Below are 72,089 nucleotides of genomic sequence, written 5' to 3' on the forward strand. Positions count from 1 at the left end.
AGACTATAGACTAGACTATAGACTAGACTATAGACTAGACTATAGACTAGACTATAGACTAGACTATAGACTAGACTATAGACTAGACTATAGACTAGACTATAGACTAGACTATAGACTAGACTATAGACTAGACTATAGACTAGACTATAGACTAGACTATAGACTAGACTATAGACTAGACTATAGACTAGACTATAGACTAGACTATAGACTAGACTATAGACTAGACTATAGACTAGACTATAGACTAGACTATAGACTAGACTATAGACTAGACTATAGACTAGACTACTAGACTAGACTATAGACTAGACTATAGACTAGACTATAGACTAGACTATAGGACTAGACTATAGACCAGACTATAGACTAGACTATAGACCAGACTATAGACTAGATTATAGACCAAACTATAGATGAGAGTTTATATTTGTGGCTATACTATAGATTAAAATTCATTTGAATTCATCATAAGCTAAAGTCCGGCTAACGGTGGTTTACGCCGGAATATTACTGTTTATTTGTTTTCAGAACAAATTACCAAAGTAATTAAATAAAAATTTTTTCCTGTTATAAAATATTCCACTAATATCGCCTAAAGACTATTATCCATTGTATATAATTTCAGATCTTTTTTTTTTTTTTGTGTGGAAAAATTATTATTGAAAAGTTATGATTGTGCAAGGTAAAACAGCGAACTAAAATCTATAATCGTGATTATCGAGAAAAACATTAACAATTATGAACTAAAAGATTATGAATAGAAAATGGTATAAAATGGTTTAATAATATAAAAAGTTTATGAAATAATAAATAATATAACTTTTCATTATTTAAGGATACTGCAATAGGGCACTGCTAATGCAACTATAATTTATTATTCCTTTCAATTACTTAATTAAAAACATAATATATTTAAATACATATCTGTATATGTATGTATATGCAACTTAATTTTTAAGTGGCAGTACTGCATCTAAATACCTTAACAGTTATTTATCTAGTTTTACAATAAATTTTTCTTACTTCTTTTTTTATTAGCTTAATAACTAAAACCAGTTAACTACTAAAGTTCAAGCACACAAAAACTGTATAAAATGTTCACTGGTCTTCTTTCAAAGTATCAGTTTATCTAACTCCCTTTGAAGTAAAACATTAAAGTAACTTTAACAAAAATGTTCAAATTTGTAAGTTATATCAGACATAAAAAATGGGTTTAGTATTTTTTAATTTTTCCTTAAACATTTTCACAGATTGCTGTCTTTGCTTTGGCTGCTGTTGCCTCTGCTGCTCCTGGTTTTGTATCTGAAAACCATCACACCTTTGTACAACCTGCTGTTTTAACTAAAACTGCTGTTGTTGATACCAGTGCTTCCTCAGCCATTACCCATCAAAGTTTTACCAATTTGGAGAAAAAAGTCCCAGTTGTCCATAGCTATGCTGCTGCTCCTGTTGTAAAAACTGTTTCTTACGAAACTATTCCCGTAGCCAAATCAGTTTCTTACTCTGCTCCTATAGTAAAAACTGTTGCTCCCGTTGTTCACACTTATGAGTCGGCTCCTATAGTAAAATCAGTTTCTTACTCCGCTCCCGTAGTAAAAACTGTTGCTCCAGTTGTTCACACTTATGAGTCGGCTCCTGTAGTTAAATCAGTTTCATACAGTGCTCCTGTTGTTAAGACTGTTGCTGCCGCTCCTGTAGTTCATACTTATGAATCTGCTCCTGTAGTAAAATCAGTTTCTTATGCTGCTGCTCCTGTATTCAAAACCGTTGCTGTCCACTCTGCTCCTTTAGTAAAGACAGTAGTTTCTGCTCCAGCAGCCTACTCTAGCTACCATCATTAAATTGGTTATTTTATAGGTTTTTAATAAAATGTGATATTGAAAATAAAAAAAAAAATTATATGTATTTAAAAGAAAAGATTGGAATAGGTTATTTTAGTTTAATTTTGATTATAAATTTCAAAACCGACATCCCTTCTGATTACTGAATAACAGCCCTGGAACAAGTTATGTTGCCATTGCTGCTATAACTCGTTCTCGGCATGTATGATTGTATATCAACTTTAAAAGCATTCCATTGGTATAACTACCAAACTGTAACAAGTTTAGGCTGGATATACGTACATATATGAATGTGTTTTGGAACTAATTGTGGTACTTATATCATTTATCAATTGTTTCCACATAGTTATTTATGAACATACATATTATGTATATTTATTAAAATTATCTTGAAACATATTTTTTACACATAGAAAAGCGATATGCATGTAAAACTAGAGTACATTTGTAACAGTCCTGCATAATCCGTTTTTTGCAATCAGCTGTTAGGTCCTTCAAAAAGGATTTACAAATTCAAACGAATATTTTAAATTCTTATTTATATGTATTGTATGATGCTTATATTGGTATGAAATAAAAGGTGGGAATCTGTGCTATCTATGTATATATATTATTTATTTGGCTCTTTAATTAAAAAAAAAAATTCATTTACCAAATAAAAATATTGTTTAACTACTTTTTTGATACAAATTTTCATTAAGCTTCTAGATCTTATGATATTATTAATATTATTAAATAATAATAGTTAAATAGTTAGTTAGATAGGTAATTAGTTAGTTAGGTAGTTAGTTAGTTAGTTAGTTAGTTAGTTAGTTAGTTAGTTAGTTAGTTAGTTAGTTAGTTAGTTAGTTAGTTAGTTAGTTAGTTAGTTAGTTAGTTAGTTAGTTAGTTAGTTAGTTAGTTAGTTAGTTAGTTAGTTAGTTAGTTAGTTAGTTAGTAGTTAGTTAGTTAGTTAGTTAGTTAGTTAGTTAGTTAGTTAGTTAGTTAGTAGTTAGTTAGTTAGTTAGTTAGTTAGTTAGTTAGTTAGTTAGTTAGTTAGTTAGTTAGTTAGTAGTTAGTTAGTTAGTTAGTAGTTAGTAGTAGTTAGTTAGTTAGTTAGTTAGTTAGTTAGTTAGTAGTTAGTTAGTAGTTAGTTAGTTAGTTAGTTAGTTAGTTAGGTAGTTAGTTAGTTAGTTAGTATTAGTTAGTTAGTTAGTTAGTTAGTTAGTTAGTTAGTTAGTTAGGTAGTTAGTTAGTTAGTTAGTTAGTTAGTTAGTTAGTTAGTTAGTTAGTTAGTTAGTTAGTTAGTTAGTTAGTTAGTTAGTTAGTTAGTTAGTTAGTTAGTTAGTTAGTTAGTTAGTTAGTAGTTAGTAGTTAGTTAGTTAGTAGTTAGTTAGTTAGTTAGTTAGTTAGTTAGTTAGTTAGTTAGTTAGTTAGTTAGTTAGTTAGTTAGTTAGTTAGTTAGTTAGTTAGTTAGTTAGTTAGTTAGTTAGTTAGTTAGTTAGTTAGTTAGTTAGTTAGTTAGTTAGTTAGTTAGTTAGTTAGTTAGTAGTTAGTTAGTTAGTTAGTAGTTAGTTAGTAGTTAGTTAGTTAGTTAGTTAGTTAGTTAGTTAGTTAGTTAGTTAGTTAGTTAGTTAGTTAGTTAGTTAGTAGTTAGTAGTTAGTTAGTTAGTTAGTTAGTTAGTTAGTTAGTTAGTTAGTTAGTTAGTTAGTAGTTAGTTAGTTAGTAGTTAGTTAGTTAGTTAGTTAGTTAGTTAGTTAGTTAGTTAGTTAGTTAGTTAGTTAGTTAGTTAGTTAGTTAGTTAGTTAGTTAGTAGTTAGTTAGTTAGTTAGTTAGTTAGTTAGTAGTTAGTTAGTTAGTTAGTTAGTTAGTTAGTTAGTTAGTTAGTTAGTTAGTTAGTTAGTAGTTAGTTAGTTAGTTAGTTAGTTAGTTAGTTAGTTAGTTAGTTAGTTAGTTAGTAGTTAGTTAGTTAGTTAGTTAGTTAGTTAGTTAGTTAGTTAGTTAGTTAGTTAGTAGTTAGTTAGTTAGTTAGTTAGTTAGTTAGTTAGTTAGTTAGTTAGTTAGTTAGTTAGTTAGTTAGTAGTTAGTTAGTTAGTAGTTAGTTAGTTAGTTAGTTAGTTAGTTAGTTAGTTAGTTAGTTAGTTAGTTAGTTAATTAGTTAGAATATAGACTAGACTATAGACAATATAGGCTAGACTATAGCCTATACTGTAGACTAGACTTTAGACTACACTATATAATAGACTATAGGCTAGACTTTGGACTAGACTATAGACTAGACCTTAGACTAGACTACAGACTAGACTACAGACTAGACTATAGACTAGTCTACAGACTAGACTATAGACTAGACTACATACTTTACTATAAACTAGACTATAAACTAGAGTATAAACTCGACTAGTCACCCGACTTGGGACTCGATTATATACTAAATACTAGACTACATACAAGGCTATACACTAAGCTATAGACTAAAGAGTATCGACTGTAGACTAGTCTATGGATAGTTAGTTAGTTAATTAATGAATTATTAATTAAACTATGTTCTTAAATATTACTTCTACTAAGATAAGTACTTCTGACTATGGACTAGACTATAGTTTGCACTTAAACTGGACTTAAACTATTGTTTGGATTACAATCCACCTTATAGATTTGTTTATAAAAACCTATAGTCATGACTACAATTAACTAACTAGATAAACAAATGAGACTATAGTCTGTACTTCAAACTAGACTATAGGCTAAACTAATTCCTTATTCTGTGCAGTATAGATTACAAACTATATACGATAGTCAGGACTATACCATTTTGCTATACGTATTTTAAATTTTTTAAGTAAAACTGTGAAAAAAAAAATTCATCAATAAAATTCCCAAAATATATTTCGAAAAATTGTATTGACAAAAACAATTGTGCAAGTTTTGGAAAGCATTAGGCGTTTGTTTATATCGCCTAAATAATAAAGTTAAATAAAATTCATAATATATATTTATTATTAGCAAAAACATTATCAATTATAAACCAAAAGATTATGAAATGAGAATGCTATCAAATGACAAAAACTTATAGTGAAAATTTTATGATATAGTTAGTAATATAATATGTAATGGTTAAAGGACATTGCTTTAAGCTATTGTTACTTTAATATATATTTCAATTAAATTAAAATATTTTAATAAAATTTGATAACATTAAGTAGCAGTAAACTGCTTTTAAAAGTCTTAATAAGTAATTGTTTGCATTACAATTGCTATTATTGCTTACTTCTGCTATAACTAAAACCAGTTAACTGCTGAAGTTTGAGCAAATAAAAAAGTATAAAATATTCGCTTGTCTTCTGTAAATTTATCAGTTTTTCTAACTCCCTTTAAAGTAAAACAACCAATTTAACTTTAACAAAAATGTTCAAATTTGTAAGTTAAATTTAACCTACAAATATTTTTAGTTTTTTTTTTAATTTTGTTCCTGTAACCATTTTCACAGATCGCTGTCTTTGCTTTGGCTGCTGTTGCCTCCGCTGCTCCTGGTTTTGTATCAGAAAGCCATCACTCCTTTGTACAACCTGCTATTTTAACTAAAACTGCTGTTGTTGATACCAGTGCTTCCTCAGCCATTACCCATCAAAGTTTCACCAATTTGGAGAAAAAAGTACCAGTTGTCCATAGCTATGCGGCTGCTCCTGTTGTAAAAACTGTTTCTTACGAAACTGCTCCCGCAGTAAAATCGGTTTCTTACTCTGCTCCCGTAGTTAAAACCGTTGCTCCCGTTGTTCACACTTATGAATCGGCTCCTGTAGTAAAATCAGTTTCTTACTCTGCTCCTGTAGTTAAAACTGTTGCTCCAGTTGTTCACACTTATGAGTCGGCTCCTGTAGTTAAATCTGTTTCATACAGTGCTCCTGTTGTTAAGACTGTTGCTGCCGCTCCTGTAGTACACTCCTATGAATCTGCTCCCATATTAAAATCAGTTTCCTATGCTGCTGCTCCTGTAGTTAAAACCGTTGCTGTTCACTCTGCTCCCTTAGTTAAGACTGTTGTTTCCGCTCCTGTTGCCTACTCTAGCTTCCATCATTAAATTTGTTATTTTTATATTGTTTTTAAATAAAATGTGTTATTGAATATAAAAAAAAAAAAACTAATTTGAATTTTATTTTAGTTTTAAAGGCATTTTTAATTTTTTCTAAGTAAGAAGTTGTAGAATTAATTTAGGTTGCGATTACTCCTAGAAGTTATTCTCCTTGTTCCCAAATTCCAAAGTATTTCTAAAGGGTTTCCAAAACCCTGTTAACACATACGTTTCACTCTAAGTAGTTCGATAGAAGTTCGGATAAATACCTTGAAACTGTTTTAAAAATGAAAAATTCTTGAACAATTTCCCAAAATTAGTTTTTAAGCTCTTTTTGGGATTAATTCAATCTTTTACTATCTTAAATCAATCTTATATTTATCTCAAATCAAGTAAGCATTTTACGTTAAGCCAAACCGAAAATTCTTAAAATAAACCAATTGTAAGATCACTTTGATACAAAAAGGGCTTAAATTAACGGATCCGTACTTGATTTAAGTAAAGCCGTACTCACTATAGTTCAGAAACCGCTCAGCATTGATTAGAGTGCAGATTACTAAATTTTTGTCCGGTCAGACTGTCTGTCTGTCGGTCTGTCTGCCTGCCTCTCTCTGTCTGTCTTTGTATATGTCTGTCTATCTGTCTGTCTTTCATTCTGTCTCTCTGTCTGTCTGTAAATCTGTTTCTCTGTCTGTATCTCTGTCTGTCTCTGTCTCTCTCTCTCTCTCTCTCTCTCTCTATCTGTCTGTCTGCCTGCCTGTCTGTCTGTCTGTCTGTCTGTCTGTCTGTCTGTCTGTCTGTCTGTCTGTCTATCTGTCTATCTGTCTGTCTGTCTGTATGTCTGTCTGTCTGTCTGTCTGTCTGTCTGTCTGTCTGTCTGTCTGTCTGTCTGTCTGTCTGTCCCTCTGCCTGTCTGTGTATATGTCTGTCTGTGTATATGTCTGTCTGTGTATATGTCTGTCTATCTGTCTGTCTGTATATATGTCTGTCTGTCTGTATCTCTGTCTGTCTCTCTCTCTATCTGTCTGTCTACATATCGGTCTGTCTGTCGTAAAAAATTAAGAGAAATTCAATAAAATATATTTCTTGTCAAAACACGTAAAAGAGGTTTTACAAATTATTGAAATAAATCAATTTATTACAATTTAAAGATTTCATAGGATTAAATACTTTGATAAACATATTCTAGGAAATGTGAAAAATTCTTTTTTTTTATCATATTAATCCCCTTAGAATCCGCAATTGAAAAAACCTCTTTCCAAATTTAATACCTCGTAAGACAACAAAATCCCCAGCAGCAGTAGCAACATCAATTCAATAAATTTTTTCTAAAAATAGATGCATGTCAGTAAACGCAAATCATGTACATATAACAATGTTTACTTTTTTAAAACCTCAAAAGACTCAATCAAAATAATGACAAAGCCATAATGAACGTTATAAACCACCAAAGAAATTACAAACCACACATAAAGAACCGGTTAAAGGTTTAAAATTATAGGTAAAATTGAAACACTATTTACAAAATCAATCGAGGAGTAATAACAAAATAATAGCAAATAAATAAGTACATATTATGTTTTATGAAAGAATTTATGTTTGCATATGTACATGTAGTTCTTTTCCAACATTTTGAGTATAAATTAACTTTGATTTTATGTTATTGGCATCAGTTCATTTTCATTCTTTTGAAATTCAACATCCTTTTAAAACCACAAAAAAACATCAACATGTTCAAGTTCATTACTGTTTTCGCTTTAGTAGCTGCCGTTTCTGCTGCTCCTGGCTTTTTGACTGAAACTCATCATACCCTTGTACAACCTGCTGTTGTAACTAAAACTGCTGTCATCGATAACAGTGCTTCATCAGCTATTACTCATCAAAGTTTCACCAATTTGGAAAAGAAAGTACCAGTTGTCCACACCTATGCTGCCCCAGTTGTTAAGACTGTAGCTGCTGCTCCCGTAGTCCATACCTATGAAACTGCTCCTGTTGTCAAGACTGTAGCTGCTGCACCTGTTGTACACACCTATGCCGCTGCTCCTGTTGTCAAGACTGTCCACACCTATGCCGCTGCTCCTGTTGTTAAGACCGTAGCTGCCGCCCCTGTAGTCCATACTTATGCTGCTGCTCCTGTAGTTCACTCTGTACCCTTGGTACATTCTGCCCCAGTTGCTTATCATTCTTATCATTAAATTTTTAACACATCCATAATCCATGTCAATTACGTTTAAATTAAATAAAATTTGTTTAAAAATTATTTAAAATTTAACAGAAGTTATTTTATAAATTGGATAAATTTTAGGAAACCAAAGGTTTGTAGAACAAATTTTGTATGAAAAATTGTCTTAAACCCTTTGATATATTTGTATGAATAAGGCCCCTAAACTATAGACTAGAACTATAGATCAGAATATAGACTAAACAATATACAACACTATAGATAACATTGTAGACTAAACTATAGACAAAAGACTAATTATAGAAAAGACTATATGATAGATTATGTGCTATATAGACTAGGACTATAGACTAGACTATAGACAAGACTATAGACTAGACTAAAGACTAGACTATAGACTAGACTATAGACTAGACTATAGACTAGACTATAGACTAGAGCTATAGACTAGACAATAGACTAGACTATAGACCAGACTATAGACTAGACTATAGATAGACTATAGACTAGATATAGACTAGACTATAGACTAGACATAGACTAGACTATAGACTAGACTATAGACTAGACTATAGACTAGACTATAGACTAGACTATAGACTAGACTATAGACTAGACTATAGACTAGACTATAGACTAGACTATAGACTAGACTATAGACTAGACTATAGACTAGACTATAGACTAGACTATAGACTAGACTATAGACTAGACTATAGACTAGACTATAGACTAGACTATAGACTAGACTATAGACTAGACTATAGACTAGACTATAGACTAGACTATAGACTAGACTATAGACTAGACTATAGACTAGACTATAGACTAGACTATAGACTAGACTATAGACTAGACTAGACTAGACTATAGACTAGACTATAGACTAGACTATAGACTAGACTATAGACTAGACTATAGACTAGACTATAGACTAGACTATAGACTAGACTATAGACTAGACTATAGACTAGACTATAGACTAGACTATAGACTAGACTATAGACTAGACTATAGACTAGACTATAGACTAGACTATAGACTAGACTATAGACTAGACTATAGACTAGACTATAGACTAGACTATAGACTAGACTATAGACTAGACTATAGATAGACTATAGACTAGACTATAGACTAGACTATAGACTAGACTATAGACTAGACTATAGACTAGACTATAGACTAGACTATAGACTAGACTATAGACTAGACTATAGACTAGACTATAGACTAGACTATAGACTAGACTATAGACTAGACTATAGACTAGACTATAGACTAGACTATAGACTAGACTATAGACTAGACTATAGACTAGACTATAGACTAGACTATAGACTAGACTATAGACTAGACTATAGACTAGACTATAGACTAGACTATAGACTAGACTATAGACTAGACTATAGACTAGACTATAGACTAGACTATAGACTAGACTATAGACTAGACTATAGACTAGACTATAGACTAGACTATAGACTAGACTAAGACTAGACTATAGACTAGACTATAGACTAGACTATAGACTAGACTATAGACTAGACTATAGACTAGACTATAGACTAGACTATAGACTAGGACTATAGACTAGACTATAGACTAGACTATAGACTAGACTATAGACTAGACTATAGACTAGACTATAGACTAGACTATAGACTAGACTATAGACTAGACTATAGACTAGACTATAGACCTAGACTATAGACTAGAACTATAGACTAGACTATAGACTAGACTATGGACTAGACTATAGACTAGACTATAGACTAGACTATAGACTAGACTATAGACTAGACTATAGACTAGACTATAGACTAGACTATAGACTAGACTATAAAATTTTTACGATGGAATCAAAGTAATTCGATGGAATACGAAAATCTTTTGAACTTGTAGTTTTGAGTGATTTTTGTCAGGTTCTTTGTCTACTTAATTGGTTAACGTTTTTCATTGATTTAAATTTTTAGAAATATTTATCTTTTCCCAAATGTTTTTTAGAAATATGTTAGTAGTACACATTGATCTAGTGTAAGAGAAATGTTGAAGTACTAGTTCTTAGAAGAACTTGCAAATCACAATCCTATTCCAAAGAATGAGATATTTGACTAGTTCTAAGATCACAATTAAAAAATCTTAAGTGGTGCAATTTGCATTCATTCTGGAGCTATTAATTTTATATTAATTAATAAATTTAAAAAAAAAAAATTTTTGATATATAAAAATTAAGAAAACTTTTTCTTTAGAAACTTTTTTTTATTAAAACATAAAATTCAATTGCTAAACACTTTAAACATTCAATTAATGATGGTAAACATGAGCAACGGGTGCGGCATGAACAACGGGGGTAACGAGAGCAGCATTGGAGTGAATTTGAACATGAGATTGATGGGCTACAGCATGACTGACAACAGGAGTGTGAACAGTCTTTACAACTGGAACAACGGGAGCAGCATGAACGGTGTGAACAACAGGAGTTTCAACAGTCTTGACAACTGGAGCAGCATGTACGGTATGAACGACAGGAGTTTCAACAGTCTTGACAACTGGCACAACTGGTTCTACAGCATGAACGGTGGTCTTGACAACGGGAGCAACAACGGGAGAAACAACAGCTTTGTTGTGGACGCGAGTGAAACTTTGATGGGACACAGCCGAGGGAGCAGAATGAACAACAGAGCCTACCTTAGCCAACACGGGTTCTTGAACAATAGTGTGATGTTCGGCCAATAAACCGGGAGCAGCCAAAGCAACAGAGATGCAGGCAAAGAAGGCAATCTATAGAATTTAGAAATTGTTTGATTTAAAATATTTTACAAAATTTAATTAACAAGTAAAACTTACAAATTTGAACATTTTGCAAAGGTATTAAATGAAATGTTTATTTCGAAAACTCAAAAGAAACTGATAATTTAAACAAATCTTGACAAACAATTTATAGTCCCAATAAATTATAAGGAAAGTAACAACAAACACCTACACTAAACTTGAACTTTATTAAGACAACAACATAACAGATTTCTGTCAAGTTTTTTTTTTTTCAACGTAATCCTATTAACTGTGATACACCCAGAATTTAAAACCAGAATATACAGATCAAATGTTTTGAGTAGTTTTCAATTTTTCATTCTTGTTTAAGCATAACAACTCAGCACAATTGATTATAGACAATTGACGTAGTTTGTATAGAAAAGCAAAAATTAGTAATGAAAAAAGAACAACACTTCAAAAATCTGTGTACAACCTTCGTCTGCTATAACATTTAACAATTTAGGTTTATGGCCAAAACAAATAATTTTGTTGTTTTTTTTATTCCCGTCATTAATATTTTACTACGAAAGTGAGTACGAGCGATCAGCAGTGAATTGTCTACAAGATTAATGCTCACGCTCATACATACGTAATGAAGGCCAAACAAACCGGCCAAAACACTTAAGCAGAGTGTTTTTTAAAATTTTAAGGGATTTGTTAAAAAATGCCACAATTCCAGCTGATTTAGGGTTTTATTTTCAGATTAACTATATAAACTAAGGAGCATTTTGAAAACAACATTAGTTTCTTGCAAACGTTTAAACACAAAACTCAACTCAAATCCTTAAACATGTACAAATCTGTAAGTGTTTTTATTTCACAGGAAATTTTCTAAAGCATACATTTTAAATATTATTTCTTTTCCTTTTCAGATTGCTTGCATTGCTCTCTTCTACTTGGCTACCGTCAGCGCTGGTATTCTTGAAACCCATCATGTTGTCCAGGAACCTGTCCTAGCCAAAGTGGGATCTGTAGTCCACTCAGCTCCCTCTGCTGTGTCTCATCAAAGTTTTACTCGTTACCACAACAAAGCTGTTGTTACTCCTGTTGTCTCACCCGTAGTCAAGACCACTGTTCATTCTGCTCCTGTTGTATCTGTAGTCAAATCTGCTCCCGTTGTCCACACTTATGAGGCTGCTCCTGTTGTTCACTCTGTTCCTGTAGTACACTCTGCTCCAGTTGTTCATGCTGCTCCCGTAGTTCATGCTGTTCACTCTTATCATCATTAGGAGTAACATGCTAAAGACAAGAATTGGTTGTGATATGATTTGTTCATTGTTAGTTAATCTTATGCAATAAACGAAATAATTAAAAAATTAATAAACAATTTGAATTATTTTAAAAAATTCGACAGGGTTGGATCAGATATAACTCTAAACACTTGAGTCAATGTGAACACCGAGATTTAAGGAAAAGCATACCGGCTCATAATTTTCAAAATGAAGAACTTTACCACATAATTTCTTTCTATTTTGTTAAAATGAACTCAATGATGTAGAAATTATAAGGTCAGATACGGATTCAGCGCAGCTCAAGCATTTCGAAAAGTATCCTTTGGTCTCTTGGTTAAAAATTTATTGACCTGTGTAAGGTCCCCTTTAGAAAAGCGCAGCGAAATCTTTTCGAAAAGTATACTTTGGTCCCGGGGCTAAAAACTTATTGACCGACGTTATTAATCCTTGCCTCACATACGGTCCCTCAAGAAAAGCTCAGGTCAATCCTTTCGAAAACTATACTTAGTTTCCTAGTTTAAAAATTTGCTGTAATTTATCGTACCTCCATATAAAGTCGCGTTTAGAAAAATACTTAAACACCCCATTCTGGTTTAATAAGCGTCATCAGAAAATTCACTCACTATTGACGGTGAATTCTACAAAAACAACATTTATAGGAACCCCATCTCTCTAGCAAATGTTTTGAGGATTGATCTGACTATAAACTGATCTATATTCCAGACTATAGACTGATCTATAGTCAAGACTATGGACTGATCTATAGTCAAGACTATAGACTGATCTATAGTCAAGACTATAGACTGATCTATAGTCAAGACTATAGAATGATCTATGGTCAAGACTATAGATTGATTTATAGTCAAGACTATAGACTGATCTATAGTCAAGACTATAGACTGATCTATATTCAAGACTATAGACTGATCTATATTCAAGACTATAGACTGATCTATATTCAAGACTATAAACTGATCTATATTCAAGACTATCAATAGACTGATCTATAGTCAAGACTATAGACTGATCTATAGTCAAGACTATAGACTGATCTAAAGTCAAGACTATAGACTGATCTATAGTCAAGACTATAGACTGATCTATAGTCAAGACTATAGACTGATCTATAGTCAAGACTATAGACTGATCTATAGTCAAGACTATAGACTGATCTATAGTCAAGACTATAGACTGATCTATAGTCAAGACTATAGACTGATCTATAGTCAAGACTATAGACTGATCTATAGTCAAGACTATAGACTGATCTATAGTCAAGACTATAGACTGATCTATAGTCAAGACTATAGACTGATCTATAGTCAAGACTATAGACTGATCTATAGTCAAGACTATAGACTGATTTATAGTCAAGACTATAGACTGATCTATAGTCAAGAGTATAGACTGATCTATAGTCAAGGCTATAGACTGATCTATAGTCAAGACTATAGACTGATATATAGTCAAGACTATAGAACTAGATGATCTATAGTCAAGACTATAGACTGATCTATAGTCAAGACTATAGACTGATCTATAGTCAAGACTATAGACTGATCTATAGTCAAGACTATAGACTGATCTAAAGTCAAAACTATAAAGTTATATATATGTCATAGAATCGATCTGTAATTGATCATTTCCTCCATAAAACCCACCTTACAAAAAAAATATTTTAATTTCTAAAAAAATACAGATAGTCCGGCCTGAAATATATTTTCTATTTAAATACAAGCGTAACTAATCGATAACATTATTCTTAATAACATCACATTTCATATCAAATATTTATGCGATCGAGCTAAAATAAAACCAAGAACAAGAAGAATGTGAAATCAGTTTCATTCTAAGAGATCTTATTAAGGTATTTGTATTCGATTGCATCTAAATCGAAACGATATTTCTAACGATAACCGATACGGAATTGACATATTTTAAACAAACTCAGGCTCACCATATCAGCATCAGGGTAACATGTTCGGTTCACATCATAATAATAATAAATATTTACTAACATTTATTAAAATTAATATTTTGACAATAAGTTTGTTATAAGCTCTAGTATTAAAATGTTTACATTTTCGACAATTACTTCAAATGAGACTTAAACTGAATCGGCCATATATATTGGAACAAGTTACCCTTCCCGAAAATATCCGTGTACTGGATCCATGATTTCTTTGCATAGACGTTCAATCAGTAAATAAACACCATATAATTAAATATGTAACATTTTTTTTATTCCAGTCCATTTTACTAAACAACTAACAAATCATATCACAAAAGGTTTTCTGCAATACAGGAACTTAATGATGGAAACTATAAGTAGCGGGAATAACAGTTTTGTGCACAACAGGGGCAGCATGGACCACAGGTACAGAGTGTACTACAGGAGCAGCAGCATAAGTGTGAACAACTGGAGCCGACTTGACCACAGATACAACAGGGGCAGCATGAACAGTAGTCTTTACGACAGGAGTGACAACTGGGGTAACGACGGCTTTGTTGTGGTAACGGGTAATACTTTGATGCGACACCGCCGAGGGAGCAGAATGAACAACAGAGCCTACCTTAGCTAAGACAGGTTCCTGGACAACATGATGAGTTTCAATGAGTCCAGCGCTGACAGTAGCCAAGCAGAAGAGGGCAATGCAAGCAATCTGATTTGCAGAAATATGGAATTAGGATAAAACCTATAGAGTATTAAAGATATTGATTTACTTACAGATTTGTACATGTTTAATTGGGTTAGGTTGGTTTGTTTTATGTTTAAAAGTTCACAAGAAACTGTTGATTTATTCGTAAAGATCATTTGTTTTTATACTTTTATGTTTCAAAGATAAACTTTTATGTTTAAGTGTGACCATGTTTACAATAGTAAAATTGTATACATTTTAAAAGGCATTTGTTTACTACGAAGCTGGTTTATTGACCTCCACAAAGTAAAACAAAAAATGAAACTATGTATGTTTTAAAAAATGTTTTATTTTTATTGCATCGATAAAGACTATGGACTGATCTATATTCCAAACTATAGACTGATCTATAGTGAAGACTATTGACAGATCTATAGTGAAGACTACTGACTGATCTATAGTCAAGACTATAGACCGATCTAGAGTCAAGACTATTGACTGATCTATAGTCAAGGCTATTGACTGATGCACTATAGATTGATCTATAGTCAAGACTATAGACTTACTTGTCGTCGAGAATTGGAAGAGATCTATAATGAAAACTCTAAAGCCAAACTATAGACTGATCTATAGTCAAGGCTATAAACTAATCTACTATAGATTGATCTATAGTCAAGACTATAGACTTACTTGTAGTCAAGACTAGTGATCTATTGATCTAAAGCCAAACTATAGACTGATCTATAGTCAAGGCTATAATCTATCTATAGATTGATCTAAAGCCAAACTATAGACTGATCTATAGTCAAGGCTATAAACTAATCTACTATAGATTGATCTATAGTCAAGACTATAGACTTACTTGTAGTCAACACTAGTGATCTATTGATCTAAAGCCAAACTATAGACTGATCTATAGTCAAGGCTATAAACTAATCTACTATAGATTGATCTATAGTCAAGACTATAGACTTACTTGTAGTCAAGACTAGTGATCTATAATCAAGACTATAAACAGATCTATAGTCAAGACTATAGAATGATCTATAATCAAGACTATAGACTATATAGTCAAGACTATAAACTGATCTATAGTAAATACTATAGACTGATATATAGTCACGACTATAGAATGCGCTACAGTCAATACTATAAACTGATCTATAGTCACGACTATAGAAAGGTTTACAGTCAAGACTACAGACTAATCTACAGTCAAGACTACAGACCAATCTATAGTCAAGACAATAGATAGATCTATAGTGAAAACATAGTAAAAGAAAGAAATCTGTTGTCAAGACTTTAGACTGATCTATAGCTAAGAATATAAACTGATTTATAGTTAAGGGGCTGATCTACAGTCCAGACTATAGACTGATCTATCGATCAGACTATAGGCTGGTATATAGAGCAGACTATAAACTGATCTATAGACCAGACTATAGACTGATCGATCTATAAGCAATACTATAGACTGATCTAACATCAAAACTATAGACTGATCTATAATCAGGACTATAAACTGATCTATATTCATAATTATACTCTGATCCATAATACATACTATAGACTGATCTATAGCGAAGACTACAGACTGATTTAAAGTGAAGACTATGGACTGATCTATAGTGAAGACTATGGACTGATCTACAGTCAAAACTATAGACTGATCTATAGTCCTGACTATAGACTGATCTACAGTAAAAAGTTTAGACTGATCTATAGTCAAGACTATAGACCGATCTATAGTCAAGAATATAGACTGATCTGCAGTCAAGACTATAGACTGATCTATAGTCAAGACTGACCTATAATCCAAACTATATACTGATTTATAATCCACATTATAAACTGATCTATATTGCAGACTATAGGCTGATCTATTGTCCAGGTTATAAACTGATCTGTAGTCCACAGTATATTTTGATCTATAGTCCGGAATATGGACTGATCTATAGACTATAGAATGATCTTTAGTAATGCTGTTCCATAGACACTGAAAAAAGCGAATTTGTCAAATCAACCAAATAATAATTACTTCAATAAAAGGTTTATTACCATTTTGCATCAGCTTCACCCAAAACATTATCATGCAGTTTCTAATCATTATGAAAAACTACTCGTTTATACATAAATAAATGCGTTTTGTGATTGAACATTAAATTGAATTGAGGTGGGCATGCTTGTTAACACAAATTAATCACCTAAAATACAAACGAAGGTCAATAAACCTGTCTCAAACTGAACTATATGCGTGCAGAGTAATTAAAGGGATTTTTATGACTGTAATAGATCTGAAAGACACTGACACATTAAAGAGTTAAACATTAAAAAAGTATAAAAACAAATGAATTTGTAAAAAATATCAACAGTTATCTGTAAACTCTTAAACAGAAATCAACCAAACCTAAACTTAATAAACATGTACAAATCTGTAAGTGATTTTTATGAAAATACTTTATACGAAAAATCATTAATGTTTTTAATTTTTCCTATTAGATTGCTTGCATTGCTATCTTCTGCTTGGCTACTGTCAGCGCTGGACTCATTGAAACCCATCATGTTGTCCAGGAACCTGTCTTAGCTAAGGTTGGATCTGTTGTCCATTCTGCTCCATCGGCTGTGTCACATCAAAGTATTACCCGTTATCACAACAAGGCTGTTGTTACCCCAGTTGTTACACCTGTCGTAAAGACTACCGTTCATGCTGCCCCTGTTGTGTCTGTGGTTAAGACTGCCCCTGTTGTTCATACCGCTCCTGTTGTACATGAATATGTCAAGTCGGCTCCCGTTGTTCACACCTATGCTGCTGCACCCGTTGTACACTCTGTCCATGCCGCCCCTGTTGTACACAAAACTGTACTTCCCGCATCTTATAGTTTCCATCATTAAGTTGTTGAGTACTTAAAGATAGTTGGCAAAATGATTTGATCGTTGTTTAGTTAATATAATTATAATAAAAAAATTATTTAAAAAATTTCAATAATCTGGTGCTATTTTTATTCAGAACTTCTTTAAAATTAATATGGAAAGGAAAATAAGCTTATTTTGTGATCATCCATCTTTTTTTCAAAATTCGATTTTTTGGTCGAGAAAAGAACTAAAAACCCTATAACTTCGTCAAAACGCATTTAAATTGAACAAGTAAGAGTGTTATATTCGGCTGTGCCTAATCTCATATAGCCACCATCAAACCGTATGCCGTAAAAGCAATGCTCCCCTATAAACATCAGGGTGATATTTGAAATATGCAACTATGGACCGAGCTCTTTTGAACTAACAAAATATTAATTTTTAAAACCCAAATATTTTAGTTCAATTTTTATACCGTGAGCGTATGAGTAATTTTTCTGAATTACCGACACATTCCGCATGAAATTCGCAGCGAATTTCTTAACCGTATTTCATAACTAATATTTCTAAGCCAGTAATGATCGTTTAAGTAATTTTCTGAAGGGGACCTTATATGGAGGGTATGGTCAATTATGGACCGATCCACATACGATTTGGTAGAGAGATTTGGCTCGCGAGGAACTTATATAATTGTATCACATTTTATCGCTATACTCGTATTTTTTAACCAGTAATGAGCGTTAAAGTAATTTTCTGAAGGATACCTTGTATGGGCTGTAGAGCAAATTATGGACCGATCCTCCCTAAATTTGGTAGAGGGATTTTGGCTCGCTTTAAACTTATGTGTGTCAAATTTCGTCACTACATTAATATTTTAAAGCCAGCAATGAGCATTATAGTCATTTGTAGAGGAGGACCTTATATCGGGAAGGGTCATTTATGTGCCGATCCAAAAAAGAAAAAAAATAGTACAGAGGTTTTGGCTTACAAGAAACTTACGTGTGTCGTATTTCATCGCTTTACTCGTATTTTTAAGACAGTAATGAGCGTTAAAGCCATTTCCTGAAGGAGACCCAATAGAGGGAGAAGGGTCAGTTATGGACCTATCCACATAAAAGTTAGTAAAGAGAATTTGGCTCGCGAGGAACTTAATTGTGTAAAATTTTATTGCTATATTCGTATTTTTTAAGCAGTAATGAGCGTTAAAGTCATTTTCAGAAGGGGACCTTATATGGGTGGTTTTTATGGGCCGCTCTTAACAAAAAATTGATAGAGCGATTTTGGTTCGTAAGAAACTTACTTATACCGAATTTCATCGCTATACCCGCATTTTTGCGCTAGTAATGAGTGTTAAACCCATTTTCAGAAGGGGACCTTGAATGGGGGTAGGGTCATTTATGGGCCGATCCTAAAAAAAATTGATGGATAGGTTTTGGTTCGTAAGAAACTTACTTGTACCGAATTTCATCGCTATACTCGCATTTTTGAGCCAGTAATGAGTGTTAAAGTCATTTTCTAAAGGGGACCCTATATGGGGGGGGGGAGGTTGGAAGGGTCATTTATGGGCCGATCCTAAAAAAAATGGTTAATGATTTGGTTCGTACTTATACCGAATTTCATCGCTATACTCGCATTATTGGGCCAGTAATGAGTGTTAAAGTCATTTTCCAAAGGGGACCTTATATGGGGGTAGGGTCATTTATGGGCCGATCCTAAAAAAATTGGTAGAGAGATTTTGGTTCTTAAGAACATACTCATACCGATTTCATCGCTATACTCGCATTTTTGGGCGAGTAATGTGTGTTAAAGTAATTTTCTAAAGGGGACCTTATATGGGGGGTAGGGTCATTTATGGGCCGATCCTAAAAAATGGTTAAATGGTTTTTGTTCGTAAGAAATTTACTTATACCGAATTTCATCGCAATACTCGAATTTTTAGGCCAGTAATTAGTGTTAGCTTTTTTTCTAAAGAGGACCTTATATGGGGGGTAGGGTCATTTATGGGCCGATCCTAAAAAAAATTAGTAGAGAGGTTTTGATTCGTAAGAAACTTACTTTTACCGAATTTCATCGCTATACTCGCATTTTTGGGCCAGTAATGAGTGTTAAAGTCATTTTCTATCCTCAAAAAAAAATTGGTAAAAAGATTCTGACTCATATGAAACTTAGTTATGTCGAATTTCATCGCTATATTCGTACTTCTAAAGCAGTTATTCCCGTTAAATCTGTTTTTTGGAGGTCCATTTGTATGGGGGCTATCCGAAAAAGTGGACCGATATTGCCCATTTTCAATACCAAACAAACCTTAGCAATATAAAATATTTACGCAAAATTTCAACTGTCTAGCACCTCTCGTGTGGTCCCTATCGTGATTTCAACAGACAGACGGACAGACGGACGGACATGGCTACATCGTCTTAGAATTTAATAAGGACCCGGAATATATATACATACTTTTATGGGTCTATGACCAATATTTCGATACCCCCATCTTTTTGATGGTGGGTATAAAAATAAGCTTATTTTCTTTCAAAATTCGATTTTTTGGTGGAAAAAGTTGAAAAATCTAAAAAACCTATAATTTCCTTAAAACGCATTTAATTTGAAAAATATGCTTATTTTGTGAACACCCATTCTTTCTTTCAAAATTCGATTTTTTGTCGAAAAACCTAAATCGTTTACAATTTGACTAAATCGCATTTAAGTTGAAAAATAAGGTTATTTTGTAATCACCCATACTTTCTTTCAAAATTCCATTTTTTTTTTGGGTCGAAAAAGTTGAATTAACTAAAAACTCTTATAATTTCTATTCTAGAACTGAACTAGAACTGAACTAAACTGAACTAGAACTGAACTAGAAACTGAACTAGAACTGAAACTAGAACTGAACTAGAACTGAACTGGAACTGAACTAGAACTGAACTAGAACTGAACTAGAACTGAACTAGAACTGAACTAGAACTGAACTAGAACTGAACTAGAACTGAACTAGAACTGAACTAGAACTGAACTAGAACTGAACTAGAACTGAACTAGAACTGAAACTAGAACGGAACTAGAACTGAACTAGAACTGAACCTAGAACTGAAACTAGAACTGAAACTAGAACTGAACTAGAAAACTGAACTAGAACGGAAATAGAACCGAACCTAGAACTGAACTAGAACTGAACTAGAACTGAACTAGAAACCTGAACTAGAAACTGAACTAGAACTGAACGAAACTGAACTAGAACTGAACTTAGAACTGAACTAAGAACTGAACTAGAAACTGAACTAGAACTTGAACGATAACTGAAACTAGAAAACTGAACTAGAACTTGAACTAGAACTGAACTAGAACGGAACTATGAGGGCAACTGACTAGAACTGAACTAGAACCTGAACTAGAACTGGAAACTAGAACTGAACTAGAACTGAACTAAAATGACTAGAACTGAACATAGAATGAACTAGAACGAACTAGAACTGAACTAGAAACTGAACTAGAACTGAACTAGAACTGAACTAGAGAGCTGAACTACGAAGCGGAACTAGAACGTAACGAGAAATGAAACTAAGAACTGAACTAGAACTGAACTAGAACTGAACTAGAACTGAACTAGAACTGAACTAGAACTGAACTAGAACTGAACTAGAACTGAACTAGAACTGAACTAGAACTGAACTAGAACTGAACTAGAACTGAACTAGAACTGAACTAGAACTGAACTAGAACTGAACTACAACACTAGAACTGAACTAGAACTAGAACTGAACTAGAACTGAACTAGAACTGAACTAGAACTGAACTAGAACTGAACTAGAACTGAACTAGAACTGAACTAGAACTGAACTAGAACTGAACTAGAACTGAACTAGAACTGAACTAGAACTGAACTAGAACTGAACTAGAACTGAACTAGAACTGAACTAGAACTGAACTAGAACTGAACTAGAACTGAACTAGAACTGAACTAGAACTGAACTAACTGAACTAGAACTGAACTAGAACTGAACTAGAACTGAACTAGAACTGAACTAGAACTGAACTAGAACTGAACTAGAACTGAACTAGAACTGAAACTAGAACTGAACTAGAAGCTGAACCTAGAATGAACTAGAACTGACCTGAGAACTGAACTAGAACTGAACTAGAACTGAACTAGAACTGAACTAGAACTGAACTAAACTGAACTAGAACTGAACTAGAACTGACTGAACTGACTAGAACTGAACTAGAACTGAACTAGAACTGAACTAGAACTTGAAACTAAACTGAACTAGAACTGAAACTAGGACTGAACTAGAACTGAACTAGAACTGAACTAGAACTGAACATGAATAGAACTTAAACTTAACTCTTCAAACAGTACCACCCTAATCAAACATGGCCAACACAACTTCATCCTTCCGGCTAGCAAACCGAACAAAAACAACCCAACACATTTAATTAAATTATCCTTAATTTCATAATAAATTGCACAAAAAATCATTAGCCGTAATGGAACAATACTTTAAGGCAATTAAATAAAATACCCCTTTAAAAAACAGCAAAAGCACAGATAAATGACCAATAAAAAAACTTCACAAAGGTTTTAAGTATTATGCAAAAAATAAAGCAGTAGCCAACATAATGATTTGAGATTTATTTATTTATTTTCATTACAAATTGTAAATATATTTTTAATAATTTTTTTGCGAATTAAACACCCGCTGTGCAATGGTTAATTAGACAATTATTATTAGTTGTTGAATAATAGTTGAATAAAAAATAATAATCATAAAATAACAATTTAAAAATAAATAACCTTTATAGGCAATTGATTGATTATGGGCTTTAGTAAATGAACCTTTTTTATTTTCTTAAAATTTATTCAGGTTCAAGTTCAATGTTGTTAGCAAATTTAAGCTTTTTTTAAAATTTATTATAAACTATTATTGATAACAAATGGTTATTTAATTAGAAAAGCATTATTCGTATTATTTGATAATATTTTAAGGTCAGAATTTTAACAAATTATTAACAATTAATAAATTGTAAATTGCAAGGATTTTCAAAAAATTTTTTGAAAAAAACGCAAATTTGTATAAAAATGGCAAACATTTTTCAATGCAATATTATTCACTTTTAGGGTGTTTTCAAGTAAATAACATACTTTTATTCAAAGTTCCTCCAAAAAAAATTAAAATGTTCAAATTTGTAAGTTTTAGTTTAATTTTTCTTTAAATTTTTTATTAAATTAGATTTTTCTATAAAATTTCTTTAAGGTTTCCTTCTTTGCTTTGATTGCCGTTGCTGTGGCTGCTCCTGGTTTTGTGGCTGAAACTCATGTTGTTCAACCTGTAGTAACTAAAGTGGCTCACACTGTACCCTCCGCCGTTTCCCATCAGAGTTTCTCTCAAGTTCATAGCAAAACTCATGTAGTTACTCCTGTAGTGAAAACTGTTGCCGCTCCTGTTGTACATACTTATGCTGCCGCTGCCCCCGTCATCAAAACTGTAGCCACTCCAGTAGTCCACACTTATCATGCTACCCCTGTTGTGAAAACTGTACACTCTTATCATGCCGCTCCCGTAGTAAAAACTGTTGCTACTCCAATTGTTCATCACACCTATGCTGAAGCTGCTCCTGTAGTCAAAACTGTTGAACCTGTTATCCCAGTAGTTAAAACTGTAGCCACTCCAGTAGTCCATACCTATGCTGCCGCTGCTCCCGTAGTCAAGACTGTTGAAACTGCTGTTCCTGTAGTCAAAACTGTTTCCCATCCCATTGTCAATCATGCTGTTTCCCATCAAAGTCATGCCATAACTCATCACCAAAAAACTGTTGTTACTCCAGTAGTTAAATCTGTAGTTCATGCTACTCCCGTCGTTAAAACTCTTTATGTTCATTAAGTATTTCAATGAGTGAATGATCGAGTTTAGATTTTTGTTAAAATATTTGTTGTTGATTAATTTTCGATAATAAATAAAAACACGTTTTATAAAAAATCACAAACTTTTGTTATTTTCCCAATTGGAACGTCATATAAGGTTCTATTCCGATTTTAGGTTTATTATACAAAAAAATAATTTTTAATTGGATCATTATTTAAGGCTCATAGACGATTTTAGATTATTCATACGAAAATCCATTTTTGATGAATAATATCAATAATCGCAGATTTTAACTATTTTTTCTAAATTGGAGCGTTTTTAAAACTGAAATAGAACTGAACTGGAACTGAACTGGAACTAACTGGAACTGAACTGGAACTGAACTAGAATCTCAAATTAGAACTAACTAGAAACTAAACTAGAACTGAACTAGAACTGAACTAGAACTGAACTAGAACTGAACTAGAACTGAACTAGAACTGAAACTAGAACTGAACTAGACTGAACTAGAACTGAACTAGAACTGAATTAGAACTGAACTAGAACTGAACTAGAACTGAACTAGAACTGAACTAGAACTGGAACTAGAACTGAACTAGAACTGAACTAGAACTAAACTAGAACTGAACTAGAACTGAACTAGAACCTGAACTAGAACTGAACTAGAACTGAACTAGAACTGAACTAAAGCTGAACTAGAACTGAACTAGAACGAACTAGAACTAGAACTAAACTAGAACTGAACTAACGAACTAAACTGAACTAGAACTGAACTAGAACTGAACTAGAACTGAACTAGAACTGAACTAGAACTAGAACTGAACTAGAACTGAACTAGAACTGAACTAGAACTGAACTAGAACTGAACTAGAACTGAACTAGAACTGAACTAGAACTGAACTAGAACTGAACTAGAACTGAACTAGAACTGAACTAGAACTGAACTAGAACTGAACTAGAACTGAACTAGAACTGAACTAGAACTGAACTAGAACTGAACTAGAACTGAACTAGAACTGAACTAGAACTGAACTAGAACTTAACTAGAACTGAACTAGAACTGAACTAGAACTGAACTAGAACTGAACTAGAACTGAACTGAACTAGAACTGAACTAGAACTGAACTAGAACTGAACTAGAACTGAACTAGAACTGAACTAGAACTGAACTAAAACTGAACTAGAACTGAACTAGAACTGAACTAGAACTGAACTAGAACTGAACTAGAACTGAACTAGAACTGAACTAGAACTGAACTAGAACTGAACTAGAACTGAACTAGAACTGAACTAGAACTGAACTAGAACTGAACTAGAACTGAACTAGAACTGAACTAGAACTGAACTAGAACTGAACTAGAACTGAACTAGAACTGAACTAGAACTGAACTAGAACTGAACTAGAACTGAACTAGAACTGAACTAGAACTGAACTAGAACTGAACTAGAACTGAACTAGAACTGAACTAGAACTGAACTAGAACTGAACTAGAACTGAACTAGAACTGAACTAGAACTGAACTAGAACTGAACTAGAACTGAACTAGAACTGAACTAGAACTGAACTAGAACTGAACTAGAACTGAACTAGAACTGAACTAGAACTGAACTAGAACTGAACTAGAACTGAACTAGAACTGAACTAGAACTGAACTAGAACTGAACTAGAACTGAACTAGAACTGAACTAGAACTGAACTAGAACTGAACTAGAACTGAACTAGAACTGAACTAGAACTGAACTAGAACTGAACTAGAACTGAACTAGAACTGAACTAGAACTGAACTAGAACTGAACTAGAACTGAACTAGAACTGAACTAGAACCGAACTAAAACTAAACAAGAACTGAACTTTTATAAAAAATGTAAGTGTCGCAGACTTTTACGATTTTCTTAATTGGAAGCTTATTTAAGGATATAGAGTCGATTTTCATATGAAAATCCATTTTGAATGAAATTATGTTCGCAGGTTTTGACAGTTTTCGTTCAAGAGCATCGAAATATATATTTTTATTTTATATAACATGACTTTGACTAACTAATTACATATAATTATAATAAAATGTTAAAACTTAAATGTTGCTACTAATTATAAGACTTAAGTCTAGGACTAGTAAGAAATGCTTCATAACTTTTGTTAAGAACCGATGTTTTATGTTGAGGTAACATTTTGTACACTATAGGTCGAGCAGCATAAGTTAAATGAGCTGGAGTATGTGAGTGACTAGTGAACACTGGAGTAGTATCCTTATAACTAATATAGGGTGAAGAAGTATCAAATTCAGATGATTTAATATGGTCAAACTCTTCATTTTCGGCTGAATTATCAGTAGAAGAAAATACTATATTATCCAGATGTGAACTTTCCTTGTGAAGTGTAGGTAATGTTTCCTTGTTTAGAACAAAATCCTGTGGCTTAACAAGCAACTGGTGATCTTTGGTGTGTATATGTGTAATTGATTGATGTGATATAGCCGTAGGAGAGTGAACATTTGTAACAGCTGACGTAATTGGCACCTCAGGATACAGCAGACCCGCATGGCAAGCAACTACAGCAATTAGTAAAAACAGTAGTTTTAACTGAAAACATTTTAATTTAAAAACATTTTGTTTATTTTTATTACAAACTTTAACTACTACTAACCATTTCGTCTTTGACAAAATCTTCTTTATGACAACTTATAACAGCAACTAATTACATTTCGCAATTCATGTTTATTATTTATATAAAAATGTTTAATTCATTTATAAGTTATTGAAGTTCCTTGAAGTATTCTCACAAATTGGCATGATCATTTAGTTTAAAAAACATTTATAATTTAATTAAATATTTTTTAATGTTTAATTTAAAACTTTAGCAACAAAAAAATGTGTGAAGTTTTTTTTAGAGGTTGTTAAAATTTCTTTAGTTGTTTTTTATTTGTTTGTTAAACAATTAATTGCTCAAGTATTTGTTATTACTTTTTAACGTTTTGGCACAAAAAAAAATCACTTGGTTGGCGTTGGTTTCAATTGCACTAATATTGAAATGTGTGTCTATAATTTGAAACCAACGTTAGTAAATAGTAGTTCCAGCCAGAATAAAACGCTGCTGCCATTGCTGCTGCTACCGCTGGAGCTAGAGAGCTGCTGCCAATGGTCTATTTGCTATTATTTTGTTTTGGTTTATGTTATAATCGCTCGCTCTTTTGTTCGGTTGCTGGATGCCTAGTTGGTTGGTTTTTTTATGGTTTATTGTTGACTCAATATGCTGAGTAATAAGTTGGTTATTAGCACTGATTTCTTTGATTTGTTTTGCCATTATACATATACATATCAGTTTGTTTTGTACCCTATAATAGTTCATATGGCTATAGGCAGCAAGCCAAAACTTGGCAAAGCTTATACCATCAGCATTACATCGGACGCCAAAATGGAATCAATCAGAATAACAAACAATGGTCGCTTCTACAGATATTTAACCTTCCATATTTATTTCCATAATTGAATCAAGCCGGAGCAGCTATCTGCAACTTTCAAATGAATCTTTGATGGCAACATTCTTCCGTCACTTCCAAAGATATAGTTCCGTTGGAACCTTCATGAAGTCTCCTTATACAAAGTCGAAGTTTTAAACGTGTATTTTGGATTTCTTCTTCGTACTTAAAGTCCTTTATACCTCTGAGACTGATTCCAAAGACTTCGTAACCTGCAACTAGTTCAGTTGGAATCTCCATGAAGACCTTTATACAAAGTCGCAGTTTTCTACATGTTGTTCGGAACCCTCTTCTTCTTCGTCCTCTATACAAAGTCGCTATTTCCCACTCTTTTTCGCAATGAACGGAATCATACTCCAACAGAGATTTATTGATCCTTAAAACCTCTGAGACTGATTCCAAAGACTTCGTAATCTGCAACTAGTTCGGTTGGAATCTCCATGAAGACCTTTATACAAAGTCGCAGTTTTCTACATGTTGTTTGGAACTCTCTTTTTCTTCGTCCTTTATACAAAGTCTCAGTTTTCCACTCTTCTTCGCAATGAACGGAATCATACTCGAACAGAGATTTATTGATCCTTAAAACCTTAGAGACTGATTCCAAAGACTTCGTAATTTGCAACTAGTTCGGTTGGAATCTCCATGAAGACCTTTATACAAAGTCGCAGTTTTCTACATGTTGTTTGGAACCCTCTTCTTCTTCGTCCTCTATACAAAGTCGCTATTTCCCACTCTTTTTCGCAATGAACGGAATCCTACTCTAACATAGATTGATTGATCCTTAAAACCTTAGAGACTGATTCCAAAGACTTCGTAATCTGCAACTAGTTCGGTTGGAATCTCCATGAAGACCTTTATACAAAGTCGCAGTTTTCTACATGTAGTTTGGAACTCTCTTCTTCTTCGTCCTTTATACAAAGAAGCTGTTTCCCACTCTTTTTCGCAATGAACAGAATCCTACTCTAACATAGATTGATTGATCCTTAAAACCTTAGAGACTGATTCCAAAGACTTCGTAATCTGCAACTAGTTCGGTTGGAATCTCCATGAAGACGTTTATACAAAGTCGCAGTTTTCTACATGTTGTTTGGAACTCTCTTCTTCTTCGTCCTTTATACAAAGTCGCTGTTTCCCACTCTTTTTCGCAATGAACAGAATCCTACTCTAACATAGGTTGATTGATCCTTAAAACCTTTGAGACTGATTCCAAAGACTTCGTAATCTGCAACTAGTTCGGTTGGAATCTCCATGAAGACCTTTATACAAAGTCGCAGTTTTCTACATGTTGTTTGGAACTCTCTTCTTCTTCGTTCTCTATACAAAGTCGCTATTTCCCACTCTTTTTCGCAATGAACGGAATCCTACTCTAACATAGATTGATTGATACTTAAAACCTTAGAGACTGATTCCAAAGACTTCGTAATCAGCAACTAGTTCGTTGGAATCTCCATGAAGACCTTTATAAAAAATCGCAGTTTTCTACATGCTGTTTGGAACTCTACTACGTAATGAACGAAATCCTACTCGAACAGAGATTGATTGTTCCTTAAAACCTTTTAGACTGATTAAAAGGTTTGGTAATCTGTCACTTCCAAATGAAGCTCTGATAGCAAAATTCTTCCGTCACTTCCAAAGATATAGTTCGGTTGGAACCTTCATAAAGTTCCTTATACAAAATATAAGTTTTCCACGTGTTGTTTGGAATTCTTCTTCGTAATTAACGTCCTTTATACAACGTCGCTGTTTTCCACTCTTCTTCGCAATGAACGGAATCCTACTCTAACAGAAATTGATTGCTCCTTTAAACTTTTGAGACTGATTCCAAAGACTTTTTTTATCGATCGCTTACACTTTACTTCATAATACGCCGTATGCTGCCTGACTGATTGATCTTAAAACCTTAAGGTCTTTCGTTTTTCATTTCGTTATAATGAAAAAGGTTAATCCAAACAACTTTCATTGGAACTGTCTTTCAAAGGCCATTCGGAACTTGTCTTCGTACTCGAACAGAAATTTAATGCTCCTTAAAGCCATTTAGATGAATGTCACAGACTCCTTTATCGAATCTGTCTTCCATCGCTGACACTTCCTTCCTAATAAGCCGAATGCTGCTCGAGCGATTGCTCTTAATGCTTTTCATATGAGTACCCAATTTGGCCTTAAATTATGAAAAAAGTTCCAAAGCCTCTTTTATCGGAACTTAGTTCCATCGATATCAATGACAGTTTCCTTTATAAGGAATCAAATTCTATGGATTTCTTCTCAATGTTTTTTCAAATGCTGACAAATTTGTACTTATAGTCTGTGAAATGTTGGTGATCGATAGCAACATTCTTTCGTAGTTGTTTGTAATCATTCACTTTCAAAGACAATTTCACCAGAACAGACTTCATTCGTACTCAGATACCAATGATTGATTTCCTTAAGGCATATCAGACTGATGGCGATAGATAGATTGATAGATCTTTCATCGACTCTGTCTACCTTCGGATCAAAAATAATCCATTGAAACATTTTTTCTTAATTGTCCGTAATCAGACACTTTTAAAGTATAGACTTAGGCTTAAATTCTGAAAATTTCTCATCCAAAGAAGCGTTCATCGAAACTGTCTTCCGTCGATTCCAAAAACACTTTTCTTATTTAGTTCAAAAGATTATTTCCTCCGTAGAATACTGAATTCTAAGATTGATTTCTTCTCAATGCCTTTTTGATTGATATGTAGGTTTCAAAACAACTTTTCAGTCACTTTCATCGGCTATTTCATTTCTTCCATTCAAAGACTATTTCATCTCTTTAGTATTGTCAAGCCATCCTAATGGATCTCACTAATTAATTGTAATTGTTTCTACTAATTAACGTTTTCCTAAAGATATCTTCATTAATCTTTAGATCATATTATCTTTGAGATCGAGTATTGTCAAGCCTTCCAATTGGAATCTTTAATACTTAGATAATGATTTGATCATCACACTGCTGACTTCACCACTTCAGTTCCTTTTAGAGATCAAGCTTTCCAGTTTCTTTAGTTAATTTCAATATCAGCATCTCTTATATATTTTCAATAAATTTAAGTACAGTTTCTTTGAATTCGTCTACCACCTTCTAGTATTTAAGATTGTTTCTGAATAACTTTTTTTATGTTTAAATTAACACACCAGTATTATTTTTATTTTATATACAACCTTCACTTTTTTCAATATTTTGTAAATAAATAATAAAAAAAATCATACTTTTGTTGCGGGTTGTTTTGGATTTGTAAAGATTTTGCTGGAGTATTATTATTATTATTATTGTTTTTGTATTTCTTACTATTTACTACAATTATTTGTTGTAGTTGTTTTATGCTTCATATAAAAATTGTTGCTATTATTTACGTAAATAATTGTGAGCACACACACCTTCTATTTTTTTTTCTTATAACATTTTATATTATTTTTTTCTTTAGTTTTTTTTTTTGTGTTAAAGTAAATCACTCAATTCCTAAAAGTACCTCTTGAGTATCTTGTGAAAAAAAGACAAATAACAACAACAACAAAACTAGTAAAAGAAATATTAAAGTACAAACTGTAAAATGACTCTTATTATTATAATAAACAGTCTATAAAGCACTTTCAATCCAGCAACATGAATAAAGTAAGTTGTTTTTAAGATACAAAAAAAAAAACATTTCAAAAGTATAACAATTAAAAGATTCCTAATAAATTTCTCGTCTTATCTAGTTACCCGGTGTTTATATTGTAAGCCTATTTCTGCTGAATTTCGTCTGCTTTTTCTCCCCGATTTCCTCACAACCGGTTATACAGCAGACTTTAATAATTGATGCTGCACCTTCGGTGGTCTCATATCAGGGGTCTTCACAAAACTATGCTCATTTAGTTATATCACCACGTGGTCGTGCTTTAGGCTATGTAGCACCCACAAATCTTAATCACACAGTCCATCATACGGAAAAGGTGAAAGACAATTTGGATTTCTTGGATATACGACCGATTTATATGCATAATTAGTGTGAAATAATTTATAGATTTTTTTTAGATTTTGTATTTAACAGTTTTATTGTGATGTGTTATATTTTATTTGCCAGTAAGTTAGGTTGATTAAAAGACAAAACATAAAGTGTTGCCAAATTTAGTTTAATTTTTATTTTGAATGGCTTTCAAACAAATGATGAACTTTAAAAATTACAAAAACTAGTTTTATTTTGAGTGATTTAAAAAAAAGTTTAAAAGAGGAAAGAAAAATACGAAATAAAAGCAAATTTCCTCTCCAAACGGAAGGACAGAGTTATATTTCAGACTATAAAGTTCAGACTATAGACTCATCTATAGTCTAGACTATAGATAGATCTACAGTCCAGACTTTAGACTGATCTATAGTCCAGACTTTAGACTGATCTATAGTCCAGATTATAGACTGATCTATAGTCCAGACTATAGACAGATCTATAGTCCAGACTAACGACTGATCTATAGTCCAGACTATAGACAGATCTATAGTCCAGACTAAAGACTGATCTATAGTCCAGACTATAGACTGATCTATAGTCCAGACTATAGACTGATCTATAGTCCAGGTTATAGACTGATCTATAGTCCAGACTATAGACTGATCTATAGTCCAGACTATAGACTGATCAATAGTCCAGACTATAGATTGATCAATAGTCCAGACTATAGACTATAGTATAGACTATAGACTGATCTATAAACTGATATATAGTCCAGACTATAGACTGATGTATAGTCCCGACTAAGTATAGACTGATCTATAGTGCAGAGTATAGACTGATCCATAGTCCACACTATAGAATGATATATAGTCCCGATTATAGACAGATCTATAGTCCAGATTAAAGACTGATATATAGTTCAGGCTATAAACAGATCTATAGTCCACAGTATAGACTGATCCATAGTCCAGATTATAGACTAATCTATATTCCAGATTATAGACTGATCCATAGTCCACACTATAGAATGATATATAGTCCCGATTGTAGACAGATCTATAGTCCAGATTAAAGACTGATATATAGTTCAGGCTATCAACAGATCTAAAGTCCAGAGTATAGACTGATCCATAGTCCAGATTATAGACTAATCTATATTCCAGATTAAAGACCGACCTACAGTACAAATTATAAACTGATCTATAGTCCAGACTATAGACTGATCTATAGTCCAGACTATAAACTGATATATAGTCCATACCATAAACTGATATATAGTCCAGACAATAGACTGAACTACAGTAGAGACTATAGACTAAAATAGAATTTAGACAGATCTATATTCCAGATTATGTCCAGACAATAGACTAATCTATAATATGGAATAAATTGATTGACCTATAGTCCAGACTATAAACATCTTTATAGTTCAGACTATAAACTACTCTATAGTCCAAACTATAGACTTATCTCTAGTCCAGACAATAGAATGCTCTATAATCTAGATTATAGTCCAGACTGTAGAATGCTTTGCAGTCCAGCATAATTTGTATTTAAAATTTGCATTAAAATTAAAGCTTAAATTCTTTAACATAACATAAATCAATTTTGAACACAATTATATAACAAATATTTGCAAATTATTTTAATTTTAAGTTTTTAATATTTGTTCATCCTTTTAACATCGTATTTATTCTCACAAATGCAAGAAACAAAAGTTTTCTGGAAGTTTACAAACATACATGTAAATATGTAATTGCAAATGTACATCAGTATAAATGTAAGTACAAGTAATTATATACTGTAAAAAAGTAGTCAAAAGAATCAGTTTACATTTAATCCGATTGTCTTATGGCAACTTGCTACATACATACTTACATATACATACAATTGTGTTTCCAAGCACATACATACGTACATGTTGCAAACAGTTTCTAAGGAAAGCTTTACATTTGAATGGATTTAAGTAATTTAAGGGGATTTGAATTTTTTGTTTGTAAATACATTTCATCTCCCCTCTTCTCTTGTAATTTTTGGTGTGCAGCCAAATATGATGACATTTATTTGGTATTTTGCATCATTTTTGATATTTTATTATTACATACATACATATGTAAGTACTTATATATGAAATCTTTGTGTTGTATAATCAAATTAAAAGCATAAAATATCCCTAAAGCTAACTTTGTTTTCTTACATTTTTAACAATAAGTTTAGAAAAGCTAATCCGATATCTTTTGTAGTAATTTTAAAGATAAATGAGAGATTGTGTTTGTTTTTGTTTAATAACCATGAAAAAGTATTTTGTCATATATTTTGACAAGAAGAAGCTTTGTTAGTTAAAATTTCCATTTCCGCTACAAAATGGTCATATATTATATGTTTTTGCAAGTCTCAGAAGTCAAAGGTAGTATATTGTAGGAAAACTGTAGGATATAATTGCATTTTGATTATGTCTAATTACCTTAACTTATAAAGTTCACAACTTGAGATAATGAAGTCTGACGATTAGTATAGCTGTATAAACTAGAGAAAAGTCTGACGGAACAATACATCAGTTAGTTAGTTAGTTAGTTAGTTAGTTAGTTAGTTAGTTAGTTAGTTAGTTAGCTAGTTAGTTAGTTAGTTAGTTAGTTAGTTAGTTAGTTAGTTAGTTAGTTAGTTAGTTAGTTAGTTAGTTAGTTAGTTAGTTAGTTAGTTAGTTAGTTAGTTGTTTGTTTGTTTGTTTGTTTGTTTGTTGTTTGTTTGTTTGTTTGTTTGTTTGTTTGTTTGTTTGTTTGTTTGTTTGTTTGTTTGTTTGTTTGTTTGTTTGTTTGTTTGTTTGTTTGTTTGTTTGTTTGTTTGTTTGTTTGTTTGTGTTTGTTGTTGTTTGTTGTTTGTTTGTTTGTTGTTTGTTTGTTTGTTGTTGTTAGTTAGTTAGTTAGTTAGTTAGTAGTTAGTTAGTTAGTAGTTAGTAGTTAGTTAGTTAGTTAGTTAGTAGTTAGTAGTTAGTTGAGTTAGTAGTTAGTTAGTTAGTTAGTTAGTAGTAGTTAGTTAGTAGTAGTTTTAGTTAGTTAGTTAGTTAGTTCGTTAGTTAGTTAGTAGTTAGTAGTTAGTGTTAGTTAGTAGTTAGGTAGTTAGTTAGTTAGTTAGTTAGTTAGTTAGTGTTAGTTAGTTAGTTAGTTAGTAGTTAGTTAGTTAGTAGTTAGTTAGTTAGTTAGTTAGTGTTAGTTAGTAGTTAGTTAGTTAGTTAGTTAGTTAGTTAGAGTTAGTTAGTTAGTTAGTTAGTTAGTTAGTTAGTTAGTAGTTAGTGTTAGTTAGTTAGTTAGTTAGTTAGTTAGTTAGTAGTTAGTTAGTTAGTAGTTAGTTAGTTAGTTAGTTAGTTAGTTAGTTAGTTAGTTAGTTAGTTAGTTAGTTAGTTAGTTAGTTAGTTAGTTAGTTAGTTAGTTAGTTAGTTAGTAGTTAGTAGTTAGTTAGTTAGTTAGTTAGTTAGTTAGTTAGTAGTTAGTTAGTTAGGTTAGTTAGTTAGTTAGTTAGTTAGTTAGTTAGTTAGTTAGTTAGTTAGTTAGTTAGTTAGTTAGTTAGTTAGTTAGTTAGTTAGTTAGTTAGTTAGTTAGTTAGTTAGTTAGTTAGTTAGTTAGTTAGTTAGTTAGTTAGTTAGTTAGTTAGTTAGTTAGTTAGTTAGTTAGTTAGTTAGTTAGTTAGTTAGTTAGTTAGTTAGTTAGTTAGTTAGTTAGTTAGTTAGTTAGTTAGTTAGTTAGTTAGTTAGTTAGTTAGTTAGTTAGTTAGTTAGTTAGTTAGTTAGTTAGTTAGTAGTTAGTTAGTTAGTTAGTTAGTTAGTAGTTAGTTAGTTAGTTAGTTAGTTAGTTAGTTAGTTAGTTAGTTAGTTAGTTAGTTAGTTAGTTAGTTAGTTAGTTAGTTAGTAGTTAGTTAGTTAGTTAGTAGTTAGTTAGTTAGTTAGTTAGTTAGTTAGTTAGTTAGTTAGTTAGTTAGTTAGTTAGTTAGTTAGTTAGTTAGTTAGTTAGTTAGTTAGTTAGTAGTAGTTAGTTAGTTAGTTAGTTAGTTAGTTAGTTAGTTAGTTAGTTAGTTAGTTAGTTAGTTAGTTAGTTAGTTAGTTAGTTAGTTAGTTAGTTAGTTAGTTAGTTAGTTAGTTAGTTAGTTAGTTAGTTAGTTAGTTAGTTAGTTAGTTAGTTAGTTAGTTAGTTAGTTAGTTAGTTAGTTAGTAGTTAGTTAGTTAGTTAGTAGTTAGTTAGTTAGTTAGTTAGTTAGTTAGTTAGTTAGTTAGTTAGTTAGTTAGTTAGTTAGTTAGTTAGTTAGTTAGTTAGTTAGTTAGTTAGTTAGTTAGTTAGTTAGTTAGTAGTTAGTTAGTTAGTTAGTTAGTTAGTTAGTTAGTTAGTTAGTTAGTTAGTTAGTTAGTTAGTTAGTTAGTTAGTTAGTTAGTTAGTTAGTAGTTAGTTAGTTAGTTAGTTAGTTAGTAGTTAGTTAGTTAGTTAGTTAGTTAGTTAGTTAGTTAGTTAGTTAGTTAGTTAGTTAGTTAGTTAGTTAGTTAGTTAGTTAGTTAGTTAGTTAGTTAGTTAGTAGTTAGTTAGTTAGTTAGTTAGTTAGTAGTTAGTTAGTTAGTTAGTTAGTTAGTTAGTTAGTTAGTTAGTTAGTTAGTTAGTTAGTTAGTTAGTTAGTTAGTTAGTTAGTTAGTTAGTTAGTTAGTTAGTTAGTTAGTTAGTTAGTTAGTTAGTTAGTTAGTTAGTTAGTTAGTTAGTTAGTTAGTTAGTTAGTTAGTTAGTTAGTTAGTTAGTTAGTTAGTTAGTTAGTTAGTTAGTTAGTTAGTTAGTTAGTTAGTTAGTTAGTTAGTAGTAGTTAGTTAGTTAGTTAGTTAGTTAGTAGTTAGTTAGTTAGTTAGTTAGTTAGTTAGTTAGTTAGTTAGTTAGTTAGTTAGTTAGTTAGTTAGTTAGTTAGTTAGTTAGTTAGTTAGTAGTTAGTTAGTTAGTTAGTTAGTTAGTTAGTTAGTTAGTTAGTTAGTTAGTTAGTAGTTAGTTAGTTAGTTAGTTAGTTAGTTAGTTAGTTAGTTAGTTAGTTAGTTAGTTAGTTAGTTAGTTAGTTAGTTAGTTAGTTAGTTAGTTAGTTAGTTAGTTAGTTAGTTAGTTAGTTAGTTAGTTAGTTAGTTAGTTAGTTAGTTAGTTAGTTAGTTAGTTAGTTAGTTAGTTAGTTAGTTAGTTAGTTAGTTAGTTAGTTAGTTAGTTAGTAGTAGTTAGTTAGTTAGTTAGTTAGTAGTTAGTTAGTTAGTTAGTTAGTTAGTTAGTTAGTTAGTTAGTTAGTTAGTTAGTTAGTTAGTTAGTTAGTTAGTTAGTTAGTTAGTTAGTAGTTAGTTAGTTAGTTAGTTAGTTAGTTAGTTAGTTAGTTAGTTAGTTAGTTAGTTAGTTAGTTAGTTAGTTAGTTAGTTAGTTAGTTAGTTAGTTAGTAGTTAGTTAGTTAGTTAGTTAGTTAGTTAGTTAGTTAGTTAGTTAGTTAGTTAGTTAGTTAGTTAGTAGTTAGTTAGTTAGTTAGTTAGTTAGTTAGTTAGTTAGTTAGTTAGTTAGTAGTTAGTTAGTTAGTTAGTTAGTTAGTTAGTTAGTTAGTTAGTTAGTAGTTAGTAGTTAGTTAGTTAGTTAGTTAGTTAGTTAGTTAGTTAGTTAGTTAGTTAGTTAGTTAGTTAGTTAGTTAGTTAGTTAGTTAGTTAGTTAGTTAGTTAGTTAGTTAGTTAGTTAGTTAGTTAGTTAGTTAGTTAGTAGTTAGTTAGTTAGTAGTTAGTTAGTTAGTTAGTTAGTTAGTTAGTTAGTTAGTTAGTTAGTTAGTTAGTTAGTTAGTTAGTTAGTTAGTTAGTTAGTTAGTTAGTTAGTTAGTAGTTAGTTAGTTAGTTAGTTAGTTAGTTAGTTAGTTAGTTAGTTAGTTAGTTAGTTAGTTAGTTAGTTAGTTAGTTAGTTAGTTAGTTAGTTAGTTAGTTAGTTAGTTAGTTAGTTAGTTAGTTAGTTAGTTAGTTAGTTAGTTAGTTAGTTAGTTAGTTAGTTAGTTAGTTAGTTAGTTAGTTAGTAGTTAGTTAGTTAGTTAGTAGTTAGTTAGTTAGTTAGTTAGTTAGTTAGTTAGTTAGTTAGTTAGTTAGTTAGTTAGTTAGTTAGTTAGTTAGTTAGTTAGTTAGTAGTTAGTTAGTTAGTTAGTTAGTTAGTTAGTTAGTTAGTTAGTTAGTTAGTTAGTAGTTAGTTAGTTAGTTAGTTAGTAGTTCGATCGTTATTTAGCAATAACTTTTAAATAGGAATTTTTGATTTTTACATACACATACATATATACATAACACTAACTCACGCAACTGTTAGAAATGTGGTCATAACATCCTAATTATACATCCTGTTTTCACATATTTTTCAGCCAATTCTAATGAAAAACCTATTTAAATTTTTATTTTAAATCTCTTCTCAATACATTCAACAAAGTTATTTAAATTAAACAATCGATTGACACGTGCAAACTGTTATTTCATTTTGTTAGAACATTTCCCCAAACATTTCCTTGTTATCTAACACTTTCTCTAATACAACTTCGGGGAAAGATGTTCTGTCCCAAAATGACATTACCCAGGCCTTTGTAGCAAATTTTGTTTCTAAGACGTTTTAACTAAAAATAAATGTACTTGTAGTCATTTAATAACATTACAACACAAGTCCTAAGAATGTATTGTAACAAGAAAATAAATAAATTTGTATTTTTGCAATTAAAAATTTTCAATTAACTTGACTAAACAAAAGAAAAAGTTACGTAAGATTTTGTAATAAATTACTGGTACAGAAATTAATATCGCTCATACGTGGCAGGGGCCAAGGTGGCTAAAAAGGGAAAATTTTATTTGCTAAATAATTAAGAAAATTATAAAGCATTAAAAATACCAAGTGAAATTCTATATTTTTTTTATTAGTTACAATCTGTCAACAATTGACAATTGATTTTTGTTATAAGTTTTTTTAAGAAAATGTTACAATTTGCCGCGTTCTAGTCAATCAATTTTAGTTTAAAGAAAAAACTATTCAGCCATAAATTAAATATTAGAATTAAATGTTTTGTAAGTATTTAACTTTAGTAAAAATTATCAGGTTTAGTTAGGTATTGTTGTCGTGCAAATTCAGATTTCAAAAGATGTGCGATGAACTATAAAAGTAGTTAGTCTATTTTTCTGTTTATCAGTTTTAATTTAGCTGTTAAAATAATAGAATTAACTTTTATAATTTGCTTTTAAAAAGAATAATATTATTGGTTTATAATTAGAAACATGTTGAAATTGGTAAGTTAGAGTTAGTAGCTTCTTTTTGGAGTTTTTTAGTGTTAAAGCTGGATATCCTATAATTTAAGGTTGCCATATGTTTGGTATTTGTGTGTTTATGTGAAGCTGCCATTTCCAGTTTACATCATGTTGTACCCAATGATCCTTATAGTGTTTTAACCAACGGCAAATCATCTACAAGCACACTGGGCAATTCCATACCATCCTTATCTAATGCCATATCGGACGAAGATAAATCAAGTAAGGCCCTATCAGAAGAATCTAATGAATCTGCTGCAAGTTCAGCTGCTAGTTCTGCTCCAGCACTGGCTACTGCTGCAAGTTCTACTCCAGGCTCTGCTGCAGGTTCAGCCCCAGCAGCTTTAACTAGAATTAAGCCTTCTTCAGCTATAAGCAGCATTACCTCAACATCTGGTCTCTCAAGAGGTTCTCTCTTAATCTCTTCGTCAGCACAAGCAACTGCCACTGCAGGCTCTGCCGGCAGTTCACTAAGTTCCTCTTCACCCTTGGCTTCAGCCAGATCAACAGCAACCATACAACATCGTATTCTACCTGCCGAATCTATACCTCTACCCATTACCATTTCCACAAGACCTGGTCAACGCACCGTAATTGCCCCCGAAACTTTAACCATACAACAGCCAGGCATAGCAAAAGTTGGTGAAGTTGTACAACAAATTCCTACCGCCGTATCGCATCAACGACAAACTGTGGTTCATAATCATGCTCGAGTTGTTACGCCCATAGTGGCACCAGCCGTTAGAACTGTTACCTCTCAAATTGTTCGTGCCTATCACACACCCCTGGTTTATGCTCCTCATGTTGTGGAAAACTGAGATTCAGACAGACTCACTCAGAATGACTTTGAATTTATATTTTTATAACAAATGATGTATAATCCCAAAATTATAGGTTTGGTTGAGTAAAAGCAAGGAAATGTTTAATATTTTGGTTGCAAAATTTTTGTTTGAAATAAAAAAAATATGAACAAAACCTGCTGGACTTTTAATTTGCTTAACATCTTAGCTGTAGCCACCTTCCTGCTTTAATCCCCTTATTTAATATCCTTCAAAAGTGCAACTTATTAAAGTCAAATAGTAATCAAATTTCCAAAAGAAATCTTTTAATTTTCCCAGCAGCTAAAAATAAACTCACTACCTTAACTGTACGCACACACACACAAGCACACACCCTCAAGTGAACCTTAATAAATGTTTTTGAATAATTTAATTAGGACAACGTAAAGCGTTTAATGTACTTAAGGATAATAACTAAAGGACACTTAAAAATACAAAGAATTTCTTTGTCACTGAGACACTTATAGGCCGCAAACATTTTTTTTAATCGTATGACGTCATTTTATAATTTCATAAAATCTATTTTTAGAATTTTTTTTGGATTTTCTTTGGGGCAGGGGGAAGACAAACAGTAATTGAAACAAATTATTTTAACTAATGGTCCTTCGTTGGAGTAAATGTACGAAGAAAGAAAGACACACTTTGATATTTATTACAAAAAGGTGACTAAAAATAACAACACGTAAATACATTTTATTTATCCTTAGAGTTGGTGGTATACAGTTTCTGTACATACGATAAAATTTACTTTAGTTAATGGTTTGTTTTGGCGTCAAAATTATATTTATTAATTGCCTTAGCAAACTTTTTGTTCAGTGTAATATATTTTTATACCCTACACCACTTTAGTGGGGAGGGTATATTGCGTTTGTGCTGATGTTTGTGACGCACAATAATATTGGTCCTATACCCACCTTAAAGTATACTAATCGGCTTAGAATCATTTTCTGAGTCGATTTAGCTATGTCCGTCCGTCTGTCCGTCCATGTAAACATTGTAATCAAACTACAGGTCGCAATATTGAAGATAATTCAATGAAATTTGGCACATGATCTTCTATTGTCCCAGGGACGAAGCGTATTAAAAATTGTTAAGATCGGTCCATTATTTCACCTAGCCCCCATACAACTGAACCACTGAATAGGGCTTATAAACCTTGTAATCAAACTACAGGTCGCAATTTTGATGATAATTCAATGAAATTTGGCACATGATCTTCTATAGTACCGGAGATAAAGCCTATTGAAAATGGTTAACATCGGTCCATTATTTCACATAGCCCCCAACCCGACGAATAGGGCTTTTAAATTCATAATTATGTTTAATATACTCGTATCTCAACAAAAAGCTGCAAAACCAAGTGCTATACTAGCCTTGATGACTCTCATGAACTTTATAATTATAGGGTCTCATTTGACCATAGCACCTATACAAAGTTCCCTTCAAAATTTGACTTAAATATCCACAATTTTATAAATTTTATAAATGGCTTAATTGATTAATTAATCTGAGGCAAGGTACAATTCAACTACAATGCTTTATTATGAAAACTAAATCACATTTTTTTTATAACAGGTGTAGGGTATCATATGGTCGGCTCGCCCGACTATAATTTCTTACTTGTTATTTATTAGAAATGTTTTAAAGTTTATTACATGTTCACATCTTGTAAGACTAATTAGATTTACACGTGTAATACAAGGTTTTTAATGAACTTTTTTTAACGACTTAGTTTAGTGATTACTTTCCTTACCCAATAACTTACATTTCAATGACTACTACATACCGCCTGGATTACATAGAATGAGTATAGTAATGACTTACAAATAACTTTATATGTAAGTACTTAGTTGACTTACCATGAAGGGTTGACATTTATTATGTGGACTTACGTCGGGTATTATAATAGATTTTATAAATAAAATGCACAATGAATTGACACTGTGTGTTTAAACAAAATAAGTTCACACTGGGTTCTTCCTTTAATCTGAGTTTGTTAGGCTATAGAAAGATACTACTTTCGAAATGAAGAAAGCATTATTCTATTTATGTCATTCAGATTAAAACTATTTTAAAAATAACGCCCAAAAACATACTGCTCTTTACCATACAGATCTATTTAAAATACCAACACTTTACTACGTTGACTTGAAACTAAAAAGCCTAAGAAATTTTAATTAAACTACAACAATGTCTTCTATATACAACAAATACAATATATACACAATATACAACAAATGGCTAAAAAAAAAACAAAAGGTACTTTATAATACCGGAACATATTTTGCTTCCTTAGGCAAATGTTTATATTCTAAAACAAAAATTACTACTAGGCAAGATGACGTCACTCTAGGAACAATCCTGCAGGACACTAAAATCCAAAACAATTAAGAAAAAAGCGTCTAAATACAACATTATAAAATTTATTCAATGGCAAAAAAATATGTATAAAAAGAATGTAGAGCGAGAGATTATGGACAAGCAATCTAAATAGATTATGAATAGACATGATTGAGTAGTGAGTGACCTTTTTTAAAATCTTAACATTTTCCAAATTCAATAGATGTTATAATTGATTGTCAACTGCAACTATGTCAGCAGAGTGTTATGTCCCTATACCATTCTAGTGGAGAGGGTAAATGACATTAGTGTTGATGTTCGTAACTCATACAAAAATTTGTCTTATATCTATCTTAGAGTGCCTGTCGTGCCATGTTATCTTTGGAAAACGTCTTCGCCTAGATGTTACTGCAATTTCTCAAGCCAGTAGCTTTAGATATCATAATACTACTATCGTCAGTACGGGAGGCAATATTCGTTCAGTGCTGGATGCAGAATGAGTCAGGAGCATGTGGGCGGGGACCGTGCGTAGTGGGACGAATGGTTTTTTGAATATCTCGGAAGAAACTAAAAGTGAGTTGAATGGTATTTGATGAATAGTTTTCCTCTCCTTGTGTTATGATCCTTCTAACTAAGTAACTAACTAACTAACTAACTAACTAACTAACTAACTAACTAACTAACTAACTAACTAACTAACTAACTAACTAACTAACTAACTAACTAACTAACTAACTAACTAACTAACTAACTACTAACTAACTAACTAACTAACTAACTAACTAACTAACTAACTAACTACTAACTACACTAACTAACTAACTAACTAACTAACTAACTAACTAACTAACTACTAACTAACTAAACTAACTAACTAACTAACTAACTAACTACTAACTAACTAACTACTAACTAACTAACTAACTACTACTAACTAACTAACTACTACTAACTACTAACTAACTACTACTAACTAACTAACTACTACTAACTAACTAACTAACTAACTAACTAACTAACTAACTAACTAACTAACTAACTAACTAACTACTAACTAACTAACTAACTAACTAACTAACTAACTAACTAACTAACTAACTAACTAACTAACTAACTAACTAACTAACTAACTAACTAACTAACTAACTAACTAACTAACTAACTACTAACTACTAACTAACTAACTACTAACTAACTAACTAACTAACTAACTAACTAACTAACTAACTAACTAACTAACTAACTAACTAACTAACTAACTAACTAACTAACTAACTAACTACTAACTAACTAACTAACTAACTAACTAACTAACTAACTAACTAACTAACTAACTAACTAACTAACTAACTAACTAACTAACTAACTAACTAACTAACTAACTAACTAACTAACTAACTAACTAACTACTAACTAACTAACTAACTAACTAACTAACTAACTAACTAACTAATAACTAACTACTAACTAACTAACTAACTAACTAACTAACTACTAACTAACTAACTAACTAACTAACTAACTAACTAACTAACTAACTAACTAACTAACTACTACTAACTACTAACTAACTAACTAACTAACTAACTAACTAACTAACTACTAACTAACTACTAACTAACTAACTAACTAACTAACTAACTAACTAACTAACTAACTAACTAACTAACTAACTAACTAACTAACTAACTAACTAACTAACTACTAACTAACTAACTAACTAACTACTAACTAACTAACTAACTAACTAACTAACTACTACTAACTAACTAACTAACTACGAACTAACTAACTAACTAACTAACTAACTAACTAACTAACTAACTAACTAACTAACTAACTAACTAACTAACTAACTAACTAACTAACTAACTAACACTAACTAACTAACTAACTAACTAACTAACTAACTAACTACTAACTAACTAACTAACTAACTAACTAACTAACTAACTAACTACTACTAACTACTAACTAACTAACTAACTACTAACTAACTAACTAACTACTAACTAACTAACTAACTAACTAACTAACTAACTAACTAACTAACTAACTAACTAACTAACTAACTAACTAACTAACTAACTAACTAACTAACTAACTAACTAACTAACGAACTAACTAACTAACTAACTAACTAACTAACTAACTAACTAACTAACTAACTAACTACTAACTAACTAACTAACTAACTAACTAACTACTAACTAACTAACTACACTAACAAACTAACAAACTAACTAACTAACTACTAACTAACTAACTAACTAACTACTACTACTAACTAACTAACTAACTACTAACTAACTAACTAACTAACTAACTAACTACTAACTAACTACTAACTACTAACTAACTAACTAACTAACTAACTAACTAACTAACTAACTAACTACTACTAACTAACTAACTAACTAACTACTAACTACTACTAACTAACTAACTAACTAACTAACTAACTAACTAACTAACTAACTAACTAACTACTACTAACTACTAACTAACTAACTAACTAACTACTAACTACTAACTAACTAACTAACTAACTAACTAACTAACTACTAACTATCTAACTAACTAACTAACTAACTAGCTAACTAACTAACTAACTAACTAACTAAATAACTAACTAACTAACTAACTAAGAAGACGAATTTACATTAAAGTTATTTATGCAGAATTTTCTCGTAATACAAGTTATCTTCTGAAGGGGACTTTTCTTTGGGTCTGCGGTCATATTAGGCCCGATCAGTACGAAAATCGGCATTATCATTCATCTTCCTGAACCGATTGGTTCGCTTTAAGGGGCGTGTAGGACCAATATTTTTGGATGTTACAAACTCTCCCCACTTTAGTGGTGTAGGGTATGAATAGGGTATCTGATCGACCAAGTCCTACTTAAATTTCTTACTTCATTTTATTCTATAATGTATTATGATTTTAATAAGAATTAAATTGTCGGTTGTCTACAAACCTAAACAAGCGTATAAATGTTATATTGTTTTGGAGAAATGTATTACTGAAACAGAGGCAATAATTTAAAACTGGTGCGTAATAAATGAACATAAATGTTTTCTGTTTGTTTTCTTTTTTCAAAATCAATAATATACAATGTTTAGGTATGTAAATGACATTGATTTTAATTAACAATAGGTGACATTATTGTGCAGTTAAATTGTGATAATAATGTTGTAGTCATACTTTACTCTATGTGGTAATACTTTACCACACATTCAATTATGAAATTAACACAAAAGGAAATTCAGAGATTCGTTATAACAATTAGAGGTTTTGTATGCGTTATAAAGTTTTGTGGTTTTAGAGGTTGTGTCTTTGAAATTTCATGGTAAATATGTAATAGAAGCAAATATATTGAAATTTCTTTAAAGTTCTTAAATATAAGTTTAATTTATGAATTCTCTCCTATTTTTCTTGAGAAATTTGCTGCAATTTGCATAACATTAGATTTAGCTCAATTGACCTTTGACCTTTTTAATGTACTTATTTAAACTTAATATCATAGGAAAACTTTTAAATGCAAATTATCTAAAACAGTTTGTTAAAAAAGGCTAATTTTTCAATAATGAAAACACCTCAAATAGAGTTGTAATAATTCTAAGAAATGTCTTGTATTAGAAATTATTTACCTTTTTCTATGGCATATTGTCTGACAGCTAAAAAGCAATAGAAAAATCTTAATTGTTTGGAAATATATGAACAGTAGGTATGTAAATAATTGAATTTGTATTGTTGAGAAAATATTTTTATGAAATGAGTAAAATTTAAGGGGTCCTGTTCCCTGCTCTGGAAATTGAGTTTCACTAGAAAATTACGCAACCCCATTTTCATTTCAGTTGGCTTTGTTTATGGTCTCAATAGACATACATTTATGGAAATTCTTTCTTAGCTTTGATAAATAAACATTGAATTGAGTTAATGAACTGTAGACTTGTCTGTCAGTTACTGAGACAAAAACCTCTGAGATCACTTACAAATGGTCTAAAATCTATGCATATGATGGGTTTAAAATAAATAAGTAAACAATCAAAAAAAAAAAGTAAACTAAATATTAGATAGGCAGTTGTTTGTGATGAAATTTATTGTACTTGAGAATGATTTTAAATAACCAGAAATTTTAGAACAAAGATTTTGCGAATTTTTTGTAATGAAATAATTAATTGATTTGATTATCAACCGGTCATAGGCAGAGAGTAACAAATGAATCCTCTGACTAGTTTATTTTGCTCTCTACTCATGCGTCAGCTTGAATATGTGCACATGAAAGCAACTGAGCTCTCCACATAATATGTAGTACATAAGCCTCTCATACCAACAGTAATGCCAATTTGACGTTTTTGAAATGGCAATTGCGGAAAAAATGCGTTTTAGCTGCTAGCGGGAAATTTGATTTTAGTCTAGTCTATAGTCTAGTTTATAGTCTAGTCTATAGTCTAGTCTATAGTCTAGTCTATAGTCTAGTCTATAGTCTAGTCTACAGTCTAGTCTATAGTCTAGTCTATAGTCTAGTCTATAGTCTAATCTGTAGTCTAGTCTATAGTCTAGTCTATTAGTCTAGTCTATAGTCTAGTCTTTAGTTAGTCTATAGTCTAGTCTATAGTCTAGTCTATAGTCTAGTCTATAGTCTAGTCTATAGTCTAGTCTATAGTCTAGTCTAGTCTATAGTCTAGTCTAGTCTATAGTCTAGTCTAGTCTATAGTCTAGTCTATAGTCTAGTCTATAGTCTAGTCTATAGTCTAGTCTATAGTCTAGTCTATAGTCTAGTCTATAGTCTAGTCTATAGTCTATCTATAGTCTAGTCTATAGTTTCTATAGTCTAGTCTATAGTCTAGTCTATAGTCTAGTCTATAGTCTAGTCTATAGTCTAGTCTATAGTCTAGTCTATAGTCTAGTCTATAGTCTAGTCTATAGTCTAGTCTATAGTCTAGTCTATAGTCTAGTCTATAGTCTAGTCTATAGTCTAGTCTATAGTCTAGTCTATAGTCTAGTCTATAGTCTAGTCTATAGTCTAGTCTATAGTCTAGTCTATAGTCTAGTCTATAGTCTAGTCTATAGTCTAGTCTATAGTCTAGTCTATAGTCTAGTCTATAGTCTAGTCTATAGTCTATTCTAGTCTAGTCTATAGTCTAGTCTATAGTCTAGTCTATAGTCTAGTCTATAGTCTAGTCTATAGTCTAGTCTATAGTCTAGTCTATAGTCTAGTCTATAGTCTAGTCTATAGTCTAGTCTATAGTCTAGTCTATAGTCTAGTCTATAGTCTAGTCTATAGTCTAGTCTATAGTCTAGTCTATAGTCTAGTCTATAGTCTAGTCTATAGTCTAGTCTATAGTCTAGTCTATAGTCTAGTCTATAGTCTAGTCTATAGTCTAGTCTATAGTCTAGTCTATAGTCTAGTCTATAGTCTAGTCTATAGTCTAGTCTATAGTCTAGTCTATAGTCTAGTCTATAGTCTAGTCTATAGTCTAGTCTATAGTCTAGCCTATAGTCTAGTCTATAGTCTAGTCTATAGTCTAGTCTATAGTCTAGTCTATAGTCTAGTCTATATCTACTCTAGTCTATAGTCTAGTCTATAGTCTAGTCTATAGTCTAGTCTATAGTCTAGTCTATAGTCTACTCTAGTCTATAGTCTACTCTAGTCTATAGTCTAGTCTATAGTCTAGTCTATAGTCTAGTCTATAGTCTAGTCTATAGTCTAGTCTATAGTCTAATCTTATCTAGTCTATAGTCTAGTCTATAGTCTAGTCTATAGTCTAGTCTATAGTCTAGTCTATAGTCTAGTCTATAGTCTAGTCTATAGTCTAGTCTATAGTCTAGTCTATAGTCTAGTCTATAGTCTAGTCTATAGTCTAGTCTATAGTCTAGTCTATAGTCTAGTCTATAGTCTAGTCTATAGTCTAGTCTATAGTCTAGTCTATAGTCTAGTCATAGTCTAGTCTATAGTCTAGTCTATAGTCTAGTCTATAGTCTAGTCTATAGTCTAGTCTATAGTCTAGTCTATAGTCTAGTCTATAGTCTAGTCTATAGTCTAGTCTATAGTCTAGTCTATAGTCTAGTCTATAGTCTAGTCTATAGTCTAGTCTATAGTCTAGTCTATAGTCTAGTCTATAGTCTAGTCTATAGTCTAGTCTATAGTCTAGTCTATAGTCTAGTCTATAGTCTAGTCTATAGTCTAGTCTATAGTCTAGTCTATAGTCTAGTCTATAGTCTAGTCTATAGTCTAGTCTATAGTCTAGTCTATAGTCTAGTCTATAGTCTAGTCTATAGTCTAGTCTATAGTCTAGTCTATAGTCTAGTCTATAGTCTAGTCTATAGTCTAGTCTATAGTCTAGTCTATAGTCAGTCTATAGTCTAGTCTATAGTCTAGTCTATAGTCTAGTCTATCTGTCTAGTCTATAGTCTAGTCATAGTCTAGTCTATAGTCTAGTCTATAGTCTAGTCTATAGTCTAGTCTATAGTCTAGTCTATAGTCTAGTCTATAGTCTAGTCTATAGTCTAGTCTATAGTCTAGTCTATAGTCTAGTCTATAGTCTAGTCTATAGTCTAGTCTATAGTCTAGTCTATAGTCTAGTCTATAGTCTAGTCTATAGTCTAGTCTATAGTCTAGTCTTAGTCTAGTCTATAGTCTAGTCTATAGGCTAGTCGTATAAGTCTAGTCTATAGTCTAGTCTATAGTCTAGTCTATAGTACTAGTCTTATAGTCTAGTCGTAGTCTAGTCTATAGTCTAGTCTATAGTCTAGTCTTATCGAGTCTAGATTCAGTCCTATAGTTCTAGTCGATAGTCCTAGTCTATAGTCTAGTCTATAGTCTAGTCTATAGTCATGTCTAAAGTCTAGTCTATTAAAGTCTAGTCTATAGTCTTAGTCTATAGTCTAGTCTAGAGTCTAGTCTATAGTCTAGTCTATAGTCTAGTCTATAGTCTTAGTCTATAGTCCTAGTCTATAGTCCTAGTCTAATAGTCTAGTCTTAGTCTAGTCTATAGTCTAGTATACAGTCTAGTCTATAGTCTAGTCTATAGTCTAGTCTATTAGTCTAGTCTATAGTTAAGTCTATAGTCTAGTCTATAGTCTAGTATATCCAAAAAAAATCCAAAATGCACAGATTGCACAGTTTGCGATGCTTCTGAACGTTTATATGAAACCCCTCTCCTTCTATATCGTACCCTATCTACATCTCTTTTCTTTCATGTCTCTCTCTTCCTCTCAATAAGATGTTTATTATTTGTTTTTATTTAATTTATATGTAGATTATTTTCCCAGAGTTTTAGGTTGCTCCTTAACTTTTTGCCTAATATGTATATTGTCACTTAATATAAAGAAGATTGTCAAATATGTTTTCTGTTTATGAAACGAATTATTTTCTTGTCAAACAATGCAAATATTTGTATGACCTCCCTAAACATAGCTAAGGTTCAGAAACATTTAAAAATATTCAAAATCTTAAACTTAAATGATATTTTATACTTTTACAAGATAAATCTAACACTCTTAACCTTCAACTATAGTAATCTTAAATTACACATATATTACACTTAACCCTAAAAGATACATCGTTCATTATAGTTTAAATACGAAATAGAACTAGAGGGCAGACATCGAACCATGTACAAGTACTTTGCTATAGTACTTGAGCAACCTATCCACTGACCCATTGCATAGCTTCGGAGATTCCTCAGAAGTATCACCTTCATTAACAACCACACAGATTGAAAGGAATGGATGGAACCTAACATTCTCTACCCGCGATAGGTCCTCACGTGGTACAAGATAACTTTGGTTCTCTGAAGAGACTATATCGAATTCTGTAAAGTTCCATCAACACACAAGCCTGTGAATTTTAAATAAATCCACCCCAAAATAAATTACAAACCTTCAGATTTATGTTAACACTTCACTCCATAACATTCCCTCCAACAAATGAGATTTCTTGTCTTATAAAATTTCCACAAATTCAATTTATTTATTGTCTCAAAAACAAACAAACAAGACACAAATATTACCCCAAAGCCACAATTTCACTATTATTATCGTTTTCTACTTTTAGTGGAACAAAAGGTCAAGCGAAGAAATAAAATCACACATGAGGTTGAGAACAAATAGAAGGCTTATAGTTGACACTTTAAGGTGCGAGTACATAAACGTGTACTACATATATGAATGATGACAGAAGGCCAGAAAACAAGTTCAAGGTTCAGGGCAAACGAGGTCAAATAACAGTAACATCAATGACACATGAAAAATTAACAACTCAATATTGGATCTGTGTAAGTACTATTTTCTCCTACTGCCAAACCCATAGACATACATTCATTGCATGGACTCTTGCGGATGGGAATGAATATGTGAAGGTTTGGGATTTATTGACAGGTAAATCACAGTAAAATAAATGACCAAAACACGCAGTAACCAGAAAACTCAAGCAACTCTAGGAGCAACAGTTGTCGTGCAATAATGCATTACAAAATTGCAAAAGAATGATAACAAGGAGAAATGCTACGATTACTACGAAAATAAACACAATGCGGTGCAATAAGCCTAGGATAATGTATGATGTTAAATAAGAAATAACTGTGCCTGGTGGGACTCGTGCAGTACAGTGGAGCATACGGAACTAGTACTAAACTATACTAGAACTGAACTAGAATTAAAACAAGAACAGAACTGAACTGAACTAAACTGAACTAGAACTGAACTAGAACTAAACTAAACTGAACTAGAACTGAACTAGAACTGAACTAGAACTGAACTAGAACTGAACTAGAACTGAACTAGAACTGAACTAGAACTGAACTAGAGACTGAACTAGAACTGAACTAGAACTGAACTAGAACTGAACTAGAACTGAACTAGAACTGAACTAGAACTGAACTAGAACTAGAACTGAACTACAACTGAACTAGAACGGAACTAGAACTGAACTAGACTGAACTAGAACTGAACTAGAACTGAACTAGACTGAACTAACTGACTAGAACTGAACTAGAACTGAACTAGAACTGACTAGAAACTGAACTAGAACTGAACTAGAACTGAACTCGACTGAACTAGAACTGAACTAGAACTGAACTAGAACTGAACTAGAACTGAACTAGAACTGAACTAGAACTGAACTAGAACTGAACTAGAACTGAACTAGAACTGAACTAGAACTGAACTAGACTGAACTAGAACTGAACTAGAACTGAACTAGAACTGAACTAGAACTGAACTAGAACTGAACTAGAACTGAACTAGAACTGAACTAGAACTGAACTAGAACTGAACTAGAACTGAACTAGAACTGAACTAGAACTGAACTAGAACTGAACTAGAACTGAACTAGAACTGAACTAGAACTGAACTAGAACTGAACTAGAACTGAACTAGAACTGAACTAGAACTGAACTAGAACTGAACTAGAACTGAACTAGAACTGAACTAGAACTGAACTAGAACTGAACTAGAACTGAACTAGAACTGAACTAGAACTGAACTAGAACTGAACTAGAACTGAACTAGAACTGAACTAGAACTGAACTAGAACTGAACTAGAACTGAACTAGAACTGAACTAGAACTGAACTAGAACTGAACTGAACTAGAACTGAACTAAACAGAACTGAACTAGAACAGAACTGAACTAGAACTGAACTAGAACTGAACTAGAACTGAACTAGAACTGAACTAGAACTGAACTAGAACTGAACTAGAACTGAACTAGAACTGAACTAGAACTGAACTAGAACTGAACTAGAACTGAACTAGAACTGAACTAGAACTGAACTAGAACTGAACTAGAACTGAACTAGAACTGAACTAGAACTGAACTAGAACTGAACTAGAACTGAACTAGAACTGAACTAGAACTGAACTAGAACTGAACTAGAACTGAACTAGAACTGAACTAGAACTGAACTAGAACTGAACTAGAACTGAACTAGAACTGAACTAGAACTGAACTAGAACTGAACTAGAACTGAACTAGAACTGAACTAGAACTGAACTAGAACTGAACTAGAACTGAACTAGAACTGAACTAGAACTGAACTAGAACTGAACTAGAACTGAACTAGAATTGAACTAGAATTAAACAAGAACTGAACTAGAATTATGCTAGAACTGAACTAAAGCAATGTCTGGTGGAATCTTTCGGTGTTTAAAATTAAAACAGTACAAACAACAAATATTTCGTTCGTTTGTCAAAATAACATTTTTTCCGGATTTCTTTCTTCTTGAGCAAAAATTGTTTGCCCTTATTGCTCTACTGTTCAATCACCCTTGTTATGATGACGTAAATTTACTGCATTCATTGAACTGCAGTATTAAAAAAGCATTTATTTATTTCTGCATTATTATGAGGTGATGAAAATTAATCTTTCATTTTGTACATTAGATTAAATTGAATGAGAAAATAAAAATAATGTATGTACACGACACATACATAGATATAAAGTCGATGAACCTCCTTTTTCTTGCATGAAATTTATGTAAATGATGTTTATTTATAAAAACAGCAATAATTCGATATCAAAATTTGTATACATATAAACAACTGAAAAACAAGTAAGAAAGTATAGTCGGGCGTGGCCGACCATATGATACCCTACACCAGTTATGAATATTAAATGTGATTTACTTTTCATAATAAAGCATTTATCTTCAATATTCCCTTGTTCCGATACATTTAAGCAATTTATGGATGAAAAACTAATTTTCTGAAAGAGGCTTTATATGGGGGCTAGGGGCAAATATGGACCAAGCCCCGATAAAATTTTGTGAATATATTTATATTTACATAATATTTTTATTGTGCTGAATTTTATTGCGATATTTGTGTTTATAAGTTAATTTGGGACATTCAAGTAATTTTCTGAAGGGGACTTTGTATGGGAGCTAGGGTCAAATGGGGCCCGATCTTTATGAAATTTGGCAGGGTCCATCAAGACTTCTATAAAACTTAGTTGTGCCGTATTTTATCGAAATATCTGTATATCTTAGAAGCCCTTTTCGGGGGGTTCTGTTCTATGGGGGCTAGGTGAAATAATGGACCGATTTTAACCATTTTCAATAGGCTTCGTCCTTGGGTCAAATAAAACGTGCGTGCCAAATTTCATCCAATTATCTTGAAAATTGCGACCTGTACCTTGCGCACAAGGTTTACATGGACAGCCAGCCAGCCAGACGGACGGACGGACGGACGGACGGACATAGCTTAATCGACTCAGAAAACGATTCTAAGCCGATTGGTATACTTTAAGGTGGGTCTAGGACGAATATTTTTGTATGTTACAAACATCAGCACAAATCCAATATACCCTCCCCACTAAAGTGGTGTAGGGTATAAAAATTAAAACAACATTACAACCTTGACACTGGGTAAAGCGTAGGTATTCATCCAGTTCTTGTCGGACTTCAGAGTGTGAAAAAATGTAAAGAAAAACAACTTCCAAGCCATGCATGTGACTTGTTACAAAAGGAGCATTAATCCTATACTCAAAACAAAATAAATAATTTTGTTATTATAGTGCAGGGTCTGCGCTGTTATTTTTGTATTGCTGAATTTTTTGTAATGTTTTTCTTTGCAATTCTGGTTTCTTTGCCTAAAAATAGCAAAGCAATACACTTTACCTTAAGAACAAATAAATCTTTTTTTTATATAAAAACATTTTAAGATTATATTAAGAGTTCTTAACATCACACCGTCCTATCCCGAAAATAATTGCTCCTAAATCTGGTGGTATGTTCCATTTAGGATACCTTTCAAAAAGTGTTCTGGATAACCGGCCTTCGGCAGGACGTAGGTGTTTTAGAACTGATCTAGAACTGAACTAGAACTGAACTAGAACTGAACTAGAACTGAACTAGAACTGAACTAGAACTGAACTAGAACTGAACTAAAACTGAACTAGAACTGAACTAGAACTGAACTAGAACTGAACTAGAACTGAACTAAAACTGAACTAGAACTGAACTAGAACTGAACTAGAACTGAACTAGAACTGAACCAGAACTGAACCAGAACTGATCTAGAACAGAATTAGAACTGAACTAGATCTGAACTAGAACTGAACTAGAACTGAACTAGAACTGAACTAGAACTGAACTAGAACTGAACTAGAACTGAACTAGAACTGAACTACAACTGAACTAGAACTGAACTAGAACTGAACTAGAACTGAACTAGAACTGAACTAGAACTGAACTAGAACTGAACTAGAACTGAACTAGAACTGAACTAGAACTGAACTAGAACTGAACTAGAACTGAACTAGAACTGAACTAGAACTGAACTAGAACTGAACTAGAACTGAACTAGAACTGAACTAGAACTGAACTAGAACTGAACTAGAACTGAACTAGAACTGAACTAGAACTGAACTAGAACTGAACTAGAACTGAACTAGAACTGAACTAGAACTGAACTAGAACTGAACTAGAACTGAACTAGAACTGAACTAGAACTGAACTAGAACTGAACTAGAACTGAACTAGAACTGAACTAGACTGAACTAACTGAACTAGAACTGAACTAGAACTGAACTAGAACTGAACTAGAACTGAACTAGAACTGAACTAGAACTGAACTAGAACTGAACTAGAACTGAACTAGAACTGAACTAGAACTGAACTAGAACTGAACTAGAACTGAACTAGAACTGAACTAGAACTGAACTAGAACTGAACTAGAACTGAACTAGAACTGAACTAGAACTGAACTAGAACTGAACTAGAACTGAACTAGAACTGAACTAGAACTGAACTAGAACTGAACTAGAACTGAACTAGAACTGAACTAGAACTGAACTAGAACTGAACTAGAACTGAACTAGAACTGAACTAGAACTGAACTAGAAATGAACTAGAACTGAACTAGAACTGAACTAGAACTGAACTAGAACTGAACTAGAACTGAACTAGAACTGAACTAGAACTGAACTAGAACTGAACTAGAACTGAACTAGAACTGAACTAGAACTGAACTAGAACTGAACTAGAACTGAACTAGAACTGAACTAGAACTGAACTAGAACTGAACTAGAACGAACTGAACTGAACTGAACTGAACTGAACTGAACTGAACTGAACTGAACTGAACTAGAACTGAACTGAACTAGAACTGAACTAGAACTGAACTAGAACTGAACTAGAACTGAACTAGAACTGAACTAGAACTGAACTAGAACTGAACTAGAACTGAAATAGAACTGAACTAGAACTGAACTAGAACTGAACTAGAACTGAACTAGAACTGAACTAGAACTGAACTAGAACTGAACTAGAACTGAACTAGAACTGAACTAGAACTGAACTAGAACTGAACTAGAACTGAACTAGAACTGAACTAGAACTGAACTAGAACTGAACTAGAACTGAACTAGAACTGAACTAGAACTAAACTGAACTGAACTAGAACTGAACTAGAACTGAACTAGAACTGAACTAGAACTGAACTAGAACTGAACTAGAACTGAACTAGAACTGAACTAGAACTGAACTAGAACTGAACTAGAACTGAACTAGAACTGAACTAGAACTGAACTAGAACTGAACTAGAACTGAACTAGAACTGAACTAGAACTGAACTAGAACTGAACTAGAACTGAACTAGCATTGAACTAGAACTGAACTAGAAAGAAATTAATTCCCCGTTTAGTTAACTGAAGTTAAAACAGTTTCTTTCAAGTTGATGTTCTAGCTTTGGATAGGGTTCTTTAAAAATTAGTCTCAATATCGTTCCAATATATAACCTAAAGAAAGCTTTATTCCTAAATTAATAGCGGTTTGAGTAGAATCAAATACATACATAATTGAAATGTTAATGTTCGCTTAATGGCCACAAGCAATTGTCTGACATAAGAATTAATCAATTCTGTAATTAATTATATCATATTTATAGATTTGGATGTTATAAGTAAGTCAAACAATTCCAAGAAATGAAAACATATCTAGAGCTAAGGGAAATGTTAAGCTAAGAAAGGTGGTAATGTTTATAAAATAAAACATTGAATCGATATACTCGCTTATCGAATTATTATATTCTAATAAAAGATTTTTATATATTCTCAAAATGTCTCTTATCCTTTAAAGGGTTAATGTTTAAACATGACAAAAACCAACAAAAAAAAAGAGAACCTAGAACATTTTAACAACAGTCTAGCATCCAAACAAGTTTAAGGTCTTCGCAGAAAAATATATAAACATAAACAAGAAATTCTTTAAGACCAAATAAAATTTTGGTATAAATAGTCAATGCTAAACCTTAACTAAAGTTAGTATTAAAAGATAAACTCAGATTTAAAAGACTGCAGAAGAATGTTGAAATTAGTAAGGATTTAAATAATATATTTAAAAGTTAAATAATTTTTAAAAATAAATGCAATAGGTAACTTTTGTGGCCCTGGTTAGTTTGGTGGCTTCAGCTTCAATCTCAACTCCCCTATTGGCCGAATTGGAACCACAACCTTCCTTTAGCACCGGCAAATACTAAACATGCGGGCTAATGTGGAGGCTTTAACGCCCATATTTTAAAAGTACCCCACTAGTGGCGACAGCTGCCAATTATACCCTCAACACTGACCACCGTACATCATTTGCCCTACGCTTACGCCTCAAATTATGTGAGTATTTTAAAGGTATTATGTGATCATTAATAAATATTTTAAATTAAACTCACCTTCTTTACAGTTGACTTATGCTTCACCAGCTGAGATTTCTCATTATAGAGTAGCTTACTGATCATTGAATAATTTGAAAGCTTTGTTGTGGAGACTTTTTTAATGAAAATAGCACACGCGATCACTACATAAAACGAAACACTTTAAACTTTTAACAAACAGCCTAAAAGAGAGCAAAGAAAAATATTGTGAATTAAATTCAGTTCAAAATAAAAAGCTACAATAAAAGATTTTTAAAGCTCTTGATTAATAATGTGTATGTTTTTACTTAAAAATTGTTTCAAATTTAGTTTCAAAATTTATATTTTAATTAAATTTTTTACTTTAAAAAATTTAATTTTTTTATCAAAGAAAAGAAAAAGTAACTCTCTCTTGTTGTTATCTTATATTTATTTTCAAATCATTTCCATTGTGGTTTTCTTTCTAAAAGCAAATCAACAAACATCTTTCAATTACTGTCATTCATTAGAACATATCTAATAGTTCTTCTTAGTCTCCAGTCGTTATTTTACTACGACCTTATACTTAATACTCGTCCGTCCATAATGTTTTCTTTTCAGTTATTTTACAAGTATTTTTCACAACAGGACACATTATCTAATTTATATTGAGAAAAAAGTAAAAGAAAATAATAATGATTTTGCAAATTATATGAACAATAAGAGTATTTTCCTTAGATAAAATTCTATTTGTTTAGGAATTGTACTTTCAATCGGATTCATAGAAATAAATTGTTTTTAGGGGGTATTTTATATGGAAAAAAGAAAAAGGTTATAATTTATACAAAAGTTGTATTAATTTATTATATATTATATATATTGGTGCAAAATTTTGGAATTCGTAAGCAATCAAAACTCAATAGAATCTAAAATAATTTTAGTAGAAATTAGTTAGTTTAGTTAGTTAGTTAGTAGTTAGTTAGTTAGTTAGTTAGTAGTAGTTAGTTAGTTAGTTAGTTAGTTAGTTAGTTAGTTAGTTAGTTAGTTAGTTAGTTAGTTAGTTAGTTAGTTAGTTAGTGTAGTTAGTTAGTTAGTTAGTTAGTTAGTTAGTTAGTTAGTTAGTTAGTAGTTAGTTAGTTAGTTAGTTAGTTAGTTAGTTTATGTAGTTAGTTAGTTAGTTAGTTAGTTAGTTAGTTAGTTAGTTAGTTAGTTAGTTAGTTAGTTAGTTAGTTAGTTAGTTAGTTAGTTAGTTAGTTAGTTACGTTAGTTAGTTAGTTAGTTAGTTAGTTAGTAGTTAGTAGTTAGTTAGTTAGTTAGTTAGTTAGTTAGTAGTTAGTTAGTTAGTTAGTTAGTTAGTAGTTAGTTAGTTAGTTAGTTAGTTAGTTAGTTAGTTAGTTAGTTAGTTAGTTAGTTAGTTAGTAGTTAGTTAGTTAGTTAGTTAGTTAGTTAGTTAGTTAGTTAGTTAGTTAGTTAGTTAGTAGTAGTTAGTTAGTTAGTTAGTAGTTAGTTAGTTAGTTAGTTAGTTAGTTAGTAGTTAGTTAGTTAGTTAGTTAGTTAGTTAGTTTAGTTAGTTAGTTAGTTAGTTAGTTAGTTAGTTAGTTAGTTAGTTAGTTAGTTAGTTAGTTAGTTAGTTAGTAGTTAGTTAGTTAGTAGTTAGTTAGTTAGTTAGTTAGTTAGTTAGTTAGTTAGTAGTTAGTTAGTTAGTTAGTTAGTTAGTTAGTTAGTTAGTTAGTTAGTTAGTTAGTTAGTTAGTTAGTTAGTTAGTTAGTTAGTTAGTTAGTTAGTTAGTTAGTTAGTAGTTAGTTAGTTAGTTCGTAGTTAGTTAGTTAGTTAGTTAGTAGTTAGTTAGTTAGTTAGTTAGTTAGTTAGTTAGTTAGTTAGTTAGTTAGTTAGTTAGTTAGTTAGTTAGTTAGTTAGTTAGTTAGTTAGTTAGTTAGTTAGTAGTTAGTTAGTAGTTAGTTAGTTAGTTAGTTAGTTAGTTAGTTAGTTAGTTAGTTAGTTAGTTAGTATAGTTAGTTAGTTAGTTAGTAGTTAGTTAGTAGTTAGTAGTTAGTAGTTAGTTAGGTAGTTAGTAGTTAGTTAGTTAGTTAGTTAGTTAGTTAGTTAGTAGTTAGTAGTTAGTTAGTTAGTTAGTAGTTAGTTAGTTACAGATGTTCTATAGAGCTTTCTGTTATCTTAAAAAAAGCTCTTTTCTATGCTGTTGTTTTCGCAGCAACAATTATCACTGCAATTTAAACAAATTCTTCTGAGAAAGCAACATTGAACTGGCAAATCTTAAGGTCAGTCTTTCACAGTAGTATTTATAGCAAAAACAATAGAAAATAAATAAAATTGTTCGCTATAGCCTCAATACACAGCATGAATAGCAAACACATACAATATTTTTTCCACAATTTTCTTGACCAGAAAGTATAAAAAAGTTCAATGATTTTTCTTGGCTTTTAATAATTTACCTCCTACTTGTGTTGGGTATTGTATTTCATTATGAATTTTGCAAGGATTTTTTTTACTATAACACTTATTTGTAGTATTTTTCCCAATGATTATCGAAAAAAAGAAATTGTTCTTATTTGTGTCTAGTCGAAAATGTTAACAAGTCATAATTTAACTGAATACTTGGAAAATTGTTTGAGATTTTTCTAGTAATAGAATATATTTTAGTTACATCATTAATAGTTTACAAGGGTTTTCCAAGGAAAGTGATCACTATGGTAAAATAGTTTTTGTTAAGAGCAGTCATTAGATGGCTAAATACGTGTATTACATACTAGTTATATCCATATCCCATTGTGCTGTCTAAGTTTCTTGGATTTCTTATTCAGATAGTACCCCAAAATTACACCATTGCCAGTTGATAAAGAGGAATTTTTACAATAAAAAATAAAACTTTATTAAATTTGAAACAAGTTTATAATAACTATCACTCAATTTTATTTGAATAATCTTAAACTCTTTTTCTTTTTAAATAAATCTTTTAAATTTTCTTATTTTCATTTTATACTTTCTCAACATTAAATTGGTTTGTGCTAATCTTAATTTTTCTTATTTCACTTGCATTTGCTTTGCATTTTCTTAATATTAAATTGCATTCTTTCATATTCAATTACAATTTTCCCAATTCGAAATTGGATTTCTCCATTTCATTTTGAAATGGTTGTAATAATACGATTTTATTTAAGTTGTAAACAAATTCCCCCCAAAAATAATAAAGTAATAAAATCATTTTTTTTTCTTTCATATATTGTACATAAATAGTTATTTGATTTAATGGGGAGCACATTATGACATAATAATCATCAAAATAGTTATTTAGTTGAATGAAAAAAAAAATAATAATCTCAAGATTAACCAGCATAAAATTGTAAACAAATACAAGAGGTTGTTTGGCATAGCGGTTGTTTGTACAGAAAAATTAAAAATAGTATTAAAATTAAGTTTATTTTCTGTACTCTTTTGGTGTTGTTTTCAACACAAAAACGACAAAAAAATTCAGTTGCTAAAAATAATAAACATATTTATAAAGAAACTAAAAAACGAACAAGAAAAAATAAAACTTGCAAAATTTTTCACTTTCACTGGTTTTTGGGTTGAAAAAAATAAAAAAAATCAGGAGAAAATTTTTAAAACAACAAATATTTATGAACATTTAAAAATAAAATGTATAAAAATCATCTAAACATGTATAAGGGGTTTTCGTAGTCCAGTCATAATCTAGTCATAGTCTAGTCATAGTCTAGTCATAGTCTAGTCATAGTCTAGTCATAGTCTAGTCATAGTCTAGTCATAGTCTAGTCATAGTCTAGTCATAGTCTAGTCATAGTCTAGTCATAGTCTAGTCATAGTCTAGTCATAGTCTAGTCATAGTCTAGTCATAGTCTAGTCATAGTCTAGTCATAGTCTAGTCATAGTCTAGTCATAGTCTAGTCATAGTCTAGTCATAGTCTAGTCATAGTCTAGTCATAGTCTAGTCATAGTCTAGTCATAGTCTAGTCATAGTCTAGTCATAGTCTAGTCATAGTCTAGTCATAGTCTAGTCATAGTCTAGTCATAGTCTAGTCATAGTCTAGTCATAGTCTAGTCATAGTCTAGTCATAGTCTAGTCATAGTCTAGTCATAGTCTAGTCATAGTCTAGTCATAGTCGTAGTCATAGTCGTAGTCATAGTCTAGTCTATAGTCTAGTCTATAGTCTAGTCTATAGTCTAGTCTATAGTCTAGTCTATAGTCTAGTCTATAGTCTAGTCTATAGTCTAGTCTATAGTCTAGTCTATAGTCTAGTCTATAGTCTAGTCTATAGTCTAGTCTATAGTCTAGTCTATAGTCTAGTCTATAGTCTAGTCTATAGTCTAGTCTATAGTCTAGTCTATAGTCTAGTCTATAGTCTAGTCTATAGTCTAGTCTATAGTCTAGTCTATAGTCTAGTATAGTCTAGTCTATAGTCTAGTCTATAGTCTAGTCTATAGTCTAGTCTATAGTCTAGTCTATAGTCTAGTCTATAGTCTAGTCTATAGTCTAGTCTATAGTCTAGTCTATAGTCTAGTCTATAGTCTAGTCTATAGTCTAGTCTATAGTCTAGTCTATAGTCTAGTCTATAGTCTAGTCTATAGTCTAGTCTATAGTCTAGTCTATAGTCTAGTCTATAGTCTAGTCTATAGTCTAGTCTATAGTCTAGTCTATAGTCTAGTCTATAGTCTAGTCTATAGTCTAGTCTATAGTCTAGTCTATAGTCTAGTCTATAGTCTAGTCTATAGTCTAGTCTATAGTCTAGTCTATAGTCTAGTCTATAGTCTAGTCTATAGTCTAGTCTATAGTCTAGTCTATAGTCTAGTCTATAGTCTAGTCTATAGTCTAGTCTATAGTCTAGTCTATAGTCTAGTCTATAGTCTAGTCTATAGTCTAGTCTATAGTCTAGTCTATAGTCTAGTCTATAGTCTAGTCTATAGTCTAGTCTATAGTCTAGTCTATAGTCTAGTCTATAGTCTAGGTCTATAGTCTAGTCTATAGTCTAGTCTATAGTCTAGTCTATAGTTAGTCTATAGTCTAGTCTATAGTCTAGTCTATAGTCTAGTCTATAGTCTAGTCTATAGTCTAGTCTATAGTCTAGTCTATAGTCTAGTCTATAGTCTAGTCTATAGTCTAGTCTATAGTCTAGTCTATAGTCTAGTCTATAGTCTAGTCTATAGTCTAGTCTATAGTTAGTCTATAGTCTAGTCTATAGTCTAGTCTATAGTCTAGTCTATAGTCTAGTCTATAGTCTAGTCTATAGTCTAGTCTATAGTCTAGTCTATATCTAGTCTATAGTCTAGTCTATAGTCTAGTCTATAGTCTAGTCTATAGTCTAGTCTTATAGTCTAGTCTATAGTCTAGTCTATAGTCTAGTCTAGTCTAGTCTATAGTCTGTCTATAGTCTAGTCTATAGTCTAGTCTATAGTCTAGTCTATTAGTCTAGTCTATAGTCTAGTCTATAGTCTAGTCTATAGTCTATAGTCTAGTCTATAGTCTAGTCTATAGTCTAGTCTATAGTCTAGTCTATAGTCTAGTCTATAGTCTAGTCTATAGTCTAGTCTATAGTCTAGTCTATAGTCTAGTCTATAGTCTAGTCTATAGTCTAGTCTATAGTCTAGTCTATAGTCTAGTCTATAGTCTAGTCTATAGTCTAGTCTATAGTCTAGTCTATAGTCTAGTCTATAGTCTAGTCTATAGTCTAGTCTATAGTCTAGTCTATAGTCTAGTCTATAGTCTAGTCTATAGTCTAGTCTATAGTCTAGTCTATAGTCTAGTCTATAGTCTAGTCTATAGTCTAGTCTATAGTCTAGTCTATAGTCTAGTCTATAGTCTAGTCTATAGTCTAGTCTATAGTCTAGTCTATAGTCTAGTCTATAGTCTAGTCTATAGTCTAGTCTATAGTCTAGTCTATAGTCTAGTCTATAGTCTAGTCTATAGTCTAGTCTATAGTCTAGTCTATAGTCTAGTCTATAGTCTAGTCTATAGGTCTAGTCTATAGTCTAGTCTATAGTCTTCTAGCTAGTCTATAGTCTAGGTCCTATAGTCTAGTCTATAGTCTAGTCTATAGTCTAGTCTATAGTCTAGTCTATAGTCTAGTCTATAGTCCAGTCTATAGTCTAGTCTATAGTCTAGTCTATAGTCCAGTCTATAGTCTAGTCTATAGTCTAGTAGGTAGTCTATAGTCTAGTCTAGTCTAGTCGATAGTCTAGTCTATAGTCTAGTCATAGTCATAATCAGAAACTATGTTTCCTGGACTTAATTCCTAAGTGTTTGTAAGATACTTCGATCTGAAATCGAAGAAAGCCTTACAAAGATAAAGAAAAGGCTCCAAATCTTCGCTGTGCTCTTTACATACTCTACATTCGTCTGGATCCGAATGCCACTCAGAATTCGTACCTCGTACTAATAGTTTATCATAGTCTCTAAATAGTTTGATGATAGTCTTGTCAGAATCATATCATAGTCTTGTCATAGTTTTGTCATATTCTTGTTATGGGCTTGTTATAGTTTTGTCATGGACTTGGCATAGTCTTATCATAGTCTTGTTATAGTTTTGTCATAGTCTTTCCATAGTCTTACCGTATTCTGATCATAGTCTCTGCATAGTCTTGCCATAGTTTTGTGACAAAACTTTTGTCATAGTCTTCTAAAAGTGTTGTCGCTGTCTTATCATAGTCCTAATAAATATTTTCAAAGTCTTGTCATTCTCTAGCTATACGACCAAAATCTATTCATTCTTCGCGAATTAGGGGAAAAACTGCTTTCAATCTTAATACAAATGATCAGAAAATGAGTTATGCTCTTTTTCGCCTCCAACCTCCCAACTTATTTAATATACCTACTATAAAATTTATTTACTCGCATTGCATATCACATTTTAAATAAATCGTTTAAATGTAAAAGATAAAACAACATAAAAAACATATAAAATAAAAAAAAAATAATTTAAAATTCAGTTGCAACTAAGTATGTATTTTGTTATAAAAATTTTACACTTGAGTTAATTTTTATTTAATACTCGTATGATTTTTATTTCTTTAAAATTTTTTATTTGCACATTTCTTTTGTTTAGAGAATAAAAACTTAGAGAAAAAGAAACCAAAACAAAAGACGAATTGCAAATATTTTTATTAATAATTAATTTTAACAAAAGAGGGTGAACACTAAATCATTCGTTTAAAATTAGTGTGGCAATTTATGAATGAATCATATTTATAGCTACCAAATCATCTTTATTCAATCAGCTCAATCATCACAACATTTGTTAATTAATATTGATTTTTGTTGTTGTTGTTCGGTTAAATGTATAATTTTAGCCAAAAGCGTGTGAATTTGTGTTTGTTGTAAATTGCGAAACTTATTGAAAATGTATGTTAATTTAGTTGGGACAAAATTATAGTAAAAACAAAGTAAATAAATAAGATGATGTTATGGCCAATGACACCGAATTGGTTGAACTCTTCTGAAATTTCTTTATATCGAGTTCAATTTGTATGAATCAAATACTAGGAAAAGACAATAACTTTGTTTATAATGGGAACAGTGTCTAATGACAACTTGCGTCAATTCAATTAAACAATTTATTGTTTTAACAAAATTTCTGTGAAATTTATTCGTTTATACTACGAACAATATTTATTTTAAAATGCATTGTTTGATTTTTTAGAAAATATTACAAAGAATATACTAAAACTGAAGATCCTATTGTTTAAAATTCTTTGTCACACTCAAAGAAAACGCTTCGTAAATAATACGTAATTCTACTTAATATTAATGATTTTATTATTGAAATTATTCCGATTGTAGGTGTCAGTACATTAATGAAAATTGTTTCATTTATATCAAAAGCTTCGTTAATATAATGAAACGAATAATAAAAGTTCATCAACTTAATGAAAACGTTTCATATTTCCTTGATGTTACGAAACAATTATATCATTCATTAATGTAATGCAAGTTTTACATTTCTAAAACGAATGAAAACGTTTCATTAATAAAATGAAGGAAATTTTTTATTTTAAAGTTTTGTTTCATTGATATAACGAAATATTTCATTAATGTAATAAAACTTTAAAATATATATGTATAATGAACTATTTATTAGTTTAATGACAAAGTAATAAAAAGCAAATAAAACTTATAACGAATTTTGTCTTTGATTTTAATATTGTGTTTCGTAAATAGCATGAGCTCCTTCATTAATGAAATTAAATATTTAGACAAAGTAAATAGAATTTGTCAATTTAACTTTCGTTAATATAACGAAACGAATAAGTTGATGAACTTAACTTAATGATAACGTTTCATTGGTTCGTTAATATAATGACATATTTCGTTGATGTGACGAAACTTTAGAATATATCTTTACTAATACAACTATATCATTCATTAATGTAATGCAAGTTTCACATTTCTATAATGAATGAAAACGTTTCATTAACAAGACGAAGGAAATCATTTATTTTATAGTTTTGTTTCGTTGATATAATGAAATATTTTATTGATGTAATGCAACTTTAAAATATATGTAATGAACTTTTTAGTAGTTTAATGGCAAAGTAATAAAAAGCAAAAAAAAATATAACGAATTGTGTCATTGATTTTACTATTTGTTTCGTAAATAACACGAGCTCCTTCATTAATGAAATATTTAGACAAAAGGATTTGCCAATTTAATGAAACGAATAATAAAGTTCATTAACTTAATGAAAACGTTTCATTAGTTCGTTAATATAATGACATATTTCGTTGATGTTACTTTACTAATACAACTATATCATTAATTAATGTTATGCAAGTTTCACATTTCTATAACGAATGAAAACGTTTCATTAATAAAATGAAGGAAATCATTTATTTTATAGTTTTGTTTAGTTACAACAACGTAACTACAACGTAAAATGTATCATTAATGAAACTTTTTCATTAAATCAACGTAAACAGATTAATGTAAAAGATTCAGTGGGATTACTTCGTAATTTTTCTTCAGTGCAGCTGTTTCTAAGTAATCTTCGATACAATATTATCTACGTTGGGTACATAATACATGAAACGAATAATAAAAGTTCATCAACAATATAATGATATATTTCGTTGATGTTACGAAACTTTAGAATAAATGAATATATTTTTACTTATACAACTATATCATTCATTAATGTAACGCAAGTTTCACATTTCTATAACGAATGAAAACGTTTCATTAATAAAATGAAGGAAATCATTTATTTCATAGTTTTGTTTCGTTGATATAATGAGATATTTTATTGATGTAATGAAACTTGAAAATATATGTAATGAACTTTTTAGTAGTTTAATGGCAAAGTAATAAAAAGCAAAAAAAAAACTTATAAAGACTTGTGTCATTGATTTTACTATTTTGTTTCGTAAATAGCATGAGCTACTTCATTAATGAAATGAAATATTTAGACAAAAGTAAATAGGATGTGTCCATTTAACTTTCGTTGATATAATGAAACGAATAATAAAAGTTCATTAACTTAATGAAAACGTTTCATTAGTTCGTTTATATAATGACATATTTCGTTGATGTTACGAAACTTAATATCTTTACTAATACAACTATATCATTCATGTTATGCAAGTTTCACATTTCTATAACGAATGAAAACGTTTCATTAATAAAATGAAGGAAATCATTTATTTTATAGTTTTGTTTCGTTGATATAATGAAATATTTCATTGATGTAACGAAACTTTAAAATATTTTAGTTTAATGACAAAGGAATAAAAAGCAAAAAAATTATAACGAATTTTGTCATTGATTTCACTATTTTTTCGTAAAAAGCATGAACTCCTTCATTAATGAAATGAAATATTTAGACAAAAGTAAATAGAATTTGTCAATTTAACTTTTTTAAGTTCAAAACAATACTCTTTTGACCTGAGTAGTAATATTAACGTAACTTTCGTAACTACAACGTAAAATGTATCAATAATGAAACTTTTTCATTAAAACAACGTAAACAGATTAATGTAAAAGTTTCATTGGGATTACTTCGTAATTTTCCTTCAGTGCAGCTGTTTCTAAGTAATCCTCGATACAATATTATCTACGTAGGGTACATAATACATACATATTAGCGGCATTAAGATTAAAGTCAATAATAAATATTTGTTTGTTTTATTCTCTTTAACCGAAAAGGCAATAACCACTAAAATATACACTAGACTTTAATATTGAAAAAATAACAAGGTTATCATTTTGTTGTTGGTATTATTAGTTTGTCAAATTTTGTAATAAGATATTTGCACAAAATATCAAATATTTAGCATTCAAATAGTCAAAAAAACATTTAACATTGATTTCAAATTTTTACAAAAATTTAAAAAAAAATCAGCCAAGAACACCTACGCTTCATTGATTGTAGTCTAAAAACCAAAGAAAAAAAAAACTTTAAATACTCGTTAAATATGTTGTAATCTTTAAACAAATTAAGTCCAAAAAAAGCTATAACATCAAGGTTTTAAGGCCTCATTTTTCTATTTCTTAAAATTTTGTAAATGCGGATATCTAACATGCAACCACATCTAATAAGAAAAAACACCAACCAAGATATAACAAAAGGAAATTGTCTTAAATTATTAAAATAAAGAAAAACCATTCATGCAATAGTTAAACTGGAAAATCCCACTTGAATAACAATCAGACATAAAAATCAACAGAAGGAGAGAAAAAAGCACAAGAGCTTGTTTTAATATTAATACATTTTTATTTATATTTTTCTTTGTCTACACAATTTTGCACTTAAATTGTTATTTGATATTTTGTTAAAAATTAAAAAAAAAAAAAAAAAAAAAAGTGTCTTATTTTCGTTTCGTTTTATTATTATTTGCCAATTCTGATTTCCTCAAATATTATTTTTATTAGTATTTATTCTTACTTTTGTTTTAAGCTTTGGTAATTGAGTTTTGGTTTTTACCCAAAACAAAACCTTGTGGGGAATTCCCAACATGCGCTGTTAAACATAACATGTAACTTTTGAGTCGCAGAATTTGCAGTGCTTTTTTTTTGCTTATTGATTTTGCGTTTATGTTCAAAATATGAAAAACAACATTTTGTTCACTAACACACTTTGTTTTTGGGGTTTGATTCAGGTTTTGGTTTTTGCACACAAGCACACCTATCTGCTTTTGTATGCAATTCATCAATGCAGTCAGTGTGACATTGTGACTGAAATTTTTGGTAAAAATGAAATAGGGAAAATGTTATCTGGTTTTATTTTGGACTAAAATTGATGGCTAAAAATACATTTCAATTATTTGAAAATAACACCAAAAACTATTTTCATCTATCTTTTATCAGAAAAATCCAAATACGGAAGAATAGTTTTAAAAGTTAGTTTTATTGAATAAAGTGTAGCTGGGGGTTTTCCAATATTTAATTATCAACCAAAAAAGAAGAAGTCTAATTAACAAAACTATGACAAGACAATATGACTAGACTATGACTAGACTATGACTAGACTATGACTAGACTATGACTAGACTATGACTAGACTATGACTAGACTATAGACTAGACTATAGACTAGACTATAGACTAGACTATAGACTAGACTATAGACTAGACTATAGACTAGACTATAGACTAGACTATAGACTAGACTATAGACTAGACTATAGACTAGACTATAGACTAGACTATAGACTAGACTATAGACTAGACTATAGACTAGACTATAGACTAGACTATAGACTAGACTATAGACTAGACTATAGACTAGACTATAGACTAGACTATAGACTAGACTATAGACTAGACTATAGACTAGACTATAGACTAGACTATAGACTAGACTATAGACTAGACTATAGACTAGACTATAGACTAGACTATAGACTAGACTATAGACTAGATAAGACTAGACTATAGACTAGACTATAGACTAGACTATAGACTAGACTATAGACTAGACTATAGACTAGACTATAGACTAGACTATAGACTAGACTATAGACTAGACTATAGACTAGACTATAGACTAGACTATAGACTAGACTATAGACTAGACTATAGACTAGACTATAGACTAGACTATAGACTAGACTATAGACTAGACTATAGACTAGACTATAGACTAGACTATAGACTAGACTATAGACTAGACTATAGACTAGACTATAGACTAGACTATAGACTAGACTATAACTAGACTATAGACTAGACTATAGACTAGACTATAGACTAGACTATAGACTAGACTATAGACTAGACTATAGACTAGACTATAGACTAGACTATAGACTAGACTATAGACTAGACTATAGACTAGACTATAGACTAGACTATAGACTAGACTATAGACTAGACTATAGACTAGACTATAGACTAGACTATAGACTAGACTATAGACTAGACTATAGACTAGACTATAGACTAGACTATAGACTAGACTATAGACTAGACTATAGACTAGACTATAGACTAGACTATAGACTAGACTATAGACTAGACTATAGACTAGACTATAGACTAGACTATAGACTAGACTATAGACTAGACTATAGACTAGACTATAGACTAGACTATAGACTAGACTATAGACTAGACTATAGACTAGACTATAGACTAGACTATAGACTAGACTATAGACTAGACTATAGACTAGATAAGACTAGACTATAGACTAGACTATAGACTAGACTAGACTATAGACTAGACTATAGACTAGACTATAGACTAGACTATAGACTAGACTATAGACTAGACTATAGACTAGACTATAGACTAGACTATAGACTAGACTATAGACTAGACTATAGACTAGACTATAGACTAGACTATAGACTAGACTATAGACTAGACTATAGACTAGACTATAGACTAGACTATAGACTAGACTATAGACTAGACTATAGACTAGACTATAGACTAGACTATAGACTAGACTATAGACTAGACTATAGACTAGACTATAGACTAGACTCTAGACTAGACTCTACTAGACTCTAGACTAGACTCTAGACTAGTCTATAGACTAGACTATAACTAGACTATAGACTAGACTATAAACTAGACTATAGACTAGACTATAAACTAGACTATAGTCTATACATTAGTCTAGACTATAGACTATACTATATACTATACTATAGACTAGACTATAAACTAGTCTATAGACTAGACTATAGACTAGACTATAAACTAGTCTATAGACTAGACTATAAACTAGTCTATAGACTAGACTATAAACTAGTCTATAGACTAGACTATAAACTAGTCTATAGACTAGACTATAAACTAGTCTATAGACTAGACTATAGACTAGTCTATAGACTAGACTATAGACTAGACTATAGACAAGACTATAAACTAGTCTATAGACTAGACTAGACTATAAACTAGTCTATAGACTAGACTATAGACTAGACTATAGACTAGACTATAGACTAGACTATAGACTAGACTATAGACTAGACTATAGACTAGACTATAGACTAGACTATAGACTAGACTATAGACTAGACTATAGACTAGACTGTAGACTAGACTATAGACTAGACTATACTATAGACTTGACTATAGACTAGACTATAGACTAGACTATAGACTAGTCTATAGACTAGACTATAGACTAGACTATAGACTAGACTATAGACTAGACTATAGACTACACTATAGACTAGACTAAAGACTAGACTATAGACTAGACTACAGACTAGACCATAGACTATTTGCTAAACTATGATCAGACTAGTCGGATGATAGATTTATTCTTAAGTATTTTCATAGTCTAGTTTTCTCGTAATAATAAAAAACTAAATTACAACAGGAGACACAATAAAATACCTAATTAAAATAAGATAAACAAATTTCAACATATTAAAAAATAAAATACTTTGAATGAAAATCTTATAACAGACAAATTATGTAATGATGAGTGAACAATAATCATGAATATAACTCGTCAACAGAAATAAAAAAATAAAACAAAACAAACAAAAAATATGTCAAAACCCAGTTATTTGCCAAAATGTGAACTAAAATAACAAAGTTTTATTGTGAAAACCTACAAAAGCAAAGCGAAACAAGAGCAAACTTAAAAGATGTAAGACAAAATGATTTATGATAAATTGTTTAAAAAAACACGCACTCAAAAGAAAACAAAATTAATTTTTACACTTTTTATAAGTAGTAATTTTAATTAAAAATATTACAACAAGAGTAATATTTACAAAAAAAACATTAACAAATAATAAATAAACATTTGACGTCACAAAACAGTTTACCTATAGAGTCATGGGTTAAATACGGGTTGGAACATAAAATCCCATACATGTTTTTGGAGTTAAACCCGAAAAACTTGTACATGCATTTTTAAATTCATTCATGTTTAACGGCCAAGTAACTTGTATATGACTCATAAGAGTTATACCTTTAAATTTGTTTTTGTATATGACCCTTTAATTTGTTTTTATTTGTTGTAGTTGTGTTAATGAGTCAAATAAAAAAAATAGTGAATAAAATTCAAAATTGATCATATTTTTATAAAAGCCCCCAATGCCAGTAAATACGTCATCATAAGTATGTTGAGTTTGTTTTGAATTTGAAATTCAAAAATAATAAACACAATGTTTGTTGCGTGTATTTAGTACTTATAGTTTAAATTAAATTTACCGGCTATTTTTGCTGTGCTTAACCCATTAAATTGAATAGGTATAGAAAAGGGACGTATAAAAGTGATATGGTTAAAAGTACTTTGTAGGGTTTCAAAATGAGTTATCAGAAATCCCAAAATATTCCAAAGCAATACACAAAGTACCAGTCAGATGTCCATGCAATAACCTAATGTGTTAACTGTTTCGGAATTAATATGAGGTTAACCTATAAACCGAAAGCTAGATGGAAATTTACACGTATCACGTGATAAACCGAATACTCTGGCAAAGGTAAACTATGCAGTATAAGGGTAAGCCGGAAATAATTGGCAACGATATAGCGAATGTACTCCCTACAGAGGTTAGTTAGTTAGTTAGTTAGTTAGTTAGTTAGTTAGTTAGTTAGTTAGTTAGTTAGTAGTTAGTTAGTTAGTTAGTTAGTTAGTTAGTTAGTAGTTAGTTAGTTAGTTAGTTAGTTAGTTAGTTAGTTAGTTAGTTAGTTAGTTAGTTAGTTAGTTAGTTATTTAGTTAGTTAGTTAGTTAGTTAGTTAGTTAGTTAGTTAGTTAGTTAGTTAGTAGTTAGTTAGTTAGTTAGTTAGTAGTTAGTTAGTTAGTTAGTTAGTTAGTTAGTTAGTTAGTTAGTTAGTTAGTTAGTGTTAGTTAGTAGTTAGTTAGTTAGTAGTTAGTAGTAGTTAGTTAGTTAGTAGTTAGTTAGTTAGTTAGTTTAGTAGTTAGTTAGTTAGTTAGTTAGAGTTAGTTAGTTAGTTAGTAGTTAGTTAGTTAGTTAGTAGTTAGTTAGTTAGTTGTTAGTTAGTTAGTTAGTGTTAGTTAGTTAGTTAGTAGTAGTTAGTTAGTTAGTTAGTTAGTTAGTTAGTAGTTAGTTAGTTAGTTAGTTAGTTAGTTAGTTAGTTAGTTCGTTAGTTAGTTAGTTAGTAGTTAGTTAGTTAGTTAGTTAGTTAGTTATGTTAGTTAGTTAGTAGTTAGTTAGTTAGTTAGTTAGTTAGTTAGTTAGTTAGTAGTTAGTTAGTAGTTAGTTAGTTTAGTTAGTTAGTTAGTTAGTTAGTTAGTTAGTTAGTTAGTTAGTTTAGTTAGTAGTTAGTTAGTTAGTTAGTTAGTAGTTAGTTAGTTAGTTAGTAGTTAGTTAGTTAGGTAGTTAGTTAGGTTAGTAGTAGTTAGTTAGTAGTTAGTTAGTTAGTTAGTAGTTAGTTAGTTAGTTAGTAGTTAGTTAGTAGTTAGTTAGTTAGTTAGTTAGTAGTTAGTTAGTTAGTTAGTTAGTTAGTTAGTTAGTTAGTTAGTTAGTTAGTTAGTTAGTTAGTTAGTTAGTTAGTTAGTTAGTTTAGTTAGTTAGTTAGTTAGTAGTAGTTAGTTAGTAGTTAGTTAGTAGTTAGTTAGTTAGTTAGTTAGTTAGTTAGTTAGTTAGTTAGTTAGTTAGTTAGTAGTTAGTTAGTTAGTAGTTAGTTAGTAGTTAG

At 31.1% G+C, this 72,089-nt stretch overlaps 9 protein-coding genes and 1 long non-coding RNA gene across 10 annotated transcripts; 7 read left to right on the plus strand and 3 right to left on the minus strand.

Moving 5' to 3' along the window:
• Positions 1–1,125: 1,125 nt before the first annotated feature.
• LOC119602067 (cuticle protein 16.5-like) lies at positions 1,126–1,863 on the plus strand. The gene is made up of 2 exons (XM_037953393.1): positions 1,126–1,190; positions 1,257–1,863. The coding sequence occupies exons 1-2, from the start codon at positions 1,179–1,181 to the stop codon at positions 1,845–1,847; spliced, it is 603 nt and encodes a 200-aa protein (XP_037809321.1). The 5' UTR covers positions 1,126–1,178; the 3' UTR covers positions 1,848–1,863.
• Positions 1,864–5,181: 3,318 nt separating this feature from the next.
• Positions 5,182–12,214, plus strand: LOC119602104 (calphotin-like). Its single transcript, XM_037953435.1, has 5 exons — positions 5,182–5,247; positions 5,318–5,906; positions 7,661–8,055; positions 11,620–11,700; positions 11,771–12,214. The coding sequence occupies exons 1-5, from the start codon at positions 5,236–5,238 to the stop codon at positions 12,125–12,127; spliced, it is 1,434 nt and encodes a 477-aa protein (XP_037809363.1). The 5' UTR covers positions 5,182–5,235; the 3' UTR covers positions 12,128–12,214.
• Positions 7,572–8,144, plus strand: LOC119602069 (pupal cuticle protein G1A). The gene has a single exon (XM_037953396.1). The coding sequence runs from the start codon at positions 7,630–7,632 to the stop codon at positions 8,092–8,094; it is 465 nt and encodes a 154-aa protein (XP_037809324.1). The 5' UTR covers positions 7,572–7,629; the 3' UTR covers positions 8,095–8,144.
• LOC119602068 (larval/pupal cuticle protein H1C-like) lies at positions 10,323–11,034 on the minus strand. Its single transcript, XM_037953395.1, has 2 exons — positions 10,932–11,034; positions 10,323–10,865 (listed from the first exon to the last, which is right to left on the minus strand). Exons 1-2 carry the CDS (start codon positions 10,941–10,943, stop codon positions 10,389–10,391), a joined length of 489 nt encoding a protein of 162 aa, XP_037809323.1. The 5' UTR covers positions 10,944–11,034; the 3' UTR covers positions 10,323–10,388.
• A 2,137-nt stretch (positions 12,215–14,351) lies between the features above and the next one.
• Positions 14,352–14,909, minus strand: LOC119602070. The gene is made up of 2 exons (XM_037953397.1): positions 14,859–14,909; positions 14,352–14,793 (listed from the first exon to the last, which is right to left on the minus strand). Exons 1-2 carry the CDS (start codon positions 14,868–14,870, stop codon positions 14,440–14,442), a joined length of 366 nt encoding a protein of 121 aa, XP_037809325.1. The 5' UTR covers positions 14,871–14,909; the 3' UTR covers positions 14,352–14,439.
• Positions 14,910–16,941: 2,032 nt separating this feature from the next.
• On the plus strand, positions 16,942–23,571 carry LOC119602042 (cuticle protein LPCP-23-like). The gene is made up of 4 exons (XM_037953369.1): positions 16,942–17,203; positions 17,269–17,660; positions 22,722–22,803; positions 22,872–23,571. Exons 1-4 carry the CDS (start codon positions 17,192–17,194, stop codon positions 23,496–23,498), a joined length of 1,113 nt encoding a protein of 370 aa, XP_037809297.1. The 5' UTR covers positions 16,942–17,191; the 3' UTR covers positions 23,499–23,571.
• A 1,954-nt stretch (positions 23,572–25,525) lies between these two features.
• Positions 25,526–26,361, minus strand: LOC119602089. Its single transcript, XM_037953417.1, has 2 exons — positions 26,125–26,361; positions 25,526–26,060 (listed from the first exon to the last, which is right to left on the minus strand). Exons 1-2 carry the CDS (start codon positions 26,125–26,127, stop codon positions 25,566–25,568), a joined length of 498 nt encoding a protein of 165 aa, XP_037809345.1. The 5' UTR covers positions 26,128–26,361; the 3' UTR covers positions 25,526–25,565.
• Positions 26,362–30,581: 4,220 nt separating this feature from the next.
• LOC119602043 lies at positions 30,582–30,967 on the plus strand. The gene is made up of 2 exons (XM_037953370.1): positions 30,582–30,590; positions 30,677–30,967. Exons 1-2 carry the CDS (start codon positions 30,582–30,584, stop codon positions 30,962–30,964), a joined length of 297 nt encoding a protein of 98 aa, XP_037809298.1. The 3' UTR covers positions 30,965–30,967.
• A 7,059-nt stretch (positions 30,968–38,026) lies between these two features.
• On the plus strand, positions 38,027–39,200 carry LOC119602105 (retinin). The gene is made up of 2 exons (XM_037953436.1): positions 38,027–38,188; positions 38,257–39,200. The coding sequence occupies exons 1-2, from the start codon at positions 38,177–38,179 to the stop codon at positions 39,022–39,024; spliced, it is 780 nt and encodes a 259-aa protein (XP_037809364.1). The 5' UTR covers positions 38,027–38,176; the 3' UTR covers positions 39,025–39,200.
• Positions 39,201–55,656: 16,456 nt separating this feature from the next.
• Positions 55,657–56,225, plus strand: LOC119602088. Its single transcript, XR_005231309.1, has 3 exons — positions 55,657–55,706; positions 55,765–55,999; positions 56,067–56,225. It is a non-coding gene; the product is annotated as an uncharacterized LOC119602088 (long non-coding RNA).
• Positions 56,226–72,089: the final 15,864 nt, after the last annotated feature.

This window comes from Lucilia sericata, unplaced genomic scaffold, assembly GCF_015586225.1.
Source record: "Lucilia sericata isolate MDLA Ls3-8-SP2 unplaced genomic scaffold, ASM1558622v1 Contig000207F_arrow, whole genome shotgun sequence".
NCBI classification, from domain to species: Eukaryota; Metazoa; Arthropoda; class Insecta; order Diptera; family Calliphoridae; genus Lucilia; species Lucilia sericata.

Coding starts and splice junctions, on each gene's coding strand:
- LOC119602104 (XM_037953435.1), top strand. Junction 5,907..7,660: donor CTACTCTAGCTTCCATCATT/AAATTTGTTATT, acceptor TTTTCGCTTTAG/TAGCTGCCGTTTCTGCTGCT. Junction 11,701..11,770: donor CCTTAAACATGTACAAATCT/GTAAGTGTTTTT, acceptor TTTCCTTTTCAG/ATTGCTTGCATTGCTCTCTT.
- LOC119602069 (XM_037953396.1), top strand. CDS start 7,630: ATGTTCAAGTTCATTACTGTTTTCGCTTTAGTAGCTGCCGTTTCTGCT.
- LOC119602042 (XM_037953369.1), top strand. Junction 17,661..22,721: donor TCTTATAGTTTCCATCATTA/AGTTGTTGAGTA, acceptor TTCAATGCAATA/TTATTCACTTTTAGGGTGTT. Junction 22,804..22,871: donor AAATTAAAATGTTCAAATTT/GTAAGTTTTAGT, acceptor AATTTCTTTAAG/GTTTCCTTCTTTGCTTTGAT.